This window comes from Gossypium arboreum, chromosome 1 (genome assembly GCF_025698485.1).
Source record: "Gossypium arboreum isolate Shixiya-1 chromosome 1, ASM2569848v2, whole genome shotgun sequence".
In the NCBI taxonomy this organism is placed as follows: Eukaryota; Viridiplantae; Streptophyta; class Magnoliopsida; order Malvales; family Malvaceae; genus Gossypium; species Gossypium arboreum.
Window position 1 is genome coordinate 35,518,487 of NC_069070.1, and position 67,869 is coordinate 35,586,355.

Below are 67,869 nucleotides of genomic sequence, written 5' to 3' on the forward strand. Positions count from 1 at the left end.
TGAATTGGCTTGTGTTTGAAGGTATTTTGGGCACACACAATCTGGGACAAGGTTTGCCACACGACCGTGTGTCTTACACGATTACATGACTCTGTCATGTGGCCTCTTTGATTTTTGGTGTAGGTTTGTTCACACGGTCACATAGAGTTACATGGCCTGGCCATACGGCCATGTTCCTAAGCAATACGTGCTGAGCTCTGTCACACGGTCGTGTGACCCCTGTTTTCACTTTTTACTAAAAAATTTGTAAAAGTTTCATTTTAATCTAGAATTGTTCACGGTTTGTTTTAAATGTTTCGTAAGTTTAAGTTAGGTCTCGTTTTGATTGAATAGCATGAAAATGATTGCAAATGAATTATTTGGTTATTTTTTAATTAAATTGTGAACAATGTTAAAAGTTTTATGGTTGTAATATCTCATAGCTTGAACTAGGCGACCGGACTGGGTATAGGATGTTATAGTTCAACCCGTGTGGCTCCTTCAGCTTGCTCCGACACTCTAGTTTTCACTCGTTTTTCGCTTCTTGTTTTCCCAAGTGCTCTTTTAAATATTAAAACATAAATTTAAAAGATTAGGTGTATAAAATTTACAATTAACATCGAATAATCACCCAAAAATGCGTTAAGAATAAGGTTAAAACATGTTACCTTTAGACTTATCAAAAATTAAATAAAAAAGGAAGAATGCTTATGTTTTAGCAAGCCGTAAAAGGAACTTGTAGAAGCAAAGGGACAAAATGAAATCAAAGAAGAGAATTAAAATATATATAACAGAAGTCAAATGTACCAGATTCAGTCAAGAGTTGGGCGAAAAGTTCAAAGTGACAAAGGCTCAATCCAAAAGATCAAGGAGAAAGTCTCCAGAAGAGGAACACATCGAAGTCAAGTGGATATCAAACGATGATGGATAGAGATGAAGAGCTTTTCTGTTAGAACTTGGGGTTCAAATCAGTAGAGTTTCAGGCCATTTCAAGGAAAATTAAACCTTAAAGTTGAAATAGGAGGAAAAAACTTTGATTTGGTGTTCTTTATTGGAGGACGAAGAGGTTGGATAGTGACAAGATTACTATAATACAACTACAAATAAGGTCCCTAAAACCTTAAAACTTTTGAATGGTTCAATAACCAACTTGTAACATCTTTGAATTGAATGACCAAAGTGTAAACTTACTAATAGTTGAGTGCTCTTAGGGTGTAGTTTCCCTATAATGAAAAGTAAGTTAACGACCATATTTGATTTCCATTACAGTTGATGAACAACTTGTAACTTTCAAATAGTTTAGTGACCAACTTGTAACTTTTTAAAATTGAGTGACCAAAATGTAAGGTTACTAATAATTGAGTGATTTTAAATGTAGCTTATCTATTATTTTATTACTATAGGGAAAAACAGATATTTGAAATTTTTTGAATTTGTAATTAAACAAAAACAAAATACTCAAAAGCTATTATGTAACAACCCGATTTTGGGCTTTGTCAGAATAGTGGTTTCGGGACCACTAACCTGAGGTTGGAGAAATTATTTTTGATATTATTTTATGTGTTATGGCATAATTATATGAGAGTATGAAAATTTTGGTGAATTAATTTTATCGATTTCATGCTTAATTGTGAAAAAGGACTAAATCGCATAAAGTGAAAAAGTCCTATTTTGATAACTAAATGTGTTAAATTGCCAAGGAACCTTAATTGGGAGTATTTAAAGGGCAAATAGACCCTTTTTAGGAGAGTGGCCGGCCATAGGGGGACAAGAAAGGTCAAATGTCAAATATTAGGTGTGTTTGGTAACTTAAATGAATAAACTAAAAATAAAAGAAAGAGAAAAAGATATCATCTTCTTCTCACTTCCTTTTCCACTGAAAATACCAACAAATTGAGGGTTTTGGAAGCTTAAAATTTGCAGCCACTCTCCATCTTTGAAAGTAAGTGATTTAGACAGCCTTACTTGATAACTTTTTTGTGTTTTTGGAACTCCTAAAGCTTAATCTAGCTATTGAGGGGACTATTTTGCAAAATGGTTGATATTCTAGGGATTTACCATGAAAGGATTTTAATATTTGTTGAGTTTTTATGAAAGAAAATGAATCCTAGTTGTTTGATAAACAACTTCTATGAAATGGTGTTCATGAAAAACACCTAAAATGGATTATTTTGTAAAGTAAAAAAATAGAGGATAAATGTATGAAATGTTTGAATTTGTGGGTTTCTATAAGAGTAAAAAGGGTTCGGCTAGGCTTAGGATTTGAAGAAATTCGATAAAAATTGATTTTCGGACCTAGGGGTAAAATAGTCATTTTACAAAAGTATAGGGGCAAAATGATCATTTTACCCAATTACAAATTGTTGAGTACCTAGATAAATAAAATGATTAAATTTGTAAAATTTTATCATTATAGATCAAGAAGTGCAGAATTCGGGCCTAGACCAAGGGAAAGTTAAACGAGTGAACTAAGCCGAGCAAGTCGTCTACATTTTGTAATCCGAGGTAAGTTGTATGCAAATAATACAACTACATTGTTATTAAATGTGTTTCAATTGATATGGTATAAATTTCTTGGTTGTGGAAATGATTATATATGATGAATATTAAGATAGTAAAACTCCCGTTTGAATCTTAGGAACTAAATCAGATATTTGTGTCCTGACATTCGGGTTATTTGTGTGCTAGTGTAAGACATGTCTGGGACATACATCGGCCACATTATGAGAGCCAGTGTAAAATCATGTCTGGGACATGGCATCGGTATTGAGACGAGAGCCAGTGTAAGACATGTCTGGGACATGCATCGGCTACAAGATGTGTCAGTGTAAGACCATGTCTGGGACATAGCATCGGCACGGATATGTGAGAGATAGTGTAAGACCATGTCTGGGACATGGCGTCGGCCTCAATTTTGATAGTCAGTGTAAGACCATATCTGGACGTGGCATCAACTTGATGAACGAGCCAGTGTAAAACCATGTCTGGGACATGGCATTGGCATCATACGCTATGTTTGAGGCTTAATGAATATCTGATAGCATTCCAAATGGTTCAATGGTGAGAGTTTCAATTTAAGTTTAACGAGAAAATTATAACCATGTTGTGAGTGGTACAGGTATCTATTTGAAAAGTATGAGATGAGAGCTTAAAATATGCTATGTGAATTGTACTGGGTAGTGACAAGTAAGTTGTGCTTATGCCTACTTTTGCATTATGAGTTTGATAATGGATGGTAAAGTTATTGTTATATTTATTGCATGCAACTTACTAAGCTTTATGTTTACTCTCATTTCCTTTCCATTTTCTTATAGTGCCGCCAAAGTAGCTCGAGGATCATTACTTACGTCGGAGAAGCCAGTCACACTATCACCTGAAGCACTCTGTATAGTTAGATCTTTTATTTTGATTATGACATGTATAGGACCCTGACTTTCAAGTTTTGTGTCATTGTTAATTGGCTAAATGTGTTGGCTCACTTTAGCATTTGATTCATTTTGTATAAGGCCATGGAAAAATGGCCAACATTAAAAGTTATTATGTGAATGCAAACTAGTCTTTTATGAATGTGAAATTGTTGGCATGGTTGAATATATGTAATGTGTATAGGTCTGGACGATGGTTGTTTGGTTGTGAAAAATCATATTAAGTTAAACTTTGATATGTTGGTTGGTATTATGTTGTGTTTCAGGGTAGCAACGGGCTTGGTAGATAGCCCTGTATTGTCCACACGAGTAGACTCACGGGCGTGTTTCTAGGCCGTGTGTGACATACGGTCAGCCCTATGGGCGTGTGGTTTAGCCATGTGTCCCCTGCACGTAAAATTTGCAAGTCAGAATGCATGGGGGAGTAAAAACACGGGCAGAGACACGGCCATGTGTCTCAGCTGTGTGGAGGACATGGCTTCTGGCCACAGACGTGTGTCTTGGCCATGTTCCCCTTATTAGATGCTGACGTCAGAAACAGAATGTTATGGCTATGTAAGGGACAGGGCCATAGACATAGGCGTGTGCCAAGCCGTGTGAAAATCCCTGTAGGTTCAAAATTTGGAATTTATTTCGCATGGGCATGGGACACGCATGCACGAGCGTGTCCCTAGGTGCTTAGGCCGTGTGTGTTACATAGGCCATCAGCATGGCCATGTCACAAGGGCCACACGGGCGTGTGCCCTGCTTCAAGTGAAAATTTTTCAATAGTTTTCAAAGATGTTGGGATCATTCCCGTGATATTTCCAAAGCGTGATTTGGGCTTCATAAGCCAATATTAATAGCTTATAGATTGAAAAGGAAAAGTTTTAAGTTGGACCTAGTTCTTATAACTCAGAAATGATCGTATACATGTATTTAAATGTGGTAATGCCCCGTATTCCGTTCCAGCGTAGGTTACGGGTATGGGGTGTTACATATTAGGGCTCGACTTAAAAAAACTTGAATTTAAGATATATAAGTGAATAGAATTTTTGTAAACTACTGTTTAACTTAAGTAGTTTGTGTGTTTAATGGAGTTTTTTTTAAATTTATATTTAAAAAATAATTAGACCTCGAATATAAAAAATAAATGGGTAAATAAAACCAATAGCCACTCAACTTTGAGGTAGCTTATAAAACAGTCATTGGGTTTCATTTCAGTCACTCAACTTTGAAAAAATAACAAAACAGTCACATTATTAAAAAGTGACAAATCAGTCACCCATTAACATTTTCCATCACAGGCTTAACGGGATAGCTGGCGTGGCCAGTTAACTAGCTAATGTGGCTAGTTAACTTGCCACATTGGATGAGTAGTCAAAGGGTCAAAAAGAAAAGAAAAGATTATTCATCCCTCTCTATGTCTTTCTTCTTTTTCTTCTCATCTTTCTCTTCATCTTCTTCTCCCTCAACCTATTTCTCTTTATGCTTCTTTTCTTTTTCTTTGTTCTGCTCTCCTTTCTCTTCATATTCTTTCTCCCTCAACATTGTCTTTTATCATCTCCTAAATTCGGGTCTTTTTCTTTCAATCCAAATGGTTTGTTGCTTGACAAAAGCCAAAGGGTCAAACTCATAACAGAACAATGGCTACAAATCAGGAGCCACAACAACAACAACTATTGAACAACCCCAAGCCACCCGCATCCCTGAAAAACCAAGCACTCAAGCACCATGGAAGCCAGTGGTTCCAATCAAACATGAATAGACTATTGGATTCAAAGAAAAAGAAATGACCAATAATTGGTAAATGCAAATTTCAAAGCATTAGGTGACATAACATGGTACTGATTCAGATTTCAATTTCCAGCCCCAAAAATTCATTCCAAGTTAAAATTTCGATAATAACAAATAAAATAGGTCCATAATACAAAAATCCAAATAGATATTCAAAAGAAAAATGAACTCGGCATTACACATTTGAAGTTCAATGGCAAATAATATAAATGAAGGTAAATAAGTAAGGGCTTGATTGTATTGCTGCATGAAACTTAGTTCATATCAATGAGGATCTCACCTCTTCTTGGCAGCCTCTTCATCCTTCTTCTGCAATGTGGGCAAAGTCACAAATAATATAAAAAATAAAGTCAAGAAAAAATAGTTGAAAAAATAAACACCCTAATTACCTTCTTTACACCTCTGACTTTCCTAGCCCTGTTTTTCCTTTCCTTCATCTGCTTTCTAGACTTTTCAACCTTGGTATCAAGTCCATTCTATCATTGGAAGATAAGAACTTAAGAATCAATACATAAACTATGTATGTGCATTAGCATATGCACTCAACTTGTGCGACAGAGAGCGTTGGCTATGAAGGCATAGATGCCGTGGAGGCGTAGTCGTCTTTGAGTTCTCAGATTTTGACCCTTAGGAATCGTTGGTACAAAAGCTCCTTCCATTTTTTCATTTTCTTCTCCTCTTCTTCTTTTTCTCCATTTCTTCTCTTATTCTTCTTTTTTTCTCTTCTTCTTCTACTATCCAGGGCTCTTAAATGGGTTTAGGGTTAAAAAGGACTATTTAAATGAAATGCAATGTTACTTTTTTGTTACCTCTATAACGGAAAATGATTAAAAGGACTATTTTGTTATTTTTTTAAAGTTGAATGATTGAAATGAAACCTATGTGACTATTTTGTTAGCTACCCAAAGTTAAGTGACTGTTGGTGTAATTTACCCAAAATAATTTTAAAATTGAAGATACAAATTAAGCTCCTTTATTGATAGAATAAAAGATTATAAGCTAAGAAACTATATAGGATTGCCTTGAATTATTACATTAAATCTATATCATCAAACTATATAAAAATAAATAAATAATAAAACCCTAAATGAACGTCATGTAATAAATGTGGGAGAAACTGTAAACCATAATAAAATCCTAAATCGATCATCAAAATGTAATTTAAGTTATTCATAAGTGATTATTTTTGCAATTTCTCCTAAAAAGATTGCACAGTTTCAGTTTCGGATAAACAAATGAAACACGTCCCGTCCCTTCTGTCTTCCGTTTAACAGCTCCCTTGACTCCCATTCGACCTAGAAAACGGAACGGAGTTTCCCGTTTTTTATTCTTTTAAACTATGGGTAACTGCAATGGTCTTCCGTCCACCGGTAACCAGTTCCAACCACTATCCGACTCCGGCGTTAGTCTCCTCGATGGTGGCATCAACGTCCAACCTGCCCCACCACCGCCAAGACCTCAACAATCTTCAACCCACCACCATCCTTCACCTGCCGTCGGTCGTGTCCTCGGCCGTCCCATGGAAGACGTCCGTTCAACTTACGTCTTCAGCGGAGAGCTCGGCCGTGGGCAGTTTGGTATTACCTACTTGGTAACTCACAAAAAAACCAAGCAGCAGTTCGCTTGTAAATCTATCCCCAAGCGTAAGCTTATCAACCGTGAAGATATCGAAGATGTCCGCCGTGAAGTACAAATTATGTACCACCTCACCGGCCACAGGTTTCTTCCCCTAATAAAAAACTTTATAGCTTTTCATTTTTTATTTTGTAACTTAAAAAAAAAAAGGTCTTAGTAAATGGGTTTTGAAAGGAATATTGTGGAGCTGAAAGGGGCCTATGAGGATCACCAATCAGTGAATTTGATTATGGAACTGTGTGCTGGAGGGGAGTTATTTAATCGGATTATAGCTAAAGGTCATTTTTCAGAGAGGAAAGCAGCTAATTTGTGTAGGCAGATAGTGATGATGCTGCATTATTGTCATTCCATGGGGGTAATGCATAGGGATTTGAAGCCTGAGAATTTCTTATTCTTGAATAAGGATGAGGATTCTCCGTTGAAAGCTACTGATTTCGGGCTCTCTGTGTTTTTTAAGCCAGGTGAGCTATTTTGTGGTCTCTCGATTGAGTATGGGTGCATAAGGACTAGAGACTTATTGTGCTGGACAGTAATTATAGCTATAGTCAGTCATTATGTATTGTGGAATACTGAAATGATGGAAACTTCATATCGAAGATCTTTATTGATCGATGTTTCTAGGCACAAAATGCTACTACTTAAAGTATATGTTGAATTCTCATGTTTTAGCCACAGTTCATCTAACAGGAGTAAGGTAGTTCCTCACCTTATTATCGAATGATGGGTATCAACTAGAAAGCTTCTCTACTGATGCAGGAGATGTTTTTAAGGACCTTGTTGGAAGTGCTTATTATGTTGCTCCAGAAGTATTGCGCCGGCGCTATGGACCTGAAGCTGATATTTGGAGTGCTGGGGTGATTCTTTACGTTCTTCTTAGTGGGGTACCACCATTCTATGGAGGTACTTAATTATAAAATCTTCATTTTAATGTACTACAGCTACATTCCTTTTATAGGTGTTGGGAACTTTGTAGTTTTAAATTTCGATGATATGCAGTTGAGTGTATATATAATATATTAATTAAGAGCTGATTGTTAATGAGCTCTGCTCAGTGGTGGATGAGTGAGACATCTGACAATGCCGCTTTTGATCTTGTATGCAGAAACTGAGCAGAGTATCTTTGATTCTATTCTTAGGGGAAATATTGATTTCTCGTCTGATCCATGGCCTTCCATTTCCAGCAGTGCCAAAGATCTCGTGAGGAAGATGCTACGGGATGATCCTAAAGAACGACTTTCAGCATCTGAAGTCTTAAGTTAGTTTTTCCTTTTCTGTCATTTTTTTAATTGAATTTCAAGGCCCTATGAACTCATTATGGTTTCTTGCAAGTTAAAAGCCTTGGACTTGAAAGTTGAATACTATCAAGTTGCCTGCCAAATTCATATTTTGAATCTTAGTTTTCCTTCAAGTTTCTTGGTAGTCCTTTAAAAGAGAATGAAGCTTCATTTACAAATTGCACCACAGATCATCAATGGATGCGTGAAGACGGTGATGCATCTGATAAGCCTCTTGATATTGCTGTTTTAACTAGAATGAAGCAATTCAGCGCAATGAACAAACTCAAAAAGGTTGCTCTAAAGGTAAAGTGCTCTTTTCGTCACCATTTTGAAATATTAGTCTTTCGAGCTCCAAAACTTCATAAATGTGAAAAAGAGGGAAATTGGTTTAAAAGATCCATCTTCAATAGAACAAAGCTAAAGATGGCCGTGTTAATGTGATATGCCTCTTTTCTGAAACACTGTTCTTTGGTTGACCTTGTTGCCCAAGTGCATTTTGTTTGTGCTAAATTTGAAAGATCGGTCTTCTATTCAAGTATATGTAAGATCTAGGTGGCCTTGGCATCATCATTATCTATCATTATTAGTTATTTTCTTTTTCTTTCTCTCCTTTCAGGTAATTGCTGAGAATCTGTCTGAAGAAGAAATTATTGGTTTGAAGGAGATGTTCAAATCCATGGACACCGACAACAGTGGAACAATTAGCTTCGAGGAGTTAAAAACGGGCCTTCCTAAACTTGGTACTAAGCTTTCCGAGTCTGAAGTGAGGCAGCTAATGGAAGCGGTATGTCTTGGTTCTTTTATAAATATCCGGCCTGATAATCAGTTAATCACTGTGCTTTTAAACAATTTACTTGAAACTCCAATCTAACTATGCACAATTATTATCTCGACGGGACAACATTGCTTTCCTTGTAGAGCTGGTCACTACACTCTAGGGGCTGGCTTAGATATCTGACAGTAAGCTAATATGTGATTAAAAAGTATGCTCAACATGTCATTTTATGCATTGCAACACTCCATTTCAGCATCCAAGCATGGTATTGTTCATTAAATGTGCTATTACTTGAATAATAAGAATTTGACAAATAACCGGAAAAAGCATAGATGATTATCTTGTGCAAAACATTCTTCAGAACTTTGCTGTGGTATATAACCTTTTATTAATTTCCCAGGCCGACTTTGATGGAAATGGAGCAATTGATTACATCGAGTTTATAACAGCTACAATGCACATGAATAGAACAGAAAGAGAAGAACACTTGTATACTGCCTTTCAATACTTTGACGAGGACAATAGCGGGTAATTTGTCTTACCATCTGTTATATTACATAACCATTTTCGTGTAATTTCCATTCCTTAATCATATCTTCCCATGTAATAACTGAAGGTGTTTATTTGCTACTCGAATTTAGGTTTATTACAATGGAAGAGCTAGAGCAGGCCCTTAGGAAGTATAATATGGGTGACGAGAAAACAATAAAAGAGATAATTGCAGAAGTTGACACTGACAGGGTATACTTCTTCATTTCTAGAAGACAAATATCTGTTCTTATATCTTAACATGCTATTCTTAAGATGCCATGTTTGTCCCGCAGGATGGGAGAATTAACTACGATGAGTTCGTTGCCATGATGAGAAAAGGCAATCCAGAGTTGGTTGCTAGTCGACGTTGCAAGTAAGCTAAATGCAAAGCTTGCATGTCTGCTGGCTTCTAATTCATGTCTCAATTGGTGTGTTAATTTGTATGGTTTTGTTATGACCACAATCTCGTCCCTTTTCGGTTTCGATGCTTGGGATCATTAGGTAGTCCTCGTGTTTCAAAATCATTAATGGTTTGTCTAGTCCTGCCTTTGTTATCGAAATGGACTAGATTGCCCTCAAACTGCAAGAGAACTTTTCTATATCGAGGTTCAACTGATTTTTTGGTAGAATGCTGGACTCCCGAAACTAAAAACGAGCTTCAAACTTTCCTTGGACACGTTGTTGAGTTTTGTGCTTACTTGTGCACTGAGCCATTGCTAGACCACGATTATACCACTGAAGTTTGGCTACTTGACTCGACACTTCCAGAAAACTGCTGCTGCAAATCCTTTCCGTGTCGGGCGAATAAGCTCGTGACTAGGAACTGAATGAACTCTTGCAGATGCTACAGTTTCAACCAGTTAATTTAATATGTTTCTCAGATGTTAGTTTTATACAGAACAACGGTTTCACCTTGCTTTTGTTCAAACAAATCCACCCCCATACCCAAAGAAGACGGCAGAGAACATGGCTTTATTTCTGGAAGGGATAAATTTCAAACACAAACCTGCTTTGTGATATATTAATTTTGGTTTGGTGAAATTATATGTATGGAATTTTGATTTTGGTTCAATTTTATAAAGAAATTTATTTTGATTCAATTGTATGTATTTAAAAAGTAAAGTTAAAAAGTCAATTGAATTTTAATTCAATTGGTGTGAGTATGTATGTGCTTAAGTAAATATAATCTTTCAATATAAGAGTTTGGAATTTATACTTAAAAAAATGCTTTGAGTACATGTACTCTTTGTATTTTTGGAATTAATTTTCATAACTTTTGTTTTAAAGAATTTTATTTCTACTTTTCGGATTTAAAATTTAAATTCAATTGCTAACACAATTAAAATTCTTTTGTTTATATTGCATTTGTTTAGTTACACTAACTAATTTAATAAAAAATGAAAATACTAATAATTTGATCTAAATTTTAATATTTAAAAATTAAAAGAATTAAATTCTTAAAATAAAAATATAAAATTAAATTTTAAATTTATAAATAATTTATTGATGTATAGCATATTTTACTTAAAAGTTAAATATAATTCCACATATGCTATATATAATATATAAATATAAAATAATGTTAATAGATTGTGACTAACTAGGACCAAAGTTGTCTAAAATAGTTAATATTAGAATTTGTATCACTTTTATATATTATAAAGTGTTCTATATATATATATAGTATTTTTATCATAATAATTTATATTATATTAATTTAACACCTATATATCTTAATTTGTATATATTATATCGTATTTTCTGTTTTCTGTTATATGTTTTAATTTAATCTTATCATGTCCATAATTATGATATGAAAAATATATATTTTAAGATAAACTGTCTTAATCTAGGCATCAATATTTCTCATTTTTCAAATTTAATCACTCTTGTCCGGATCGTTGATTAATTATTGGAGATGCACAGTCCCACAGCCATGAAATTCTTTTATATGTAAATAAGGATAATTATTTTTTTAAGGTATTATATATAAAAATACAATGGCAATCTAGTGGTATATATATAAAGCTGACTATAAGGAAAAAAAAAAATTCTTTTTGGGTCAATCTGAATAAGTTCTTATTTTTATGTTTTTGGTCATTTTCTGTCTGGGATTTCCAGCTTTTAAGTGCAGTCTCGGTTTAATTATGAAAATTCAAACGAAAAAAGGAAAAATAGGGACTTTGATTAATTAGAAAACACATCTTCTTCCCCTTCCCTTTCGACTTTCTTTTAGGGGTTTTAAACAAAGAACACGAGAATCCACACGGCAAATTATGGTAAGTTTATTAAGTCACAATTTTTTTGCTTGTTTATCGAGAAAAATTTTTAGAAAAAAGAAAAATCCAATTTAGGCTTTATTATGAAGAACCCATTTGAGTGTTTGTTGTGATTTCTATGTTGATTTCGTTTTGAACAATGTGGAAAGTTGTTGCCTTTCAATTTAAGCGATCAACTGTGATCTACTGTAGCAAATGAAAGGTTATGAAGTCGATGTCGGATTTTTTTCATTTTTAATGAATGTTTTTGATTGATTATCTAATGGAAGTTGATCTTGTGATAATTAATGAACAACCCCATAAAATATTTCATGCAAATCTGTTTTTTTTTTTTTTTTTGTCTTGAAAGCAGGTTGACAGAAGCTATCAATGCAAAGATGTGCTAATCTTAGCTTATCAGAGTTTTGGTGTACTCTTTGGTGACCTAAGTATTTCACCACTTTATGCCTTTAAAAGCACATTCTCTGGGAATTTGAGTAATTATCAATCTGAAGATGTTATCTTTGGGGCCCTATCTTTGATTTTTTGGACTTTGACACTTCTTTCCTTGTTCAAACATGTCATTATTTTGTTAAATGCAGATGATAATGGTGAAGGTAAGGCTTGACTTTTTTGATCATATATTTACAATGTTATGAGTTTTCTGTAGTTGATTAGTGATAAACCTTCCGGGCTCATTTTCAGGAGGAATTTTTGCTTTGTATTCGCTCCTTTGTAGGCACGCCAAGTTTTCTCTGCTTCCCAATCATCAAACAGCAGATGAAGAGCTTTCTACGTATCACAATCCCCGTTACTCATACAGAAATCTGCAGTCTCCGACAGTCAAAAGGTTTGCCGAGAGGCATAAAAAGGCAAAAACTGCTTTGCTGCTTCTAGTTTTGTTTGGTACTTGCCTGCTTATTTGTGTTGGCTTTCTCACGCCGGCAATTTCCAGTATGTGCTTTTGTTTTCCTGTTATAACTTTTCCTAGTGCTAGTCATCATCATTGCTTAATTTCAGTGCTAATCGTTATTACTTGCAATTTTCAGTTCGTTCGGCCATTGAAGGGGTCAAAGTTCGATCAAGCGAACTGCATTATGGTAAATACAGCTCTCTGGAAAATAATGTTGATATTTTAACCTGTTTGTATGCATATTTTTCCATTTAGGCTGCTAACAATTTTGTCTATACACAGGTGTGGTGCTTATCATAGCCTGTATTTTGTTGGTTGGCCTCTTTGTTTTGCAACACCGTGGCACCTATAGAGTGGCCTTCATGTTTGCTCCCATTGTGATTTTATGGTCATTGTCCACTGCGGCTATTGGTGTTTACAATATCCTTAAGTGGAATCCGAGAGTTTACAAGGCCCTTTCTCCTTATTATATCTACACATTCTTTAGGGACACTAGATATGATGGTTGGATTTCTCTTGGAGGAGTTCTTTTGTGTGTCACTGGTAAACTCGAGATCTGGGATTCAATAGAAGTTAAATTGACAGTATCTTTGTTTTCTAGATTCATGCCTGCCTTTCTTGTCAACTGCAGGAGCTGAAGCTATGTTTGCTGACCTTGGCCAGTACACAGCTGCATCAATAAGGGTATGTAGACCAACTATTAAAGAGAACTTAATGCATTTAGTGCTTCTTGCTGGCATAATTAAGAAATAAGGGCTCCTGAGGCAAAATTTTATTCAGGCTTTGGCCCATTATGGAAAGAAAGGAAGTCTTTTTTCATAAAAGCATAACTAGAACACTGTTTATCTGTTCATTTTTTAACCAACTGAGCAGATTGGTGGCATTATGTTGTAATTCATCCTTAGTCTTGCAGTTCTTGAATCTACCTAAGCTTTTTGAGTTTGTTGAAATGTTCATTTTATTATTGATGCAAGGTTAAGAGTTCTGATCGGTTTTCTATAAGCATCTCTTAGTTGGCTTGCAGCTTCTTTTTCATATAATTCAATATGTTGTCCAAGAAAACTCTGAAAGCTTATTTCTGTATGCAGTTATCTTTTTTCTGCATAATTTACCCTTGTCTAGTGCTTCAATACATGGGGCAGGCTGCTTTTCTTTCAAAGAATTTTTCTGCAGTATCCACAAGCTTCTATGCTTCTATTCCAGGTAAGCTTCTACATTCTACTCTTCAAAATCGGGGCTATAAGGTTTCTATTTACAACATGCATAAAGGTTTCCCTAGCATTTATACTTTACGAAATTTTAAGCACAGTCCAAAAGACCAAAACATTTCTTTTATGTGTGAGTATATTATGCTTACACCATGTCATCAATATCCTTTCAATAGGACTTGTAAGTCGTAACTGTACAATTCTACTATAATTTATGGACTGTCAGCCATCCAATTCTTGTATTTGATCACTGTTAAACAAGAAAGATGTATATCCTTCTCCTAGAGTCACTTAAAAATTTATTTCGTTATTATTGTTTACAGAATATTCTTTCCATGTTTGTAGATTCTTTGTTTTGGCCAGTTCTTGTGATGGCAACTTTGGCTGCAATCGTCGCTAGCCAGTCTGTAATCTCTGCCACATTCTCTATCGTCAAACAATGCTATGCCATAGGATGTTTCCCTCGTGTCAAAGTTGTACATAAATCGAAATGGTTCCGTGGTCAGATATACATTCCAGAGATCAATTGGGTCCTTCTGGTTCTCTGTCTGGCAGTCACAGTTGGGTTTAGAGACATTAATCATTTCGGAAACGCTTATGGTAAGTTGTTTTCATTTTAAAGTATACTCTCAAATATTGGATTAAAATGCGACGCATATGTTTTGCTTCAACTGATTATATTTGCCTTAAAAATAGTAATCTTTATCCTGGCAAAAAATTCATACCGATGCATGGTGTATGTTCTTCGTATTTGTTGTAGAAATGGTGGGAAACCATAGTTTATAATGTTTTTTCTTCTTGTCTTTTGCCTTTTGGTAAGCAATTTACTATGCTTTTTGTATTAGTTAGATCTATTGAATATTAGTTTACGAAGACAAAGTGAAAGTTGTAAAGTTTTATCATTTTGCTTTGAAGGGGTGAGATTGAATGCTTTCAATTCATAGATAATGTCTTTCCTCTTTATCGTTCTTATCTGAGAGTATGATTGCAATCTTAATTGCAGGACTCACCTACATGTCTGCAATGTTTGTGACAACGTGGTTGACAGCATTGATAATTAATTTCGTGTGGGGTCAGAGTCTTGTGCTTGCCCTACTATTTGCCCTCTTCTTTGGGTCAATCGAGATAATCTTCCTATCGTCGTCTTTTATAAGAATCTCTAAAGGCGGATGGGTTCCTCTTGTTCTCTCTGTGATCTTCATGCTCATCATGTTCGTCTGGCATTATGGTTCTAGGAAAAAGTATTTATATGATTTGCACAACAAAGTACCCATGAAACAAATCCTGACACTGGGTCCTAGTCTCGGAATTGTCCGAGTCCCAGGGATAGGCCTTATTTTCACCGCGTTGGTTAGCGGAGTTCCGGCCACATTTACCCGTTTTTTAACCAATCTACCGACATTTTATCAAGTGGCTGTCTTTGTCTGTGAGAAGACTGTTCTTGTACCATATGTCCCTCAAAAAGAACGGTACCTCATAGGTCGTATTGGTCCCAAATCTTTCCGAATGTACCGCTGCATTGTTCGTAATGGTTACAAAGATGTGCAAAAGAACGAAGATGATTTTGAGAACGACCTTATCATGAGCATAGCAGAGTTTATCCAACTAGAAGCTGAAGGCTCTGGCACACTCGAAGGATCTGTCGACGGACGAATGGCTGTTGTAAGGACATCCGAAAAATTCGGCAAAAGGTTAGAAATATCCGAACTCGAACGAAATGGAGAAGCTAGCAGTTCAATGCCCCCTACCATTTTGAATAGTAGCAAGTCACACATATTACAGTACCTCCAATCCACATACGAGATGGAATCACCTGGATCCACCCTAAGGCGGCGTGTCCGATTCAAGCTGCAACCAGACATGAATTACAGGGACCCGAACGTGAAGGATGAGCTGTTGGAGCTAGTAGAAGCTAAGCAATCTGGGGTGGCATACGTATTAGGACACTCTCATATAAAAGCAAAAATGAATGCACCATGCTTGAAGAGATTTGTGATCCATGTGGCCTATTTATTCTTACGTAAAAACTGCAGGGCACCTGCCGTGGTACTCAACATTCCTCAGACATGTTTGATTGAGGTTGGCATGAACTATTATCTGTAGAGCTACAACTTTCTTTTCAAATAATTGTTTTTTTTTTTTTTTTTTTTTTTTTTAAGTTTCCAATAAGAGATGTTGAGGAAGTTTTAGCTGTGTCTACAATTTCTTTTTGCAATTATCTTCTTAAAATAACATTATAGGGAATTATTTTTGTTTCTTCAATTATAGAAAAACATATATAATTACTAAATATTAAATAAAAATAACATATTTGTTTTATAAAAATAATGGGTGGGTTTAAATGTGTACAATTTGAATTTAATGTAAATATTTAATCTTTGAAGTCTTGGAAGTTGGAATCTATATCTTCTTTTTAAATGCTCAATTTCTTTCATCTTTATTTCTGCCTTAGGAAGGCCCGAAAGGTTAGATTTTCCCACCTCGCCCTATCTTTCATTATAAATTTCATTTTTATATTTAAATATATTTTAATTAAAATAATAAGAAACACGTGTTTAATAAAATTTGCCGCATCACTTATAATAATAAAACTGAAAATGTATATTTTCTTTCACTCTGACTTATTGAATATATCTATTATTAATTTCCTTTTTCAAAATAAAGATAAAGTATTGTTTTATCATTACATCATAAAGACTATAGAATAAATTACATGTAAAAACGTTCTCCATTGCCTACCAAGATTTTTAAAATATAATTATTTAAATTTATTATTTATTATTTATTATTTATTACTTATTATTTATTAAACAACTTGATTATTCTTATAAAAAGTTTAATATAGGACTTTTTTTTAATTCTTTTGGATCTAAATTGGTATCTTAACTTGATAATTTTTCTTTTTTTTTTGTTCAATTTAATACTTAAACTTGTCAAATGTTATATATTTTACTTTTATAAAACAAAAACAATCAATGTATGATTGATATATGATAGATGACATTAGATTTCTTTTTCGTATTTTAAATGTTTAATTACTTTTAATTTATTTTCTTAAATTTATTTTTATTTAACATAATGATTTTATTTTTTGGTTTTTAAATCTCTTATTTTCTTCTTTGTTAAGCATAACTCAAAGTACAAAATTTGCACGGATTAGTATCATTTTTGTCATTAGATTCATGTTATTTGTCACATGTCGATAATATATTAGCTATTTTTATTTCCTCAAAAAAAAATATCACAATTAGCGTTTGGGGTAAATTGATAACATTTGACAAGTTTAGGTACTAAATTGAACTAAAAAAAAAAGCTTAGATACCAAATAAAGAAAAAGTGTCACGTTCAAGTACCAATTTAGACAAAAAAAAGCTTAGATGCCAAATTACGAAAAAGCGTCAAATTTATGTATCAAATTGGACAAAAAAAAAACTAAGTACCAACTTAGAAAAAAGTATTGAGTTAAAGTACCAAATATTATATTAAGCAAAAAAACGACTGGCTATCAACAACAAATGTTAAAATTTTTTGCTAGTTCATGTACTTTATGAAAGTTGTAGATTTAATCCTTATACTTTAATTTGGTCCTTTTTGGTCTCTATACTTCTCAAATTTTAAAATTTTAGTATTCACCAAAATGTGACGGTTAAATTCAATAAGTTCTATTATTTCAAAAATCTGATGTGGCAAATATATTATCATATGTGTAATGCCATCTCAGCTTGTTATTTTTACATATTACCTAATAAAAATCTAATTAATAGATAAGCGGATGACATTTTTATCAAGATTGAAATTTTAAAATCTAAAAAGTATAAAGATTTAGAAACGATCCAATAGAGAATATTGACTAAATCTATAATTGTACTCACAATACAAGACTAATAATTAAATTTAATCTAATAAATTTAGTTACTACTATTTAGATCACAAATAAAATTGACTAAATCTACAACTTTTTGTAAAGTATAGTGACTAATAACAGAATTTAAACTACAAAAATTCATGCTTTTGAGAAGAAAAAAATATCATTTCCGGGAACTTGGCAATAAGAAAATGTAATCCTCGTTTCTAAAAACCCCCTAATGTCCTCCTCTCTCAGAAACAAAAAATATCACTGCAACGAAACTGGAAAGCAGCTTCCCTCACCCCTATAAACTCAAAACCCAAATTCACAAAATAAAAGGGTTTTTTTTTTTAATCATTGTTCCCTTATTATTTGTAAAATTTATGAATTTTTTTATTTAAGTTATTATAGTTCTTGATATTAGGTCCTCATGTTAAGCTCCTATTCCTTCCACTGTGTCACTCAGTGCCCAGTTCTTGCACTTTCTTACTCCAAATTTCGTGTTCAGACCCGACCCTGTATCTTTTCTTTGAACCGGAGCTCCCGGGTCTTTGAATCCAATTTCAAGCTCACAAAGAACGTAAGTATAAATTCACAAGCTTCAGTTTTTTTTTTTCCATGTTTTAAAAAAGTTATTTTTAATGTTCAATTTTGGTTTTTTTAGACTCTGGAGTTCAAATTTGAAGTGGATTATACTTGGTTACCGAGAAAATGAAGGAAAAAGTTAATTGGAAGTTATAAAGTTGAAAAGTTTAATCCCTTTTATGCCCTCTTTTGGTTAATTTAACTTTTACCTAAATGAAAATTTTGTTTAATTGGCTAGTTTTTACCCTGAAGCTGAACTATGGTAAGTTTCACTATGTTTGGTTGCTGAGAAAATGGAGGAAACAGTTAAAGAGTAAATTATGTAGCAGGGAATTTGATGTAAACCCTGAAAGTTAGTAGCTTCAGGTGGTGGAGTTTTAAGGTTTCAAATTTTCAATTGAAAATCTCTTTCCCTTTCTTTTTTTTTTTTTTTGGTTTACTATCTATAGTTGTATACCATTATTGTAAAATCAGTTTCTGGTTTTGTTTTATTTTGGCTTTGATTTGCAGAAGTGGAAATTTTCATGCTTTAGGTATGATGGGTTCTCCCCAGAAAATCCGAAATCCGAATATATTGATCATTTTCTGCCTGAGGAAACAGTACAACCCGAGGTTGATAAGTCTAGCCCTCACAAAAGAGATTGGAAATCAACTCTTCCGGAGGTAATGCGTTATTTTAACTCGATTCTATGTTTATTTGTTTATGTGTGCAATCAATATTGCATTCTATTTAATCCGTACATCCACTACCAGCCATTACTGGATCAATGAATCTATTATGCCAGTCTGTTTATACGCTGGATGATGAATTTGTCAACTGATGGTTCAGTCTGGTATAATATTTGTGGGACAATTTAGGCGTTGATCATGTCTCCTAGGTGAACTTACTGGCAACTCATGAGAATTAGTTGTGGGCTATTCAACTGAATCATCTGTCTCTTGGCATATGAACTAGGTGGTTTCAGATCATGGAACTGGTAGAGTTGGTTTGGTTTATGTAGTTGTATTTAGTAGTTTTGAGTTAATGATTCGTCTATAACCCGTTTAGTGTCTAAGCTCACTATTGAAACTATATCAATTATTTCATCCATATATCATTGCATAACTAAATAAACTATCAAACTAACAAACCACAATATATTTGGACAACACTAATGCTTCCCTTACAAAAACAGATTTCATAATCGAAACAACCTAAACCTGTAAACTCATCCCTCCACGGCCACCTAAGTTCATCACAGTCCCACCATAATTGAAGGTCTTGCCTCTCTATAACCCAAATTAAAGTTGAATAGTCAACCCAAGCCATGGCTCACCATCACCAAGCCACATAAAACTGTCGCTTTACAACCCCTCACTAAACCCAATTGCCACCAATGAAACCAACAAGCTACCTGAACCCCACGGCAACCATCTTCCTTTTCTCTGTCCTAACAACCCGTCTGTCAATCCAAGACTAGCTATATCATCAACACAACTCTAAACCCTTTGCTCACCTCCACCATCAGTCCAACATAATAGGACTCTAAAACGCTTCGTTGCTACCTATACCCAAGAGCAAATCAATCAAACCTAAAAGAAAAATAAAAGATTGGTGGCAACTCCATCCATTGTTTTTCAAAATTTGTCTTGCAGACTCAAAAACCATTATGACAACCAATATAACTACTAAACCCATAAATGGTGGGACATGAACATGGGGCCTCAAAGCTCCTAGGGTATTCTCCTTGCCATTAAGCTGAGGCCTTATCCGCTATATCAAATAATTTATTAAATTGGGTTTAAGATGTTTGTTTTTATTTTATTTTTTCAATGTCTTGTTTGAAAATCAAAATAGCTTATTAATACAGAGAATTTTATAGGTTCAAGGGATATAGAATCCAAGTGTAGTGCAGAATTGTGATTATTTGGAATTTCTACATGTTTGCTAATCTCTTTACATTTTCTTTTCCCTTCTTTCATTTTATTTTATAGGGAAAATTATGAAATTGGTTGGTTATGATGCAGGCTACAGATGCAGTTTTAAGGGCAGTTGGCAGCAGGTGGACTGTACCATGGACCGCAGAGACCATTCTGAAGGTTAGTTTGTTTTACTTCATATTTGGTTGTAACATAATTGCCATATGCAACTGCGTTCTCAGCTTTTATAGATGTTAAGCTTGTTTTTCAATGATTTATACAGAAATAAGCACCGTAAGTCCATGAAATGCAACCACAACATCATATAGGGTAAAGTTGCCTACGGAGAACTGCCGAAATGACATGTAGAGAATGTTAATCCCTATTTTCTGTGCTCACACAGGTTATGCTTCTCTGGGTAGCAGCATTCTGGTTCATGGGGTCTTGGATAATTCCTTTTGCTGCTCACATGGCAGGGTTGAGCAAGGATTCTCTAACATTCAGGGGACAAGCCTTGTTCAGCCTTGTGACTGATGTAAGTGAAGGCCTTACCGGGATAGCAATACTTCACCGCTGCCTGTCTCAGTTTCATCCCCTTCCATCAGATTGGTTTAAATTCAGCTTGAGAGGAAAGTGGGTCTTCGATGTTGCACTAGGATGCCTCATGTTTCCCATCATCAACAGATTATCGCAATTCAACCTCAACTTGCTGCCTGTTATTCCCTCTGCACCTGTTACACTTTCAAGCGTTGAGCAGTCAATCTTAGCAAGGGATCCAGTAGCCATGGCACTATACGCAATTGTAGTTTCCGTCTGTGCTCCGATATGGGAAGAGATAATTTTCCGTGGTTTCCTTCTTCCTTCGTTGACCAAATACATGCCTGTATGGTGTGCTATACTGGTGAGTTCAGTTGCCTTTGCACTGGCACATTTTAACGTACAGAGAATGCTACCACTTATTTTCCTAGGAATGGTGATGGGTGTTGTTTTCGCACGAACGAGGAATCTATTGCCATCCATGCTTCTCCACAGCCTTTGGAATGGCTTTGTATTCTTGGATTTAATGAGATAAGCTCTATTATGCAAGTGAAAACATAGGTTTCGGATATGCTTCTTGCAAGGGTCTTAAGCATATTCTCGCAACACAATGAAATGCCTAGAAAATTTGTACAGATACAGATCCAGGCTATCAGTTCATATATGTTGTGCATAGCTTAAGAGAATTGCTTCATTATTTCTGTTTGATATTTAATAATAGCTAGGGCAGCAAAGAGAATGCAGATTATAACTCCATTTTGGCCTAAGGCAAAATCTCCTATCATTGTACTACCGTAAAACTACCTGTTTTAATCTCTTTTCATTATGGTAAATAACAATTCTTGATTGTTTGTTGTTTCATTTGTTGCTCTGGAAATGTAGTTGGAACATACACAAATTAAAATGATATAATAATAAAAATATAACAATATTAATATTTACTATTTAAAATTAAAAATAATAATTTTCATGTTATCTTTTTTTAACAATAAATATTATTGATTTTTTAATAGTATAAGAATTAAATTGATGACTAATTTAATCCAAGACTTAACAAGTACTTTTACCAATTAAAATAATTATATAACTCTAAATACAATTATGGAATAAAAATAATGTAGAAAGAATTAAAGAACTAGATCCATGTGCCTACCTTCCATTTATATCAGCATCTGCAATCTGCATGGAGATTCTTCCACCTTTTTTTTTTTTTTTAACTTGATAATAATAAAGGTAATTGGGGTGGCTACTTTTGCCCTGACATTGCCTTTTGCAAACCACTTACGAAATGTGTTTTGACAAAAAAGTTTATTTGTCATACTTGTTTTCAAAACCTACGCATTATAGAGGAGGCAAGCATGCAATGCAATGTGACAGTGGTTGGACACCATCAATCCAACATGTTAGCTTTTTGCAGCATCCTCCTATCCTAGGAGATTGCATTTTACTTTTTCTTTTTTGAACTAAAGAATTTTTTTTATGCATTTCCTTGGAACATAAAGACGAAATTAGGAGAATATAAGAAATTTCGGTTTGATTGAATCGAAACTCGAACAATTTCATTGAATCAAAATTCAAATAGGTTTTTGAAATTTAAATTTTCTCACCATTATTAATATAGCCTAGCCCTCTATGTTCAGGACACTCTCATCTCTAAAATAAAAATTATATATTTGGCTTTTAAATTTTATAAGTTATAAAATTATTAAATAGTAAAAATACGTTTTGCCCTTAAATAATAATTTTTATTTAATTTTTAAAATTATAAAGTTATAAGATAAATAAATAGTAAAAATATATTTTATCTCTCATAAAAAATTAACTTAATTCTAGCTCGGAAAAAAAATTTCCAACTTTACCCCTATTAATTTCCCTTCTTCCAATAGTTAAGATCTTATCCAATTTCTTATTTTTAAAACCCATTTTTTCAGGATGGTTTAAAATTATAATTTGACCTCATAATCAATAACAATGGCATCTTTCTTTTTGAAAGCCACGCCAAGCTTCATATTAGCCTCCATTAATTCATTAATTTATTTGATAAAAAAACCCTTATTCAAGCTTTCCAATAGACATAATTAGATTCACCTAAAAGTGCCAAATGTATAATTGAATATAATTAGATTCATCCAAATGTGGCAGATGTATAATTGAATTGTCTTTGTTTGTAGACTCCATTGTTGACTACCAAACATACGATTTCACCAATTATGTTAGGTGGGAGACCCTAATACCAATTGTAATTGTCTAACTAGGTTATGGTATAAGATGTGATCACAAACTTTGGCACAATTATAACACAACAATACAAACAAAGCAACCTAATCCACTCTAACCTTTGGATAGTTGAGAGTTCACTCTAGTACATTTAGTAAGAACTCTCCCCAACTCTCCTACTAAAGGATGTTAACTAATCACTCAAAATTGAATAAACAATAAAATGCCCTCAATAAAAGTTCTTTAATTATGAACATATAAACTCTCTGTAAGTATTACAAGGCTAGAACTTTAGTCTCACAATCCGTGCGACCTTAGATGATTTCTTAGATTCAAATCCACCTAAGTCAGGCTAACTTTCGCAAAATGAGAATTCTCAGTAGAAATTCTATGAGGCACTGAAAATAAAGTAAAAGCAACTTAAAACGAAACAACAGAAAATGCTATAAGAAAGCGATGCACAAGATGTTTTAGTAAATGTTCTCAATAGTATTCAATTAACATAGAGGATTATAACTGAGTGATTACAAACGAGGGAGAAGACCTCTAACTATAGTTGAACTCCCCTAAAATCAACATTACAAATTGAGTTATATCGACAGTCAACATTGAAGCCTATCTACAATTGAGATTCTTAAAGGATTAACTCAATTCTAGAAGAATACATATCTTTTAAGATTACTTTCCATATTTATGAAGGTAACCTTAATTTTCCTTAAGTGGTTCACTAGGCCACCAAAACTTCAAGTATATAGGCTTCTTCATATGTTTCACAAATTGGGTTAGTTCAAGTGGGTTGAATGAGTCTCATTTTATCAATTGACCTTTATGGAACACTTTGTACGCAATCATCACGGCTTTGATCTGCGACCTACAACCCATAAATTGCATGTATATACACTTCAAATAATCTCAAAATTATCTCTATGTAAAATGAGATAAATTCTTTTAATTTCAAAAGCTTTTTCATGTTGTTTTAGTTCCAAGCCTTTGCAAATAAATTATGTTCAAATCTTAGTAATATCTCTAAGGTTTATCTTAAACTTTAGGTCTCATACTTGAGGACTTTTTCAAAACTACTTGCCAAATTACCTTATGATATAAAAATAAGAATTGTTCAAGTCATATTTAGCATCAAACTCTTTTATCTTAAAATTTTCTAAATGTGTGATATCAAGTAGATAAATTTCTCACTATATATCACACGTTTTTGTTTCTTACAAGATAAATATATGGATAAGAATTAATAAAAGGCATAATAACTTATTTGACTCTTCAACTTTACAAAAAATTTATTTTAATACTCATTTAATTTATTTATCTATTTTAACATTTAAACTTGTATTTTTTATCAAATCACCTAAAAATAATATAAAAATTAAATAAATGAATTATGAGTTATAATATCAACATAACTTGTACTACTATACATTAAGAAATTGAGATAAAAATGATAATTTAAGTTAAGAGGTAAAAAAAAGCAATTAGTGAATATCAAAATTAAAAGTGGTAATAGAAATGAAAGGTTAGATTGGTATAAAGGAGAAAAGGGTGGTGATGAAGTAAAAGCGGGCGGCAATAGATCAGATCCTATGGATTTGGAGGTCCAGGTTTCATAGTTAAGAAAAGACGTCAGAACACTGAACCAAGCTGCAACTTGCAATTACACACATATGTACAGGGCAGATATAAAATTATGTTGATGAACGTCGTCAGTCGTCAGGCACATTGTGATTGGTACAAATGGTGGTGCTCTTGTCTACTTCTCACGTGCCTTTCACAGCTGTTTGATTGTAATGTAGTTAAAGCAGCTGCTTTGAAGTTCGAAGCACCAAATTCAGCACATCCTTTTTAGGTTGCCTAGTGTGGTTGTTACAGATACAATGCCCCCGTTTGATTCTGTCCCCCTTCGCCCATACCTCCATCACATCGCTGCCCTCATTTAATATTTTTTTAAGGAAAATTTCATATAGCTATGCTATTAATATTTAATTCTGGAATGATATATACTATCTTTAAAGAGTCGATGATCGGATGAATAGTTATTCAATTTTTTTCCTTTTTTTATAAGGTTATTTTATCATTTTAATTCATGTTAAATATAAAAAATTTGCACCTGATCTAATTTGTACCAAATTTTTATCTAATTATTTATTGGATTTTTGATTTCTTTAACCTTAAAAGTATACTTACTGTAATATAAATAATTAATAAAATTTTAATTAAAAATTAATAGAAATAATTTATTATAAATACTATACAATTGGATAAAATACCTGGTAAATGGAATGAAAAATTATCTGTGGTTATCCTGAAATTTGAAAATAAATTGATTATAATAATCTGCTGACAGGAATCTGGTACCACCCAATATCTTGATCCGGAAGGCGGAACTTGCTTTTAAATGGGTACTGACAGAACCGGACGCGTGTAGGAACCTTACAGGATCCAAAGCTGACCACACTTGGGCGACAACATTAGGCGACCGTTTCATTTCATGCACAACTCCCTTCGCAGTTTTGCGCCAAGTATTCCCACAAATTATAAACAAACTGTCCAACCGATTCATAAACCGTCAAATTACTGCCACCTATGCTAACCTCTTACTATTCCTCACTACCTATCCGCTTTCATATTTTTAAATTTTAATCCTTTACTCCGCTATCTAATAATCCATACTAATGGTATCACCAGCTCCCACTAACTTAAATTATTAAAATATATTCTAAATATGTTACTTATTAATTAGACATTAATTTATTTATAAAATTATTAAAATATTTTTATATACAAATTAAAATTTTATTTTATATTAAATCAATAAAAATTATTAAAATTTTAAATTTTAAATTAAAATGACGCATATTCAAATTTAACGAAAGTTTATTGAAAGAGGTATCTGATTTGAATTAAAAATCAAGGGATAATATTTTAAAATTCTTAAGATTACAAGGACTGGGGCAAAAATTAAATCTATTCATCTCTCCCCGTTGATTTCCTATTTAAAAACTTCAAAAAACGAGCGAACTGATAGAGACTCCATAAATAGCGGGAACCGACTCTACCGCTTTTCATCCGCCGCCATCCGCTGCTCTTTCCCTTTACCGGCGACGCCTCGCTGTCAAAGCATCCGCTTATCTCGTTTCGTTTTTGAATCAGCCACGAAAACAGTTGCAGATCAAAACAATTTTCATTTTAATTATAAAAAATTAAACTTCGGGTTTTTAAAAAAAAATTGTAGGCAAAGCAAATGGAACAAAAAAGCCTACTGTTATCGGCGTTGGGTGTGGGTGTTGGGGTAGGGGTAGGGCTAGGTCTGGCTTCGGGTCAGAACAAATGGACCGGAACCGGTTCCAATTCATCAACCGGCATCACTTTGGAGAGGATAGAGAAAGAATTACTTCGCCAAATCGTTGATGGCAGAGAAAGCCAAGTCACCTTCGATGAGTTCCCTTACTACCTCAGGTAAATTCCCAATTTTTTGAGCTCTATTGGCTGGAAAACAAGAAATTTTTGAATCACCTATATGAATATTTTTAACTTGCTTTATACAATTTTTTTTTAATTGTTGGAATGACGTTTAATTTTATGTGGCAGTGAACAAACTCAAGCATTGCTAACCAGTGCTGCCTATGTCCATTTGAAACATGCTGATGTTTCCAAGTACACAAGGAACCTTTCTCCTGCTAGTCAAGCTATATTACTATCGGGACCTGCAGGTTGATTGCCTGAAATCACAGGCGGCTATACTTGACATGTTTTTTAAGTGTTCATGGGGCTGTCTCTATAAGGCTGCTACTGACTGTGTCTGTGTTATTTCTTCTTTTTTTTTTTTTCCTTGGTAGAACTTTACCAACAAATGCTTGCCAAAGCTTTAGCCCATTTCTTTGAATCCAAGTTGCTGCTCTTGGATGTAACTGATTTTTCCTTAAAAGTGAGTATGTTACTCATTTTCTTCTTCCTTTACCATTAAGCTTCAAGTTTTAACATCCGACATTTAAGTGATTTACTTTTGTTACAGATTCAAAGTAAATATGGAAGTGGCCAAGAATCTGTAAGATTCTTTCTTCTTTTTGTTTAGGATGACACATCGAAATAGTTCAGTTCAACCCTGCTTTAGAGCTTTCCCTAACCATTGATTCTCTCATGTAGTCTTTCAAAAGATCCACTTCGGAGTCGACACTCGAGCGATTGTCTGGCTTACTTGGCTCATTTTCACTCCTTTCTCAGGAAGAGCCCAAAGGTATAGCAGGAAATGTTCTGGTTTCCATGGTATTGTGTACAGTAGTAGTGTGTATATCTCTGTGACCATGAACCATAAGTTATATTACAGGTACGTTGAGGCGGCAGAGCAGCGGTGTGGATATTGGGTCAAGGTATTGCGACATATATTCTCGATTTATCTTTTGAGAAATTTCATATCCAGGAGTATTCTGTTTATTCAATCTTTCTGGTTGTTGTAATTTCAGGGGAACAGAAGGTCCTCCTAAGCTACGTCGATATGCATCTGTATCAGAGAATATCAATAGCCTTGCTTCTCAATGCAGTCCAGGAAATCCAGGTACAATTGAAGTTCTTTTAATGATGATCTAGTCCTTTTATGGTTAGGAATAGAAATTTTCGGCAAAGCTATCGGAAGTTTAACCCCTAAGTGCAAGATCAACACTGTAAACCACTAATTTTTATTTCACAACCAATAAATATCCCTTTCTTCTATACCCTTCATTAGAAGTAGCTAACAAACGGTGCTGTCATCTGTATGAGAAAACAGTAAAAGAAAATTCTAGTGGACTGTAACGGGGTTCTTCTCAAGTGATCTGATTCTTCGTAGAGCTGAAACTATTAGAAATGCGAGTTATTGCAGTTGAAGAGCTTCGGAATCGTCTTACAATCCTTAATGAATAATACAGAAATCTTAAAGTTGAAGCTGGAAGATGTTAAACAACTCCGCTTTGACATTTCTTCAATCAATTATGTAAAATTTTCCAGGTTCTTATAACCGATCTAATCTTTTTTCCTCCTTTTTGTAGCTCCTCTGAGGCGAACAAGCAGTTTGTCTTTTGATGAGAAGCTTCTTATACAGGCTCTTTACAAGGTATTGTCATTTGGGAATGCATGCTAGTTGCAACAATGAATAATCTTATTTATGTATGTATGAAATCATCTCTTGTTTAAATGCAGGTGTTGATATATGTATCAAAAGCCAGTCCTATTGTGCTTTATCTTAGGGATGTCGACAAGCTCTTGTCTAGATCACAAAGGATTTATAATTTGTTCCAAAAGATGTTAAAGAAACTTTCCGGGAACGTGTTGATCCTCGGGTCATGCGTTGTTGACCTGAATAATGATGACAGGGAATTTGACGACAGGTTATCAGCCATTTTCCCTTACAACATTGAGATCAGGCCCCCAGCAGATGAAAAACATCTTGTAAGCTGGAAATCTCAGCTAGAAAAGGACATGAAGATGATCCAAGCTCAGGATAATAGAAATCACATCATGGAGGTGCTCTCAGCAAACGATCTTGACTGCGATGATCTAGATTCGATCTGCATTGCAGATACAATGGCCCTCAGTAGATACATAGAGGAGGTTGTCGTATCCGCCATTTCTTATCATTTGATGAATAATAAGGACCCTGAATACAGAAATGGGAAACTCGTGATATCATCAAAGAGGTCAGATTAGTTTCTCATGCTCGGTTTTTGTTACCATTAACGTTACATTTTTTAATTTGGTCATTTTGATGCAGTTTGTCGCATGGATTGAGTATATTCCAGGAAGGGAAGTCCATTGGTAAAGACACATTAAAACGGGAACCACAATCCGAAACATTGAAGGTGTTTATACTTTGCTACCTGCCTTTTACATTACCTAAAGGAGGAATTAAATGGTAGGTTACTAAGCTTACCTGCCCATATTGGTCTCTATGTAACTGTAGGAAACAGGAGCTGGTTCAGTAGGTGTGAAGCTAGAATCAAAATCCGGCAGCAAAAATCCTGAAAAGAAGAGTGAAACAACCCTTCCGGCAACAAAGGCCGAGGGTGAAAATCCTGCTCCGGCCTCAAAAGTTCCGGTGAGTTTTTTGTCTTCCTTTTAGATACATTTTGTGCATGATAAAACTTCTCTGATATCCAGTTCCTTCGGTATCCCATTTTCTCATTCTTTTTGTGTCACTTTGTACTTGTTCTAATTGCTGCAGGAAGTTCCTCCAGACAATGAATTTGAAAAGCGAATAAGGCCTGAGGTCATACCGGCGAAAGAGATCGACGTTACATTTGCAGACATTGGTGCGTTAGAAGAGACCAAAGAATCACTGCAGGAGTTAGTGATGCTTCCTCTTCGAAGGCCAGACCTTTTCAAAGGTGGTCTCCTAAAGCCTTGCAGGGGAATATTGTTGTTTGGTCCTCCGGGCACTGGAAAGACAATGTTAGCAAAGGCCATTGCTAAAGAAGCTGGTGCAAGCTTCATTAATGTATCCATGTCTACTATTACTTCAAAATGGTTCGGGGAAGATGAGAAGAATGTCCGAGCTTTGTTCACATTGGCAGCCAAAGTCTCACCAACTATTATATTCGTTGATGAGGTAGATAGCATGCTAGGGCAGAGGACTAGAGTCGGAGAACATGAAGCCATGCGAAAAATAAAAAATGAGTTTATGGCTCACTGGGATGGCCTCTTGACGAGGCAAAATGAACGTATCCTAGTTCTTGCTGCAACCAATCGGCCATTTGACCTCGATGAAGCCATAATTAGGCGTTTTGAGAGAAGGTAGATAAGGATCAAGTTCTATGCATCTCTAACAAGAAGATTGGAACGCTTAATTGTGGTGTTATTTACTAACCCTCGAGTCATTCTAACAGAATCATGGTGGGACTTCCGGGTGCAGAGAACCGGGAAAAGATTTTTCGAACTCTTTTGGGAAAAGAAAAAGTAGAAGATGGTCTAGACTTCGCTGAGCTGGCATTAATGACAGAAGGATATACCGGAAGTGACCTTAAGGTTAGCATTTTGAGAAGATGATAGTTTTTAGATGAATAGTTTAAAAGTATAATCACCGTCATTTCCTGTTTAAAACAGAATTTATGCACAACCGCGGCTTATCGGCCAGTTAGAGAGTTAATACAGCAAGAGAGATTGAAAGATCTGGTGAGTGCATAATTTCCTTTTCAGGTGCCCGGAAAATAAATGCACTTTTTGTTCTCTAATAAATTGCCCTTTGCAGGAGAGAAAACAAAGAGTTGTTGAAGTACAAAACAAAGAAGATGGTGCAGAAGAAAGAGTCATTACCCTAAGGCCATTATCTATGGAAGATTTCAGGCAAGCAAAGAATCAGGTAACCCCTAAACAGAATCATAGTCAAATGACAATAATAGCATGTTAAAATTGCGAAGAAAATTATCTGTTGATTGTTTTATTTATGCTCCATTTTCTGGTTGGGCAGGTGGCGGCTAGCTTCGCATCTGAGGGAGCTGGAATGAATGAGTTAAAACAGTGGAATGACTTGTACGGAGAAGGGGGTTCAAGAAAAAAGGAGCAACTATCTTACTTCCTATGAAGGGGTTCGTTTTACAGTTACAGACACCGCAAGAAGAATTTTAACAGAGAAACCATGATTGAAGTCATCCTTCATTGACGACCAGATGAAATACTGACTAAAGAACAAGCAAGCAAATCGATGCTAACCGGGAGAAGCAAAAGCCAACCTGAGAATCTATCTATCCTTGTTGCTAGCCAAGTCCTGTTATGATACAAGAAAAGGTTTGTAATATTATTTTACAGTGGTTTGTGTTGTACCCGTACGAGTGTATTAACTTAAAGAGCTTGTTAAAGGGATTAGGGTGATAAAGTACTACATACCATTAGTGTCTGTTATATTTCAAGCCAAAACAAAGGCGTGGAAATCTAGTCTATATCAACAGCTTTGATTCCGTTTATTGATGATATAATTTGCAGTATCCTTCCAGAAGTTCCTATGACATCCCTGGGCAGATATTATACTCAAAAACAAACCAATTCATTTCGTTTTTATCATCGTTATAAAAGGCTTGTTCGATTTAATTTTTTTAAACACAGGCAAACATGCATTAATCCAGTGGAATTAAGTGTGCTGTGAGATTGTTTAGGAAGGACATACAACTAGACCTGACAATTCTAAGCCAAACCTGAAAACTGATCCGATGAACCGAAAGTGACCAAAACCTAAAATGGCCTGAACACCTAATGATCCGACTTACACCCAAAATGACCTGAGCTTGAAACATTCTGAATCCAAAACTGAGCAGAACCAGAACAACTAAAATACTATATTAACCTTCTAACGAAAGCAATAGCAGTCTATAAAAGATAACGGGGTCAAACAGTCCCCAAACATACAAGCAAAGTGAATTATTCAGTAGGATAACTAGAAAAAATTCCAAAGAACTTGCAATTCGGTGTACAATCCATTAATCAACATGCAATAAAATAACATATTGTCTCACATAGCATATAAATCCATGGGACAGCTCCCATGTATGACAGCAGAACCAAAGATGTTAAGAAAAAAAAAAAGTTTCCATATTCATCATCATTTTGAACCCAGTTACTACAAAAGAAAAGGATAAAAGCAGGATTCTAACTGATACTGGATAAAACTCAACAACTTCATGAAATACAGTCCTCTGAACCTAGCAGCATCAACATCCTGACCGGTAAACTAATCCTTCTTCTTTTGCTTTAACGGTCCCATAGGAATCTTACTTAGAACTTTTGCATCAAACACTGCATACTGCTTCTTAATCTCATGCATTGCTTTCTCGGCAAAGGGATCCACCTTGTCCTCATACTTCTCGTACAGCACAGGTACAGTGTGAAGTACTACGAAGACTGTTTCGCAAAAGAATTTACATTAAACCAGGAAATTAGAACATTTAAAAGGGGAAAAAACAAAGCGCTTGAAGGCAACTTCAATACCTATATAGAACAGCGTCAAGAAGTTGCACCAACTTCCCACAATAGACAAGACCCATAATCCAGCAATAACCTGAACAATCACAACGCCGTTCCAGTATTTTCATATAAATGAAATGGACTGTCATGAATGAATAACGGAAAATGATGGCCAAGCAAAAAAACCTAGTATTAAGTATAAGAGAAACAAGAAAATAACATACAGAGAGGAACATCTTAAGATCTCTTCCTAATGCAATATCCCGCAGGACAGCGAAAGCCCGGTTAATCTCAAACCTAAGTGCCATGGCAAACTCTAAAACTGGTTCCTTAGGGATTTGAACTTCCGGGATATGCGGTGTAGACCTATTCAAAGAAAAAAAAAAAAACATTTACATTACTACTATGAGCAGAAACAAACAAACCTGAGTCCGAATAAAAACCCAATATGGAAAATAAATGCAACAGCTTACTTGTTGATGAACTGAGTAGCATTTGACCACAAGAAGAGCAATGCAAGAGCAAGTATCAACAAGTGACACACTAGAGTGAGCAGGTGATATTCAAGCAATTCAAACAAAACCCATATCACAGTTGCAACACCAAGCGCTCCTGCTGAGATCTTTTTGTTCCTCCACAGTAAAATGTCGGCCGCTATCACACACATACACCAATTTCATCACATAATTTTATCATCGCAGGGGGCTATTGATAATCAATAATACCAAGTATTGAAATTTATAATAAAATAAGATAATCCTAGGATTTGTGCGCACTCACAAAGAAAAAAAAAATGAACTTTACCAAAATTAATCCATAAATTCACTTAAAGATCTACAGATTCACTGATCAAAAAACATAATTAAGCTCAAATATCACTAATTAATCAAAATTAAAAGCTAGATGCAAATCACTAAGTCAGATCTAATTACTCTCTCATGACACAAAATAAAAATAACATCTGATTCTAAATGAAAATCAGAAAATTTAAAAACCCAGACTTGTAAAAGACCTTAATTTAAGAATTGAAGAAAAAGGAGGGTCCTTATAACATACGTTTGCCTCCACCGAAAACATGGTGGACGGGCTTTTCTCTTCCAAAGAGACGAAACACCTTGTCCTTGATCGAAGATTCCGATTGCTTGTCGTCATCGGAATCCGACGACGATGACGATGAATCATGACCATGGATCTTCTCCGCTATCTTTTCCATCAAAGATTCCTCGTGCTTCTTCTCTTCGTGCTCAGCCATTTTTTTTTCTTTTTTTTTTCCACACAAATTCTTAAAAGAAAAAAAATACCAACTACTCGCTTTGAAACGTTTTTGAATATTGAAAGAAAAAAAAAACAGAGAAATGTAAGATTTGAGTGTTGTTTGACTTGTTTTCTTTGAAGCTCTTAGTATCGGGTTTTGTGGCTATAGAGGGCGTGAGTGTGTACACGTTAGATTTAATCTAGACCGTTTACTGAAGGTGTTTTAAATCTGAACCGTTTCATATGTTGGAGATTGACGACCGTTTGATTTTCTTGATGAAGAAGTTCGTGTTTGATATAAACCGACTAATAGTATTTGCACACGTGGAGTGAGCAGGTGATTTGTATTAAATAAACTATAATATTTGGCAATTTTAACCTATTTACAAAATTTAAATTTTTTATTTTTTATTTTTTAAATATCAAAATCTAGATGTTTCTGATGGGAATTAAACATGTTTGTTAGACCATTAGTTTGGGGGCTACCCATCAATTGTAATAATTAATAGGTTAAAATGTAATATAGGTCCATGTATTCTTCACAAATTTAAATGTTAGTCCTTATATTTTTATTTCCATTAATTTTGTTTTTTTATTTTTTAAATTTTAAAATTCAAGTTTAATTATTAACATTGTTAAATTTGTTAGTATGATATTTGAAATAAAAAATTTCACTCGATAATAATATAATTAAAAATAACGTCAGTAATGAACCTTAATTCAACAAAATAACTTTAACAGTATTAATAGTTAAATTTAGATTTTGAAATATAAAAATAGAGAGAATACATTTCTAAAATAAAAGTAAAAATTTAAATTCTGAATTTACAAAACATAAGAAGATTCATGACATATTTTAATACAACATATCATAGCTTTTATTTTTTATTATATATATATTTAAAGAGTGGTAACTACAAAAACAAAACAAAAAAGAGAGTAAAATATAAATTATTTTTAGGACTAATTGGGTGATGGTGTATGAAAAATGTTGAGGGGTCGAGTCTCTTATTTAGAGAAGTTTTGAAAATATTATTTTTTTAGTAGTTGATTAAACCCTCAAATAGTGGAGGTATTGTGCTCGAAATGTATATACTCGGTTTTGTATCGGGTTTTTATCTCCTTACTTTATGTAGAGCTCAAAGGGAGAATGCTTAAATTCACCAAGATAATATTTTATCATTTGGGATTGACAGGTTTAGATAAGTAAAAACACTAAATCTTTTAAATTGAATAAATATTTGAATAAAATAATTATGATGTTTTAAACTAAATTTTCCATATCTCGCATGTTGGAAATCAAAGTTAACAAGAAAGTGTGAAATGGGGAAATGAAGATGTAAGGATAAAAAAAAAAAAAGTCAAAAAATAAGATCCAAAAACCTGATTTAGATCCTCTTTCTTCACGTGATATTGATCACCCTACATATGTGACAACAACATTCAGACAAACTGCAATTCGATGAATAATACATAAATCAATCAATACTTCCAAACCAATTGAAATATATAAATTAAAATAAAATTATATATACTTTTTTATTGATTTTATCCATTTCCATTTCTTTTTAACCTGTAGTTTGAAGGGGACGATTAGGGTTTTTTTTTTTTCTTAATTTGAAAAATTTTGAATAAAATAATTAATTCTAAAAAATAAATTTTGAATTAGGCTCCTTAAGTTTTGTATTATAGTTGAAATTAAGTTTGGGGTATGGGTATCGGGTAGTGATATAAATGAAAAATGATTTGGATTTAGGGTGAGTTTGGATGAGCGGTGCGTTTATCTGCGGTTAGTGTAAAAACAGTGGTGGTGGTGAAATTAGATACTGTAGTGATACTGTAGCGTGAGATAAAAAGTAAGCTAAACGCACTGCACCGTACCCAATTGCTCATCCAAACTAAGCCTTAGTATCATGCTGTCCAACTGAAATGTGGTCTCCTATCACTTTAGGACTCACAAACCTTTAATAGGAGCGAATCATTTTCAGGGGCGGCTTCGAAGGCTGCTAACCCTATTTTCTTAAAATTTGATTTTTTTTATTATATAAAATTTTATATTTAGTATCACTCTCCCAAATTAATAAATTATTAATTTAATTTTTTAGAATTTATAAGAAATATATACTATTGAAATTGTGAAATTATATTTTAGTACTCATAAATAACCACCTCAAAAAATATTCCAACTTTTGCCCTTAATCATTAGACTCACACGCACACATTATAGCGAACAACACTCCTATGATTCAAACTCAAACAATTTTTAAGAAAGATGATCATCCAACCAATTAACTTATCACTTAAAATTTATTTGTCGGAACAAATTTTAATTGGTTTGGAGAAAAAAAAAAGGGTATCTAATGAAGAAGATGATAAAAATAAGAGTGTCTAAAGAGCATATCCTCCTCAAAAAGTCTCTAAAAATTTATGTAAGAGAGATTTTTTCGAGTCAAATTTTGAATCATTAAAACAGATCAAACTTCAAATCAGATTATGATATATTTTATTATAATTCTACAACAACACAAAAATACTGCAAGAAATGACATTGCAGGGAAAAAAACTAATAGGTAGTCCTACAATACTAAACAAAGTAGAAGGAAAAACAAAGAGTATAGAGATTACCTCATTTGAAGGTTGTAAAGAGAGAAAAAAGCAATGCAGGGCAATATATACATAGCAGCTTGTACATGGATACTCTTTCTGAATAACAAAGATTTTGAGCTACAAAATGCCTGCAGCTCTTCATTGACCATATTTGAAGCTAATTTTTGGGTGTTGTTCCATTTTTTTCTGGTTTGACCAATACAACCATGTTTTGAGGGCATGAATCTGGTAGGAATAAAGGGGCAATGTTGTCAATGTCGACTTCTCCATGTGAGTTTAAAAGAACATTAAAACGAATATGCGCTGGGTACCATCTGCCCTTTGCCTCATCTTATCTACAAACTAAATTAATTACATTTGTATATGTGGAATTTCAGACCCAAAAAAAAAAAAAAATACAAATTTGGGCCGTTTTAAGAACTTAAAAAGCATGCCATAACCCATGGCCCTGTCTTTAGAACTGGCGAAGCACAAATGGGTTTAAATTTCTTTTGCCAATTTACTCATTTTCTTTTTAAAAATTTGGTCATCAAATTAAAAAATAAATAAATTAAATTTTACCATCAATTTTTGAAAAAAGTTGAAATTATATTTTTAATGAAAATGCTGTCTAAGATATTAAATATTTAAATATGACATGTTGCATGATAATTCATATGTACATCATTATTATATTTCTATTTTGAAGTTTAATATATTTTTATTTTTATAATTTTTAAAATTATATGTTGGTGTGATATATAATGTCATTTTAGCAAGAAGTGTATATAGATTATCACACAAGTTGCTACGCTAACTATGTTAAAAATTTAATGTTTTAAATCAATTTTTATTTAAAAATAAATCTTTTTAAAGATTAATAACCAAATTTAATTAAAAAATAAGAATCAAATGGATAAGAAGGAAAACTAAGTTTATCCTTATGATGGGTTTGAAACAAGTAATATTGTGTCACTTTTATATGACCCTTTTCGTACTTGCATGAATGATGCCTAATATAAGCCATCTCAACTCAGATGGAGGTTCTGCAAATTTATGAAGTCCTGGATCCTTGTTCAACGAAAGTTTCACCATTCACCATTTCAAACAACTCTAATCCTTCTTACCCATGCTTGGTTGCTACAATCATTTCCATTCACTACAGCAAAACTGACTTTTAGCGGACTGACTTTTAGCGGCGTTTTTTAAGTCCTTTAGCGGCACTTTTACAAGCGCCACAAAAAACGCCGCTATAGATGACGCCACAAAAGTTTGCTAAAAAACGCCGCTAAAGGTTATGGATTTAGCGGCACTTTTCTTACGAACGCCGCTAAAAGTTGCGACCTTTAGCGACGCTTTTTCCATAAACGCTACTAAAAGCCGGGACCTTTAGCGACGCTTTTTCCACAAACGCCGCTAAAGGTCATAAAAATTAAAAAAAATAAAATATTATAAAATATTGTAAAAGTCATGAAAAATATAAAAAAAATTAAAATTCATTATCAAAATATTGAGAAGAAGAATAATCTATGATATAAATACATATCCCGCCAAACAAAAAGTTTATCAATAACAATCAAACAAAATACCGTACTTATCATACTACACCAGAAATCTAACAAAATACAAATAGAACAAAATAATGATAGAATGCACTCTTTAAGATAAGCAATTAGCTTAAACAAGTCGTCACTACGCATGAATTCAGCTAATCCTGGACCATGCATCCAACAAAAACTCAAACCTGAGAAAAAAGGAAAAAAAGTTAATGAATGACACATATAACATCAAATTAATAATAATATATGCAATTAACAAGTCAATATTAGCATACATATAACATCAAATTGCACAACTTAATATACTCAATACATTAGCTAAATAACATCACATTGAACAATGAATTTAACACATTCGAATAGATCAATTTTAAGCTCACTAATGGTTAATTTAGCATGTGAACAGTATATAAATGTTTGCATTTACAGCATGGTTTAATCAACTTCAAGCAGGAAATTAAATGCTGCAAATTTCCAGCATTCAAAATCATATATGGACAACATTAATATGACATTTTCGAGCACCTTAAAGACACATTTGGAAAATTTGAAGAACCATTTGAACCACCACATTCGAACATCTTAAAGACAACTAAATTTTGTCTTGTTTTGGACAACCTTAGAGGTCAGCAAGGCATGTATTAAACCACGCCTAACATGTTTATTTCATCATGCTTTGAACAACATTAAACAACCATTAAGCATTATATTAAATCAACTCTTTAACACATTCGAACAACTTAAAATACATCATTCGAATATCATAAATCACAACTTTCAGACACCATAAATTATAACATTTAACACCTAAATTTTCAGCATTTAACACATAAAATGGTTTTCTCTTTATTAAACACTTATACGACCCTCAAAGCCAAAGTATGCACCTGTAAGCCAAAATCAGGCTAGTAAAGAAACCACTTATACGACCCTCAAAGCCACATATGTCAAAGTACATTATCTGATCTCTTTGAATTATGATATGGAAAGATGAATTTTTAATAATGCCACCATAATGCAAGAATTAGAATTTGTTTCGACAAAATTCATTGATCATGTTATTAATCATGTGCCTTTGCATGTACAGGCGTTGCATCTAAAACCTAAATAGTTTCAATAAAAAATATCACCAAATCCATGGCCTATCCTCAAACAATCTATTATTTAGATACGTAAACAAGTCAAACAGAAAGCAGCTCATGGCAAAGCATTTTCCTGATCCACTATGTTAGTTGTTTTGATCTTTATTTCTTCCCTGAGTTCAATTTTAAACCTCAAAATATCTAAATATATTGATGGTCAGAATGCCTAATATTGCGAACAACCAACACAATAGTCTAATACTAGTTTATCTACTATGAAAAAATACTAAATTATAAGTTACATAGAGAACAATTTCAATTATTTTCACTTCAGAAATCACCAAAAGAGTTGAACAACCTGCCTAAATTTCATCTGTTAAGGTGGAAAACCTCAGTTACACAAAAGCCTCTCTCAGCCTTTTTGAAATAAATAACCAGCAAAAATTCACACGGCGATAGAAACTAATGCTATTGGAATAATATCTTAAAACAAATTCAATTCAAAATCATTTTGATATTCATTTCGCAGCCAAATATAGCCTAATCTATTAAAATAATTATACAATTAAATTAAGTGCTCAAAATTTCCATACTTTCTTGAGAAACAAACAGATCGTGAAAAATAAAAGTACCTGCTGCTCCGAAAGTGGCTTACATTGCATCAGTTGCGAGATTTGTTCATCGAGATTGAGGGCTGAGTCTGTTGGTGTACCCATTTTTGATAATTAAGTAGCAAGAATAGAAATGATAAAGAAAGGGAGAGACCATTAAGGCTGGTGGTACAAATTTAGCACAAAGGCCGAAAAGGTAAAATAGGAATCCAGAATATCTTTTATCCCTCGAAACCAAATAATGAAATTACATGACAAATGCCTTACTGGTATTTTAACTATAATTAGTACAGTTTTTATAGTAATGGATTAAAAGTTTAAAGTTGTGATTAAATAGATTGCCAGGTTTAATATGTTCATTTTCTCTACAGTAAAAGTTTCAAATTAGTAATTATAATTTTGAGTAAACAAACTTGCAGTGCATTCAAAGGTGTGTTTGATAAATGAAATTCTAGAGATGAGCATCCCACATATCATACATCACTCTTATCAAATAGAAATGAGTTTCTATTAATAAACAACTATTTTGATGATGCATTTTAGTTAACATTGCATTACTAAACAACTTTGCAGTGCATTAACAAGTGTATTTGACAAATGAAATTCTAGAGGCAAACATCTCACATCACTCTCATCAAATGGAAATGAATTTCCCTGAATAAATGCATTATTAACAAGCTTAAAAAAATTTAAAAAAATGTTTCCCATTAGCAAATGGTATCTGAGTATCACAGACAAAAGTTAAACATATCACAGAATATCATGTTCAGCGTTTCAATAAGGATTGTTACTTGCGCCAAATTCAAGGGCACTTTCAATTCAAATCATGTAAGATGGTCTAACTTTACCAAATAGAAGAATCAAGGTCACTGATATCAGGATAGCACCCCAAGCAGTAACCAAGCTATCAAGGAAAATGGGAAGTGCCTGATAAAGGTAACAAAAAAGTTTATAAAATATCAACTAACATTCAGGAATACTAGAAACAGATCATACCATTGAACATATACCTCCATTGTAGCAGCATTGCATAGAAGTAGTGTACTAAGCAACAAATGCTGTTTTCTGACAACAGGCAATATCTTTGCTGTTCCAGCAAGGGAATAAGTTAGCACGGCTAGCATTTAATCTGAATATTTAAGTTCAATATGCAGTATCCATAGGAATATATGACAATAATTTCATCAACTAAATGTAATCTGTAAGTCTACCCTTTAAACTTCACTGACTTTCAGCATTTCATTTTTTTTCATCCACTTGAATCATAAATTTCAATGAAGAAAAACTAAGAACTTCACATCAATCTCGCTTAAAAAGTAAAATATTCTAACATTTAATTCATGATTCCAGTCGATATGTTCTGGTGAATCAAAGCAAAGTAAAGATTACAACTTTTCAAGTACAGATTACGTCATTTATTAATTACCATTGCCAACCCAAAGATACATTATCAACTTTTTTATTCTTTAATTTGGTTTCCTTAATTAAAAAAGAAGAAGAAGAGGAAATGAAGAAATTACCAGCATGTCTACGATCGTTGGGAGTACCAGACATAGCAAGAACCTCAAGGTCAACAAGACTCAAAGTAGGACCCGACATCAAACCCAAACAATTTATGAATAAAGAAATCCGTTCCACAACATTTGTACTCCACCGCCATTCAATTTCACTCCCCCTCCCCAAACAACCTTCCAAATTCAATATTATAAAAAGACCCTTGAGGTTTTATTAGAGAAACAATGAACAGAGGCCAAAACCCTCCTCCATTGTTAAACCCAAATTTGCAAGAGCTTAATATTTTTTGGTTTTGCCGGCAAAACCGCGTATTTATACAGTTGGAGAGTGACGTGTGGGTAATATCTTTGTGCTTTTGGATTGGAGCTGGAAGTATGAAACTGTATCTGCAGTGTCTAATTTAAACCTCTCTGCTTTTCTTCCTTGCAGTGCTGCTGTGCCTGTTTCGTCGACCAGAGGGCAATCAAATCAACCTGCTAAACAAACATCAAAAGGCAACAAAAAAAATCTAAAAACCAATAAAAATAATACATTACTTTTTTGTCTGGCAAGTCTTTGCGAGATGATTTGAACACTTTTTTCACCGTCGAGAACCATCCACTCCCTTTTCTTTCCCATCGCCGGTCAAAAAAATAGAAGTTTCTAAAACAGATACAAAAAAATGATGCAAGAAATGCATTTTTAAAACAGATACAAAAAATAGAAGTTTCTAAAACAGATTTGAACTTAGACTTACTAGATTTCGGCGAAAATCAAAGGGATGGAGATTTAGAGAAAGAGATTTAGAGATGGAGATTTAGAGAAGCAAGAAATGCAGTGAGAGAGATGCTGAGGATTACAGATCAGTATGGCGACACGGAAATGGTGGAAGGATTTTGATTTGGGGATTTCGATTTGGGGGAAAAATTAGATATGTTTTGGGGATACCCATTTTAGGGGGAGATTTTAGGGGGAAATTTTAGAGGTTCCAATGGGTAAAATTTGGGGATAAAATTAATAAGGGATTCCGGGGTTATGGTTTAGGAGAAATAAAATAGGTTTTTAGTAGAGTAAAACGGCGTAGTTTTGTTTCAAGTAAAATAATTTTTTGTGGCGTTTTTCATAAAAACGCCACTATTGTTTATTTTTTGCGACGTTTTTAAAAAAAGCCATAAAATATCATTTTATTTATTTTGCTTAAAATCCTTTGTTTTGTCTAGTGAAAATTATTAGTCAAATGATTTTATAAAATATTTATTATTACTATTTTTTAAATTGGATTTTTATAAAAAAGACTAAAATTTTTATTAAATGGTTGTAAATAATTATTAAGTTAGAATTATCTAATATAAGCAATCAATCTCTCACATATCAAATTTTATTAAAAATTGAGGCGTTAATCATGATTTTATATTATTCTTTTTCGATCTAATATCTATCTCATTAGAGATATTTCTTCCTAACTAAAATATAATTAACTGTTTTGCGGATGTTCGACGTGGAATGATTTTAATTTTGGTATTTCATTTTATTTGTTATAATTTGGTCCTATCCAAAATAGATAGTTACCTATCCATATCGATATGTTAATTTTTTTATCAATGTTTTTTTAAATCTAATATTTAAATATTTAAATATATCAAATGGTCTAGATTAAATATTTTAAATATAAAAATATTAATTGATTGTATAAAATTTTATCATTTAACAAATCTCAAGTAAACTTTAAACCCTAAATTATATGACATAAATCCTTAAACCCTAAACTTTGTCATAACTATAGAAGCTAACACCGAAACCTTAAAGTTAAACTTACATCGCAATATAGTTTATATTAAAAACTTCGAGATTAATCACTTATATCAGTATAAAATTTATTATTTTTTAATAAATAGAATATGAATGATTTGGGGGATTTAGGCCTAAACCCCTAACCCTTTGAACCATAAACCCCAACCCTTGAACCATAAATCATAAATCATAATCCCTAAACCCATAATCCATAATCCATAAACCTTAAAATAGTAACTCTTAAACCTTAAACCTTAAGCCATATACCTAAATCATAAACCCTAAACTATAATGATAATTAATTCAATATTTTAAAATTAATATTATCTCTTTTACGATTATATAAGAAATTATTTAATATATAAATTAAAATATAATTAGTCATATACCCAAAAATAAATATTCAATTAAACATAAATTATATTTTAATTAATATAAATAATGCTATGGTTTTTAGCGGCGTTTTACAAAAAGCGCCGTAATGCTTTGGTTTTTAGCGGCGTTTTACCAGAAGCGCCGCTAATGCTCTGGTTTTTAGCGGCGTTTTACCAGAAACGCCGCTAATGCTCTGGTTTTTAGCTAATGCTCTGGTTTTTAGCGGCGTTTTTGGTAAAACGCCGCTATTGCTCTGTGTTTTATAATTTTTGCGGCGTTTTTTGATAAAACGCCGCTAAAAACGCCGCAAAAGCCCTATTTTCCTGTAGTGATCTAACTGTATCATTTGCACTACATACATATTGTCACACTCCACAAGCGAAACATAACCCATCAAGAATTGTCCACAATTCGACATTATTTAGTAGTAGAACCCATATGAATGGGGTTTGTTCCAAACACCATACTTCATGGAAGGTTTGCTATCTATCAATCATCTGTCTGTTAAAATTGTTGGACAAAACACGTTGGCGAACAAATATATAAATATAAATAAACAAATATTTAAGTATAAAATAAAATAAATTGAATAATTTATATTTAATTCATCAGATACGAAAAACCAATAAATAACATAACGAAAACCAAAAATCGAAAAGAAGAATCGAGTTTTACTGGATGTTAAGACATGTTTTACACAGTTTCCTTAAGACAAATTCGACCACTCCTACGGTACTTGGAGAAACGTTGGTCAACTGTCTCCTAGGATACAACAACATGATGATCGAAGCAGTAGCACCTCTACAGTGATTAACGAACAAACATTGCCTTTTTCTATCACCGAAACATTGGAAAATGTGGAGAGGAAAAAAGAAGAATTTTGGAGAGTAAATTAAACTCGGTGTAAGAGAGTGCAATTGTCCAAAAAATTTTGAAGAATTCTTAGGCTTTTATAGGCACTCAATATAGAGGAATTTTGGAAATATCCATGAATAAGGATACAAAATCTGCATTAAAGTAGCAATTAAATCAAATTGATTAAAATCAAATCAAATTGATTAGAATAAAATAAAATCAGAATATATGTCATTTTAAATTAGATTTTGTATATTTTCTAAAAAAAAATAAATTTCTTGTTGGGCTAAAATATCCGTAGACCCATTTTGGGCCTCACCGATCCGGACATTTCGTGTTGCCCACGTTATACAAGTGCGCCCCAACCTCGATGGGTTTGGATCTGCACCGCCTGCGCGCGAGATAGGGTTACAAGCTTAGTTATTCAACCACCTTTCAAGTGGGTTCTCAAATATATACACATCTCACACTTGGTATTTAACCAATGTGGGATCTAAGCTTTTCTTTTCTTTAACAAATATTCATAAGTAGCTTATTTTGGGCATCAATTTCTCATTCATCACTCAACCATTTTGAGCATATGACATACCGTTATAAAGGTATCATGGAGTAGAATATAAAACCATAATTTTATGATTGGAATCATCACCTTTACCAATCAAGAATATGCCTCAAAACTTCCAAAAAATTACAATTTTTCCAACAATCCCCCACATGAATGAAAATTGATAGTTTTAACGGAAAACATTGACTCGATGTGGTGATAGAATCTACGATTAATAGTTGTATAGGATAGGTAGACATCCACCATTGAACCTTCCATTGTGAAAGTATATTTACTTTACTAAATGACCAGTAGACGTGATGTCCTTGAACTGTTCTGCCGTTTGTGTAAACGATGATATACCTCACACAACTACCTTTCTGGTAAGGTTTTAGTTCTCATAGGTACGTTCATATAGTCGTGAACATCTCCTGATTTTGCAAGAGTTTGAGAGAACTATGCCCCAATAGTCTCCTTGAAGCGGCCCCACTTCACTCTCACATAGGTAACTTATGTTGTTCGGCTCACTGAAACACATAATGGTCATTAAAAGCATTACTTAACCTATCCCATTTTTAGTCACTGTTTACATCATAAGGACGGATTTGGGATAAGTACCCCCACAGTGACCTCACAAGGTCTATGCAATTAGGTTGTCCCTTTAAACCTAAATCTTGGGATCTCTAGTCATCTAGGTAGGGTTTTGCTTCACACAGTGCCTTTTATTTTCATGGGCTTTAGTCTTATTCCTTTTGATGTTTTATCAACATGATCTCAATTTAAGCCTTTAGTTAGCGGATCTGTAATGTTATCTTTTGATTTTACAAGATCAATAGAGATAACTTCATTTGAGATTAGTTATCTAACAGTATTATGTTGACGACGCATATGTCCCGACTTACCATTACGTTATCAAGACATCCTACACTTTTTAGTGGTTGTGGATGATTTTCTACCTTTCTATAATTCATATGGTGCCTTGTCCTTTTTCTTGCACGGGGCAACTTATTTAAAAGGTAATTAGTTGATAGAAAAGCTTCCCCTTTCCCACATTTCTGGGATAATACAGAGCTTCCTAGCAATGCGTTCATCTTTTCTTTTAGAGTCCAATTTTTTCGCTTGGCTACTCCATTTGATTAAGGAGAGTATGGTGGTGTCACTTCATGAATAATACCATGTTTTGTACAATATTCACCAAATGGTTCAACATATCACCACAACGATCACTTCTCACCATTTTAATATTTTTATTAAGTTGGTTTTCAACTTCCTACTTATAAAGAATAAATTTCTCTATTGCTTCATCTTTGCTCTTAAGCAAATATATGTAACAATATTTTGTACTATCATCAATGACGGTAATAAAATATTTATTCCCTCTTCTCGTTTGAACAAACTTTAGGTCACAAACATAGCTATGTATTAGATCAAGTGGTTCTGTGCTTTTTTCAATAGTTTGAAATGAAGACCTTGTTAATTTTGCCTCAACATAAGTTTCACATTTATGTTTATAATTAATGTGAAATGAAGGTGATGTGTCATGAAACTAACTAAAAATACGACAAAGGCAAGTGCACCTATCGATAAATAGTATAGCTATAGTGAGTATAAATATCTTATCTATGAGGACTAAAAGTATTAGTAATTACCGTTTTCCTATTATTTAAATGACAAATTGGAGTGATTGGTTTTAAACTAAAATTACTAAATTAATTTAACTAATTACTCAACAGAGAATAAATCAAGAAAATAATTAAATAATAACCAATGAGAGAGACAATATCCAGTAAAGAATCCACTTAAACTTCATCTATTATTAAGAATCTAAATTAAACAATTTATTCACTTAGTATCTTGATCCGTAGAAATCCCTAAATTATGTGAATATCTCTTTTGAGAGTAAGAGCAATTGACTCTAGGTTGATTAATTGAAATTTCTTTCTAATTAAAACCCCTATTATTGCATTAACTCGATCTATAGATTCCCCTATTAAATTTGACTCTAACACGATAGATTTATGTCGCCCTATTTCTAGGATTGCATACAACTCCACTGAATTATGCTAGATCTCCTCTTAAACATGGACTCTGATTTAAGCACATTAAACATGAATTAATATCCCAGAAATATTAAAATGAGATATAAGTACACATAATTGAGAACAATAATCAAGTATTTATTGCGTAAAACAGAAATCAAATAATAGAATTCAACATAAGTTTTATCCTCCCTAGGTATCTAGGAAATTAGTTCATAATTCTGAATAAAAAATCTCAAAGTCAGAATATCCACAAGAAATAATGAAACTCATAAAAATTTCAAAGGAAATTAAAAGGAGGTATTCGATCTTGATGGAAATTTGCTTTAGAGTTGGCTCCAATGGTGTTCTTCGAGTTGTTTTCTTCAATATTCTCTAATAGCTCTTTATTCTCTTTTTCTATTTGGTATTTATAGATTTTAGAATGCCTAGAAAGCCTAAAACTTATGTTTTTCCGCATGTTTGGGAAGCAAATTGCGAAATGTACACGGTCTGGCACATGGCAGTGTGTCCAGACCAGGTGGCTCACACGGCCGTGTGTCCAACCCGTGTGGCTTCTGCAATCTACTGTTTTGTCTGATTTTCACTTGTTTTTCACTTATTCCGCTCCCAAATGCTTTCTTAAGTATAGAAACATGAATTCAAATGATTAGGAGCATAAAATTCACCAATCTGCATAAATAATCATCCAAAAACGCATTAAGAATGGGATTAAAATATGTTACTTTTATCACTTATCAAATATCCCCATACTTAAGCGTTTGCTTATCCTCAAACAAAATCCTCAACTCATATTAAAGTTAATCTTTCTCAACTTGTAATTCTCATCAATAATGTCTCAAAATAATTCACAAATAATCATGTATTGACAATTCAACTAAAAGGGCACTAAAGATTCAAACAATCCAAGCCAAAATTTTTAAGGTGCGAAAACATATGTGCCTCCCTTTATTTAAATAATTACCTTTAATTCAAAATCAACAAGAATTAACATCCTCACTAAAGATTCACTCAAAACACTCACTCAAAGCGCTCAAAGTGCTTAAGGTTCAAGAAATATGCACTTAACAACCGAACGAGAAATGTCATTACCATAAGCTTGCTTGAAAATCAAATCTTCACCACTACAAAATGATATGACACACCAATCAAGAGGTTTTTAAGAGGTTGTAATGGGGCTGAGGTTAAGGGTGTGGAGAAAGGCATAAAAGTTAGTTATAATCGATATCGTGTTGATAAATGACCAAACTAGAAAAAATAAACAAATGGTGAATTAAAAACAAGTGCATCAATCAAGAATAAACAAGAAAAAAGAAAGAGCTTCTTCTCAAAATATGAAATTAATTGTTCAAGCTCAATCAACAAAAATAAATTAATAATCAATATTTTTTTCGATTTTTTTCATAGAGTAATAATAATTAATTCAACAATTGAAACAAAAGAGCATACTAAGGCAACTAACCAAATCAAATCTCGACAAAAAGGGAGTCAATAAAACGAGAAAGAGTCATAACAAAAAAATGGGTTATAGGTTAAAACTCACGGGTTAATCAAGAAAAGGTGTGTTAGGCTTAACGGGGTTCACTAAAGATTAATTAAAAAGGTTGGCTTTTTATAGGTTAAGTGGGTTAAACTTAAGTGCCTTTATCATCTCAGTATATCAAATCAAATGTGTAGTCTCGACATGCATAATCGAAGCAAGTTCTAGAATAACAAATCAAGTTGACACACTTATAACCAATAATAGAATGAGGATGAAGAATATATGTAACACCCTCTAACCTTAAACCGTCGCCGGAACAAGATTATGAGGCATTATCGAACAATTTACGATTAATACTCAAATAATTATCAAACATATTATAATATAATCATAAGTTCATATAAAACTTTTGCTATTTGATTTTTTTATTTTTAGGAAAAATTCAATATAACCCTTTATAAATATTTAACCTTCCCTGCAATTTCAAATCACAACCAATTCAAAACCAATATCACAATCCATACAATTTCATGTTTAGATACACCTTCACATAACTTAACATCAACTTAGTAATTTACTAAGTAAACATTCACACATATTGTTTAATTAAATAAACTTCATTCATTCTATTTCACTTGTTACCAACTATACCAAATATGTTATGATAATTCTATTTCCATTTCATTAAACCAAGTGTCAAAAGGTCATGTTAGTATTAATTATACCAAATATATCATATAAATTTTCATACCATTTCATTGTTTAAACACCAAAATATTAAATATCATTCTTTACAACAAAATCATATAGCATTTTAAAGTATTAAAATAACACCTATATACATGCCACTTTTACTAAAAGAAGAATACATCACTGAGTTTGCGCTAGAGTCGGGATCGCCTAGATGCTGAACCGAGACTCTGAATACCAATTATCCTGCGCACGGAAACAACCGTACGCTGAGTATTTCATACTCAGTGGTATTACCATAATTCAAATTATAAACATAATAATCATATAAATTAATTCATATAACTTTAATATTTACAAAACCAATTTAAACATAAATTTGCTATTCTCAATATATTCATACAATTTAATTTAGCTATTCATCAATTTAAAATCATATACATTCATGTTGAGCCATTATCTAATTCATGAACCATTGGTTCATGCTTTCTATTCTCATACTCACATTCAAATCACATTTTTAATTCATGTTCCATTTTCACATTTCTTTCAATGGCTCAACCAATTCCTTTTATTCGACTTAACTTTTCTTTTAATTACCCCTATTAATAGACTCGAACTTTCGCGGATACACGGATCCAACCAAATACACCAGTTTGGCACCCAATGCCTCATCAGATAGTTCGAAGCAAAGTTGACACCCAGTGTCTCATCGGCCTAGCAGAAGTAAAGTGGTACCCAGTACCTTATCGAATCTATCCGAAGTAAAATAGTGACACCTAGTGTCTCATCGACTCGAGGTCGAAGCATCCCTGAACACTTCCAATCCTATGGCATGCCAATTATATCCGACTCAGCCCGACTAGTTAATAGGGTATTCCATATTACTTTTCAATTTCAATTTCATTCTCAATTTAATTACAACTCAATTCAATATACTTTTCCATTTCAATCCACATACAATTCAATTTCAATACATATTCATCATTCAACTAAATTTTCATTCAATTCAACAATAACACTTACCTTATAATTTACTTACCATATATATAAATTAATTTAACATTTAATGAATAAAGAAATAATTTGAATTATAGTGATACAAACCCGGATTTCGCGATCACTCCTTGATAACTTTCTCCTTTCTTTTTTGTGCCAATGCCTAAGGTTCTTTGTTAGCTACGGAAACAATAATAACTTACACTATTAATTACAACATTAATTAATAATAATAACTGAATTTCTATCCAATTTATACCCTAATTCCAATTTAATCCTAATTAACTCATTTACTTTTCTAACTCAATTCATACTTTATTTCTATTCAATTTCCTTTCATATTCTACTTAACTATCTAATGTTCATAATAAAACCCTAATTTAAAACTTCTTTCAATTTATTCCTACAACATAAAACTTATAGCCTAATTTATAATTTAATCCTTTAATCAATTCTAACTTAAAATTCATTCAATTAAATCCCTAATTCATTATTTTGTTCAACATGAACTATGTTCAAAAACCTAAGAACTTTAAAAATTTAACTTAATTTCAACAAAACTTTGTTCTAAAGCTTCTAAAACATCAAAATTAAGAAAAATGACTTAATTAACTTACCTTTTAAAGCTTCAAACCTTAAAACCCTAATTTTTTCTTTTTCTTTCCTTCTTTCCCCTGTTCGAATGTTTTCTGTTTTCTTTTTTGTTTCTTTTGCTTTGTTTCTTTTTATTTTACTTTTATTTATTATTTTATTATATTAACTTAATAAATATTATTATTTCTTAAATAATAAGTAAATAAATAAATATATTACAATGGTATGTATATGATTTATTACACTTGTATTTTACTATCATCTTACATTTGTCAATTTATTAATTTATTCATTAATATAATAATATAATATCAATTAATTAAATAACAATAATAAATATAATAAATATCTATTTAATACACAAATACATATATTACAAATGTACACTTATAAATATTTTTATATTTGTATATTATCATGACCATCCATTTGTCTTTCTTTTATTTATTTATCATACAAAAATATTATAATATAATTAATATAAATTATAATTTATTTTCATATCAAGTATAAATACTACAATTGTACACATATATTTTTATACATTTGTACAATATCAATACCATACAATTGTCATACTTTCAATTTATTTACTAATAAAAATCTCCTAATATAATTATTTAATTAGTAATTATGTTTTACTTAATTTTCAAGTAAATAAATAAATATAATACAAATGTATATATTCACATTATTACAAATGTCGATATCTAATTTGTTCATTACACAAAAATCTCACAATTTAATTATTTTATCTAATAAATATCTTTTACTAATTAAATAAAATATCACAAATATATATTTCTATTAATACACTTGTATTAAATCACTACCATACATTTGTCTTTATTTTATTTATTTCCTTTAATATAATATCTTAATTTAAATTAATATAATTTATAATGTTTTAATTAAATAATATTTTTATAATATAAATCAAGAAAAATCTAAGATTTTTCCATGTATTACCCTTCATCTTAAGCCATTGGCTTATTTGCTTATTCAGTCCCTCTTATTTTCTTTTACTTTATAATTAAACTTTTACACCTTATTCTATTTAGTCTTATTTCCTAAGTATTCTTAATTAAGCTAAATTCACCTAATTTATACCTAATTAAACACATCACTAGACTCATAAATATTTCTAATAATTATTTTTTAACTTGATTTACTAAGATGGAGGCTCGATATTGCACTTTCTCAATACCCGTGAATTTTGGGACATTACAATATATGCTCTATAGGCTCCAAATCTCACAACCTAAAATTTTAAATTCTGGAAAATAACTTATCATGCTTGATTCTCTTATGTCTTAAAGCTTAAATCAACCAATGCAAAAATATCTACAAATTAAACCAAAACAACATCAATAAAAAATCCCAAATTGAAAATAATTCACTCTAATGAAAGTATGAGAAAATTATTAAACACAAAAAATAATTCAAGGATTTTCTAATAATTATATAAATAACCTTCGCACACTTAAGATGTACATTTTCCTCAATGTACAGACAGTTATAAGCACATAATAAGTAGAATATATAATAAGAGAGGGAGAAAACTGAAACTGCCCTAAATATGGATGAAATCACCAGAATAGTGAAAACTGGAATTGTAGGTAAATCTAAATGTAGTGTATGGTTCTGAGAAAACTAATAAGAAAATAAATAAAAATAATGAAGAAGATTAAGAGGTTACAAACTCAATTGGAAACAACCATAAAAAAAAACATAGTTCGAAAGAAAAAGAAACTAAAGAAATTTAAGAAATAAAAATAAAACAAATAAAAATAAAAATGAAAATGAAAATAAAAAGAAAATAATAATTAAGATCAACGAACTTCATTGTGAGAGTCATCGGGATTGTGAGGCACCTACACTGTAGACGAAATGTGAAGATGCTGACAGATCTGCTGCATGGTCACATCAATACTATTGAACCACTCAAAATAGTGTTGCTCAAAACGAGTGAACCATTCAGAGAAGTCCACGAAGGTAGCAATAGAAGTAGCAGTATGGTGACTCGGAGGTGGATGATGAGGTGGATCCTTGTGGTGGAAAGAGACATCATCAGTGAAGTCTTTATGCTTATCCTGAGGGTCAAAAATGAGGTAATCGGTATTGAGGAGGATCAGCTTCACGCAGTCACTCGATCATCCTTATGTGACTCATACTCGATAACTACTGCGGGGTTATCTATGCAACTAGTGTAAAGGAGGAGGACTGCTTTGGAGTGTCAAGGAGACGACGTAAGGGCCTAAGCAGATAGGACCCGTTCTACTACGTTCTGTCTAATGGCAACAAGCTAGGGCAATAAAGTAGGTAAGATCGAAGATACGCCCCGTAGCCATGCTCCACAAAAAATAAATGTAGAATGTATCGACAACTCCGATGCTCTCCTTCTGACCAATTACTGTGTGAGCCAAGATGACATGAAGCGTAAGGTCGGAGGAAGCGAAGTAGCCTTCGATTGACTCGGGTTATAGGGCGTTGTACTCGCTGTAAGCTTTGCTCAGTATAGAGACGGCGAATAATGGATGTGTCGGTATAAAGTGAGAAACCCCTTGGAACTCATGAACTCCTTAATATAGAGTCTTAAGGTAGCTCCGAAGTCTAGAACACTTAAATGATCACCGAGTCTGAAATTAATAGTGCCCGACTCATCATGGCTCGACATCACATGCTGAAGGACGAATGTTGAAAAGAACTCTAAGGTCAACTCCGAATAGGTGGGCTTAATGATGGAAAAGAAATAGTCACAATGAGCTGTAATAATCAGTGCGAGAACTCTATCAGCTAAATTAATCTGCTCTAAAGTTGTCCAATTAAAACAACGAATTAATCCCAGTGACTTCTGTCGGAGATGTTGATAGAGGTACTCTTGAGGGCCTTGTGAAAATCATAGACATGGATAGTGTGTATCGACGGAAAGGCCCGAAGACGAGGTCGTGCCGAAGTCTTTCGCTTTTTTGAAATGAGGACGACGACTTTAGATTTGTCTTTAGTGTTCGTCATGGTGTGCCTAAAAAAATAAAATAGTCCAATATCAGAAAAGCAATAAAATAAGCATCACCAATCAAGTAAACAGAAGGGCAGGCGAACCAATATACACAGTAAAAGATGTCACTAGCAATCCTCTCATGACAAACATCAAAATCCAAGCTGCCTAAATAGAAAATCTACTCTTAAAATAGTATGTGCTAATACCTAATCATGCAAAAACCATGTACTTAAGCTACTACGATTCAAACTAACGTAGGGGTAATAAAAACAATAATAAAGAGACAAATAAAAGAATAAACTAAATGAAAAACTAAAAGTAGTAATAGAAATAATGAAATAAAAATAATAGAAAAGAAGAAGAAGAATAATCAAAACAATAAAAATAAAAATAAGCAGAAAATAAAGAACAATAAAAATAACAACAAACACAATAATAGCGATAAAAATAGTTCAAAATATAATAATAAAAATAATAGGAAAAATAATAAGAAAAAATAATAAAAGTAGAGATAAAATAAAATAAAAAATAAAAATAATAAGAAAATAAAATAGTGAATAATAAATAAATAAAGAAAAAGTGTAAATGAGGAGGACCGAGGGCAGAGCAGTGACGATGACCAAAGACGTGATGGTTAGCGTAAGGGAGAGCTACGCACAGTGGTTGGTTGGCGACAAGAATCGAAGGATATGCGGTTGGTGGTCGGAGAGCGTAGGGGTATTTTTTTAAAGGATAAAGAAGGTCAATGGGGGAGGCGAGAGGGTGGCTCGTAGGGGGAAAGGGTGTGGGTGTGGTGGGGTGATGGGCTGTGGCTTTGGCACATTTAGTCAAAAGAGGAAGGGAGGTGGGGGGTTTGGAGCTGTAAGGAGCGGTGGATGGTGGTGACAGAGGAAGGGAGAAAGAAGGGAATGGGGGAAGAAGGGGGAATCGCAAGGGAGAGGAATGGGGTTTTTCGTTGAGGGAAAAGGAATGAGGGATGGCTAAGCGATGATGAAGTGGGGGCGACAGGGGTGGGGACTAGTGAAAGGAGATGAGAACGTCAGTTAAGGTTAGAAGTTAGAGGGTAGGGAGGAAGAAGACAAAGTAGGAAAATAATTTAGGTATTTTTGGGTTAAAAAGGGGGAAATGGTCGTGTTTAGGCTCATGTTGGGCGACACGCCCATGTAGAGCTTTCTCAGCCCATGTGCAATTCAAAATTCAATCCCAATCTTCACACAGCCTCGGACATGCCTGTGTGTCCAAGTCGTGTGTGCTGTTCCTTCACTTCTCCCACACCTGTGTGAGAGGTCATGTGGGGCACACAGTCTTACACACGCTCATTTGTCAGGCCATGTCTCGCACATAAATGTGTCTATTGCCTGTATAACTCACTAACTTGTAATTAAATTTGAAAAATTAACTCTAGTATTCACACGGCCTTGGACATGTTACCTTCGAAATTTGAAAAATTAAGTCCCAGGACTCACACGACCATGTCTTCACACCATGTAACTCTCTGTCATTTGCTCAATCATGTACATGGCTTGGGACACGTCTGTGTGTCCAGGCCGTATTGTAACACCCCTCACCCGTATCCAACACCGAGACAGGGCTCAAGGCATTACCAGACTTAAACATTCATAAACGTACAAAATCGGGTTAAAAAATTTCGCCCAAAATTAAAAATTCTAGAAAATATATGTATCGTCCCTTATACAGGCCATCGAAGCCTATAACCTACATAAACGCCCGTGTAGGTGGGCTGTGTGGACTCACAGGCTCATGTGACTTGGGGCACGCCCATTCCCTTAGCCCGTGGGCAACACTGACTTTTAAACACGGCCATGGCACATGCCCATGCTACCTGTTCGTGTTCAATATTGACTTTGGGACAAGGCTATGGCACAAGCCCGTGTGACCTACCCGTGTCCTATACTAACTTAAAATTTTAAGTGCAGGGGACACACGGCCATAGCACACACCCATGGGAGGGAATCGTATGTCACACACGGCCTAGACACACGCCCGTGTGTCCAACCATGTGGACCCTAATAGGCTATTTTCCAAGCCTTAAGTCACCCCTTTCTATTCCTTATACCATTATACTATGTTTACTAACTTATAAATTAAACATCCATGTTCAGGGCATTAACAACTTATTACAATATCACACATTTATTCCATGGCCATGACCACCTTGAATGGTCCTAAGGCATTCACCATGTACATATGCCATATACTTCTTATACATAGTGAACAAGCATAATCACATACCCCCATCACAAGACATTTACACATATCATGGATGAATGGGCTTACAAGCCAAAATCATTATAAGCCACATCTCATGGCTACATACAACAAATCATTATAAGCCAATAAATTTAGCTAATCACAATAACATCGATCATAGAAAAACTAAGTCCCTATGCATGCCACTCACTTGAACACGTTTAACATATACATGTCAATACTCCAAGGGTAAAGGCTCGATAGTGTGATGCTGCCTCCGACGATCTCCAAACCCGAGCTGACCTGTAAAAACTAAAAAGATGGAAAGGGGGAGTAAACTTTAAGCTTAGTAATTCTATATGAAAATAATAAGCATTATAATAACATGTTTCCTTAGGTAAAACAACTATAATTATGCTTTTATTCATATTCTGGTCAAGCTGTCTACTTGAGTCATAGTCGATAAATTATTTATAAATCGAGATACGAAACTCCAAATTAATATCCGTTAATTTTCCTAGAAACTAGACTAATATATATTCTTATCATAAAATTTTCGGAATTTTTTGTATAGCCAATAAGTACAGTTTATTATTCAAAATCTCCCCTGTTTCTCAGTTTGACAGCTTCGACCTTTCTTCAGTAAAATTTATTTATCTCCTAGTACGAGCCTCGAATAATGTTCCTGTATTTTTTCCTGAAATTATACTAATTAATAATTTCATTCATACCAATTTTAACTCATAATTATATTTTTACATTTTCTAGTGATTTTCCAAAGTTGAGATAGGGGAGTCTAGAATTACTCCGACTCTGTCTCACAAGAATTCAAATATCTCATGATACAGAATTCTTTTGCTTACACCGTTTCCTTTGTGTGAAACTACACTCATTAAGCTTTAATTACATATTTTATTTAGTCTTTAATTCAATTTTCACAATTTTTAGTGGATTTTCAAAGTTGAAGTAATGCTACTGTACCAAATCTGTCCTAGTGCAACAAGATAATAACTATCACAATTTGTCATAGAAATTATTCTCATAAATATCATTCATCCATTTGCACCATTGTCATAAGTCCATTTCATTTCACATGTGAAGCACGTGTTCATGTGTAACACCCCGAACCCGAGACCATCGCCGGTGTCGGACACGAGGGGTTAACAAGCCAAGTCCACATATTTTGCCCACCAATTTGACATTTCCAGTCAGGCTGGAAAACTGCGTCACCGTCGCCTTAAAAATCATATCTCGAGTTTCAAAACTCGGAAACTTTTTTAGTAAATTTTCCCTGAATTTAGACTCATATATCCATCCATGGACTTATTTCTAGAATTTTTGGTCGGGCCAATTGGTACAGTTTATTAGTTAAAGTCACCCATGTTACAGGGATCAACTGCTCTGACCTTCGCGCTTTACAACTTGAATATCTCTCTGTACAGGGCTTTAATACTGGTGACGTTTGTTTCTAATGAAACTAGGCTCAAAATGGAATCTGTACATATAAGGCACGACTCCTAATTCTTTCTGGATAATTTATAGTAAATTTTTAAAGTTGCGACAGGGGACCCAGAAACCGTTCTGGCCCTGTCTCACAATAGCTTTAATATCTCTTAACATGTAACTCCTATGACCGTTTCGTTTCTTCCATATGAAAATAGACTCATCAAGGTTCATTTACATAGCTTATTCACTATTTAATACTATTCCTACAAATTTTGGTGATTTTTCACATTCACGTCACTGCAGCTGGCAGCATCTGTTTTTAAGGTAGGTCTTACCTAGTTTGTAGTCTCCATGAACCAACTAGTCTTGCCATACATAGGTTCACATATGATCATTTTAACCATACCAATGGCTGATCATGTGACCAACATTCCCATTTCAATCCATAATCACATCATGACACCATATATATATATATACAAACCGCAAATAGTCTAAGTTCAGTACTTCACTTTTACGAGCCATTTTCGCATGGCCGTACACATATACATCACAACATATTTAAACCAGCAAGGGTAGTCCTATACATGCCATTTCAAAGTTCAACCAAAATTTATACCAAAATGGAGGCTTTGATAGTGTGGATGACTTCGACTTTAATGATCCGAATCCGATTGCTATCGAGCACAATCTATAAAGCAGAGAGCCAAAGCAACGGGGTAAGCATTTTATGCTTAGTAAGTCTCAAGGAATAAAATCAGCTTTAATTAAAGCAATACATTCACATGGCCAAATGCATCATTTCATTAATACACATTCACATAATCATTCTTACTTCACACTTCATCATTATATACTTTCACAAGGTATCAACCAATTCAATAGCTGAAATTAGTTAGTCGATCGGCGAATGTTGCTCAAACATGTCGACTTTCAATGCACATATAAACATACCTTATTCTTTGGGCTTTTCGAGCGTACCAATTGAATTCATTACAGCAACCAACACTCACCTCCAGCCCAAGCTTCTTGAATACAACCGGATATAACCACGTGCACGAATGCCTTGGTCTTAGCCGGATGTAGCCGCTAGCACAATTGCCTTGGTCTTAACCGGATGTAATTTCAGCAATAACGTCTTGGGACTTAGCCGGATATCATTCAATTGCTCATGCACACATACATCAATAATCATTAGACATTCATATTTCATTTTCGTTACTAAGGCTCAAACACAAATATAATCACTAGCATAATCGCCGGATCGAGCAGGGTATCATTCAAATACTCATACACATAAATCAATAATCAATACACATCCATATTTCATTTCACATAATTCAAGTAGGGTCACTTCTTGAGGACTTACCTCGGATGTTGTCGAACGGCTTTTACGGCTATTCGATCACTTTTTCCTTCCCCTTATCCAATTGTGGCCCTCTAAGCTCTTGAGCTAATTCAAACAAATTTAATTTATTAATACCTCATTATGCTAGCTTATGGCGAATATGACAAGGAGTTTAAATGGTCATATGGCCACCCTTTAGCTTGAGTACACAATGGTCATGCACATTTTATACTACATCAAGCAATTCAATACAATTCATTCAAGCATCAAGGAAAAGCTAAGGCCATCAATCGGCTACCTAAGGCCGAACATACATGTCCAATTTGAGGCCAATTATACACTTAACACCACACAAAAACAGCATGCATTTTACTAGTTAATGCTTTACATATTGTGGCTCAATACTTATAATACATCACCAAGCACTCATATGGCCGATTATACTTAGTCATACTTGCACCAAATCAACAATAAATTCCAAGATTTCCACATCATAGGTATTCTAGGCCGAATGTACTTGCAATTTCACAAACATTCTTCAACATTTTCTTCTTTAAACAAACATATTCATCACTTACTTCATAACCAAAACATCATGTGCAAACATATATATACATATATGTGCATGGCCGAATTTCAAGGTGTCCATAGCCATCCAAAACACAAATTTTAACTAACATGCGAGAAGCATGAACCATGCTCATGAATGCATCATGGCCGAATACATCACAATCATGCCCTTTCAACTTCAATCATGGTTAAACAAAAGAAAACTCAAAGTCTTACTCAAGATGGCTACAAAGAAATTTCAAGAGTAGACAATCCATCTTTGCATGCATCATCATCAAGCTTCACACTTAGCATGCAATGGCTTTATCACCATATTCACTTTGGCCGAATTTCATTCCCATGACATAACAAAGATTTGAACCATGGGCTAACAAGAACATCAATCTAGCAACCAAAAACATGCATGAATCTCATGGCACAACCTCAAACATACCTTACTCTTGATGCAAGTATAGCCAACCTCTTCCTAATCCTCTTCCAAAACCAAGAATGAAGCAAAACTCCTTCCTTATTCTTAGTATTTTCGGCCAAAAGGAGAGTGAAAGTAGATGAACAAAAAAATTTTTTTTTCTTTGTTTTTGTTTCTCTCATGTACGGCACAAGGGGAGGGGGAAGCATCCACACTCATTTTTTTTTCATTTCTTTACCCATGCTCTTATTTTATTATTTCTAACATCCACCACTAGCAAAACATGTTTAAGACATGTTTTCTTTTGCCCATCTTCATCACCATGGCCGGCCACTTCCTTCTCTTTGGGTAAATTGACATGCAACACCATTCTTTTGCATGCATATACTATTAGACCATTGAAGATTGGCCTATCACCTTTCAACAATGTTTCATATAAGTCCATCTTAATAAATTCACATAGAAATGATCAAATTAATGCATGCAACTTTCACACATGCATTTGCTAACATCATAAACATAGAATATAACTTTTAATTACTTATAAGACTCGGTTTAATGGTCCCGACACCACTTCCCGACTAGGGTCAAATTAGGGATGTCACATCATGGGTTTCGAGTACTTACCTGTGCTATCATTTAGCACCGCACTCGTCCAAACATGACAACTCACATGCATCATAATATTATCATATAACATACATTATGTATTATGGCAAAAGCCTTTTATTTCATTTCTCATATTAATCTCGTTGAATTTCTCGGAATCTCGATGGATATCCCATTCACTGTCAATTCATACAAGTGATCATTTCATATGCGCACTCCCGCAAACCTCACATCTTACGGTGGGATTATCATTCCAGGCTAAATCCCCCGTAATATAAACTCATGGAGTGACGTCGGGATTACCAGTCCAGGCTAAATCCCTTGTAACGACAAGCACTCTCAATGAGCTCGGATCTGAATTACGAGTCCAGGCTAAATTCAGACCCCAATCGGATTACCCGTCCGGGCTAAATCCTTAATGCACACATATTCTTTGGGAGGCTCGATCACTTAAGGAACACCCGTCCGAGCTAGATCCTTTCTATATTTGAGATCAATGGATTACCCGTCCGGGCTAAATCCTTTTCTGCAACACATGCAGGATCTCAAGTCATGTAAGCCATGGATTATCCATCAAATTTCCCTTTTTATTCAATCGATATTTTTCTCTTTTCATCAAGTATCTCATTATGCATAGCCGCTCATGCAATGTACATCTAATTTAACACATTTCCATGTCTATTTAAACATTAGTCCATAAGATAAACATGGTATTGCAAATAATTATAATTTGGCATTTGTTACAATATATAATCTTCATATCAACTAAATAAATATCCATCACACAATGTTAACATATTAATTTAAGTTCAAGTATGAACAATAATATTATTTCATTATCATTGACATATAAACTTACCTCGATTTCGAGTACGACTATTTATTTCGAGTTTGTGCTTAACCTTGTTCAACCTCGTTCTAAGCCCAAATCTTGTTTTCCTTGATTTATAATATCACATTTAGCCTACTAATTAGTCAAAATATTCATATGGGTCTAAAAATCATATTTTTACAAATTTATATTTTGACCCCTAAACTTTTGCATATTTGCACTTTTGCCTCAAGGCTCGGAAATTAAACTTCATCCTATTTTCTTATGTTTTATGGCATGCTGATCATTTTTCATAACTATGACAGCCCCCTATGAGTCTAAAAATCATATTTTTACAAATTTACATTTTGACCCTTAAACTTTTGCATATTTGCACTTTTGCCCCAAGGCTCGAAAATTAAACTTCATCCTATTTTCTTATGTTTTATGGCATGCTGATCATTTTTCATAACTATGAAAGCCCCCAATTTCCACTAAATCACCCATTTATGACCAATTTTACAACTTTTACAAAACAGTCCTTTCAGACGTTTTCATCGAAAACCGCTTAGGAAAAGTCGTTTATTAAACGCCCAACACTCATTTTATACCATTAGAAATAAAAATGCATGCATATTACTCATGGTTAAATTTTTAAACATAAACCCTAGCTCAAAATAATGGTAGAAATAGCTAGAGCATGTTACTGGATTTTAAAAATGTAAAGAACATTAAAAAACGGGGCTCGGAATCACTTAATATTGAGCTTGGAAGCTTTTCCAAACCCTAAACATGGCTGCTCTAGGTAAATTCGGCTGAAGCAAGAAGAAAGGGACACATTTGGGTTTTAAAATTTGTCTTTTAATGAATTTTACCCCTAAATGACCAAAATGCCCTCTTTGCCTTTCTTTGAAATTTTATCCATCCAAGGCCATTTTTGTCCAAAAAGTTATATAATGGTCTAGTTACCCTTTAAGGACCTCCCATTTAAAATTTCATAACAATTAGACACCTCTAACATGTAGAACTCAACTTTTGCACTTTTTACAAGTTAGTCTTTTTGACCAAATTGAGTGCCCAAACGTCGAAATTTTTGAATGAGATTTTCACGTAATCATTCTGTGAAATCTTAGACCATAAAAATATAATAAAAATAATTTTTTTACGTCGAATTTGTGGTCCCGAAACCACTGTTCCGACTAGGCCCTAATTCGGGATGTTACAGTGTGGGTCAAAAACATATTTTTTAAATTAAACTAAATTAAATCAATTTTAAATTAGCATGCAATAAAAAGAATAAACAAAAATTAAACACTCGGGTTACCTCTCGAGAAGCGCTTATTTAGAGTCTAAGCTCGACTTTACCTTATATGTGCATGGTTATAGTGGTTCTCGGAGCAGTAGCTTCTCTTTCTCGTTAGCAATTTTAATACCAAGATAAGGTATAAGTCGAGTACCATTTACCTTAAGTGTGTCGAACTCAGAATGTGCTACTTCGATTGTATAGTATGGAAAAGCATTTAGTACCATAAATGGGTTCGATCCGTTTGACTCAAGCTCCGAAAAGGAAACTCATGGATCCTTTTTGTCCAGTAGTACTTTGTCCCCAACCTTAAATTGGTTCGTTCTCATCACATGCTCATCATGGCGTCGCTTTGGCTCTGCATATTGTTTTTCCAATTTTTCCTTAACATGCGTTCGCCATTCATCTAGTTCATCGAGTTTCACCATTCGCTCTTCATATGTTGTTCTGTTTTTGTCACATTGACTGAAACATGACACTCACACATTTTCACAAGGGATTTCTTGCAAAGAAGGTTGAACCGAATGGTTACTCACATTAACAAAACATTTAAAATCATCTCTCTCATTAGAGACTCTCACAGAATCGCGTACTTTGAGAATAATCTTTTTGTCACCTACACGAAGCACAAGTTCACTCGTATCAACATCGTTAATAGTCCAGTAGTGGCTAAAAAGGGTCGACCTAAGATCAATGGTACCTCACTATCCTCATCCATGTCTAAAACAAAAAAATCAACAGACAATATAAATTTATCAATTTTCACAAGCACATCCTCAATAATACCTCTAGTATATCTAATGGTTTTGTCTGCTAATTAAATACTCATTCTAGTGTGTTTGAGTTTCCCAAGACTAAGTTGCTTAAACATTTTATAAGGCATGACATTAATACTAGCCCCTAAATTAGCCAAAGCATTCACAATATTTAAACTACCAATGAGTTAAGGAATAGTAAAACTCTTTGGATCTTTAAGTTTGTTGGGTAGTTTATTTTGGAGAATGGCTGAACAAACTGTGTTAAGCTCTACAGTTAACGAGTCATCTATCTTCCTATTGTTTATTAACAGATCTGTTAAGAATTTGACATAATTTATCATCTGTGAAAAAGCTTCAACAAACGGTAAGTTAATGTGTAATTTTTTAAGAAGCTTAAGAAATTTACCATATTGTTCGTTCATTTGTTCTCTCTTCGACGCGTTAGGATATGACACTCGAGGTTTGTATCCTTTGACAATTGGCTTTTGCTCTACCTTACCTTTCTCAACCTCATCATTGTTCACCACATCTTCTTGCCTCAATTCTTGTTCATGTTCAACTAACCCTTTCATATCTCAAACAGTAATTGTGTGAAGTTTCTCCTTTGGTTTAGTTTCAGTATTTCTAGGCAAGCTACCTTGTGGTCTTTCAAAAATTAATTTAGCAAGTTGACCTATTTGATTTTCGAGTACTTAAATCAATGCTTCCTGATTTTTCAGTGCCACCTTAGTGTTTTACAAACGAGTTTCTGACATTGAGATAAACTTTGTCAATATCTTCTCAAGGTTCGACTTCTTCTCTTACTGATAAGGTTGCTGAATGCTTAGAGGGGGTTGTGTTCTTTGATTGCCTTGACCACCCCAAGAAAAATTCAGATAGTTCCTCCAATCCGCATTATAGTTATTACTATAAGGGTTATTTTGAGGTCTAGAATTGTTACCCATATAATTGACTTGCTCATTGTTTGTGCTAAGACTGAAAGGTAAACATTCTAGATTAGTCATTCTACCTCCATTTGTATAGCATTGCATCATTGGATTCACCTGCATAGAAAAATAAAAACATTCTAGATTAAAAACATCGACTGCTTTCATCGGCTTTCTCCTCATGACTTGCCACTAATAATTATTCAGTGTCATTTCTTCTATAAACTCATAAGCTACTTCGGGTGTTTTATTGTTCATTGTTCCACCGGTTGCTACATCAATAAACTGCCTACTTGAGAGATTCAAACTGTTGTAGAAGGTTTGAACTTATAACCATAAAGGTAACCCATGATGTGTAACAACCCGATTTTGGGCCTAGTCGGAACAGTGGTTTCGGAACCACTATTCTGAGGTTGGAGAAAATTATTTTGATGTTATTTTATGTGTTATAATATAATTTTATAAGTGCATGTAAATTTTGGTAAGTTAATTTTAGCGATTTCTAGTCTAATTTCGAAAAAGGACTAAATCGCGTAAAAGGTAAAAGTTGTATTTAAGTGCCTAAAGGTGTTTAATAGCTAGATAACTAAAATTGGGGGTTTTTAAATGGCAATTAGACCCTTTTTATTGAGGTGGTCGGCCAAGGGAGACAAGATTGGCCAAAAAGCCATATTTTATAGGATTTAAAGTGACTTTTTGGGTAATAAAATAAAATAAAGAAAAAGTTGTCATTTTCTCTTTCATTCTTCATCTTCTCTCCACCAAAAATGGAAGCAAAGAATGGGGGTTTTGAGCTTTAAACTTTCAGCCACTTTAAGCCCTAACAAGTAAGTGATCTTTGGTTGTTTCTTGATGATTTTTACATTTTTAGAACCCCTAAAGCATGAGCTTTCAAATGAGGGGTCTAGTTTGCAAAATGATAAAGAGTCTAGGGTTTTTCCATTAATGTATATGTGTTGTTTTCTAAGTTTTTATGGAAGAATATGGGTTGTAGTTGTCTAATAAACAACTTTTGTAAAAGAAATTGCATGAAAACACCCTAAAAAGGGCTAGCTTGCTAAGTTGTAAGATAAGGTGTTAGTGTGTGTAATAATGATTTTTGTGAGTTGCCATAGTTATGAAAATGGTTTACCTAGGCTTAAAGAGTAAGGAAGTTGAATAAAAACCTTGTTTTGAGCCTAGGGACAATTGGTAATTTTGGCAAAATAGAGGGGCAAAATTGTAAATTTTTCCAAAGTGTGTAAATGAACTCATTTGATTAGTAAATTATTTTAATTAGCTAAATGTGATGTTTTAGATGTTGAAAAATGCGATTTGGGCCTAGAACGGGGAAAATCAATTTATGGACGATTACGTCTTTTTCACCTTTGTGGTATCAAGGTAAATTCGTACGTAAACAATACCATGCTATACATGTATTTAAATGTTATCATTACATGAATTGTACAACTATTAAGTGTATGTGATTAATAGAAATATGATAAGACAAAGCCTTAATAGATGAGGAAAAATCCTGTTTGAACCTTAGGAATAGAATAGGATATGAGTGACATGTCACTAGGAATTATTAGTCTAGATGACTAGCTCAAGAGTGAGCATTTAAATGTCATGAGATATGAGGTAGCTTTAGCAACAATTGAGGCACTTATGTACAAAGGTTTTTCCGAGTATCCAATTAGTATTCTGAGTGTTCAACGGGTAATCCGAGGAAAGAGTTGATGATGGTCCCAATGAGGTAAGTCATTGGTGAGTATGCACTTGAGTTATGTTACGAGTTGTACAGGTATGTACACTAAGCCTATGAGAATGCCTTGTATGTGAATGATCTATGATACATAAATATGTGTTATTACTATGATGGATGAAATGATGTTGTATTAATTTTGTGAGCAATGATCGTGAATGAGTAACTTAGCCTTGACAGATTTGAGTTACTGCGGTAATTTAAATTTGAAAATACACTAAAAATAGTGGAAAATGAGTTAGAAGCTGAATAAAATATAGAAATAAAGCTTATTGAGTCTAGTTTCTTATAAAAGAAACCATGTAAGCAAAAGAATTTCCTATAATGAGATATTTGAAGTTGCGTGGGACAGAGTCAGAATGACCTCAAGATCCCCTATTCTGATTTTATAAATTCATTATAAATTGTACAAAAATGTTTATGAGTTATTATTTATATTTCTAGAATCCTTAATGAGTCTAGTTTCAAGAGAAATATACAAAAACATTATTCGAGTCCTATGCTATGAGATAATTGAACTTTAGTGCAAAAGGGTCAAAATTGTCAGACAGTGAATCAGGGGTAACTTTACTGAATAAATTGTACTAATTGGCTAAACCAAAAATTCTGGAAATTTTATGGTAGAAAGGAAAATTAACAGAACTTAATTTTGAGTTTTGTAGCTCTAGATATAAATAATTTAGTGATTGTTGCTCAGGAAGACAGCTTATTGTGAACTTAAGAATATGTTGTAAACATTGATAAAACATGTTAATGAGTTGCTTATTGTTTTCATATGAACTTGCTAAGCGTAAAGCTTACCCCCCCTTTCTTTCCCATGTTCCCTAGGGTTGCCAGGTTAGCTCGGGTTGGAGGCTATCAGAGATATTATCACACTGTCGAGTTAACGCTATCCGCGTAAGTAAATCCTAGTGTTTCGAGTCTATGACATGTATAGGGTTTTAATGTTGAGTATGTGATATTATGGTTCAGCCAAAGACATTGGCTTGTTATTAAGGTAGTATGTAGTCATGTAAATTGGCCTATGTCAGCTAATGACGTTATGGGTCTATATGATTATTCTTATGCATGTATGTTATTATCTCTTGTGATGTGGCTCACAGCATGGATGACTAGAGATTGAATTGAGATTCATTGATGAGTTAGTAATTGATGCAAGATTAAGTGATTGGTAAATAATTAATAATGCCTCACGAATGATTTGTGGATATGATTATGCATGCTTAATGATGGACATGAGGTTTGTGACGTAATGATAGTTATGACAAGTATGTGGTAATGATGTGAGTAAATTCTATGATATTTATTGCATAAGAAATTGACATGAGCATAATATATTTGTAGATGTTTAAGAGCTCACTTATGTCATGTTGTATGTTATTGGATAAGTATGTGTGCATATGTTGTGAAGGTGACAAATGGCTTGGAAAATAGCCTTGTAATTGTTTACACGGGTAGACACACGGGCGTGTGTCTAGACCGTGTGTCACACATGGTCTGCCCCATGGGCATCTGTCATGGCCGTGTTCTAAAGTCAGTGTTGCACACGGGCTAAGGGCACGGGCGTGTCCCAAGCCACACGGGCGTGTGTGACCACACGTCTATATCCACACGGGCGTGTCGAGCCTTAAAGCTCAGTTTAGTCCCGAACTGCCTCTAACGCATGTTTTGGGCCTCGTGAGCCCGTTTAAGGGACAAAATGTATGTGAAATGAAAAGTTTTAAATTGATCAAAATTTTACGGCCCGGTTTTATATAGTTGATTGAGTTTAAGTCCGGTAGCACCTCAAACCCTGTCCCGACGTTGGATACAGGCGAGGGGTGTTACATTTAGTGGTATCAGAGTATGGTTTAGTTGATTCTCGGACTAACCTAGCGTAAGAGAGTCTAGCTATACATGCCATAGTATTACTCGTGATAGTGTGATATCTCTCGGCCCTAACAAAACTGTTGGTTAAGACAGGAATGAGTTCCAACCGAGCAAATCTTGATAGAGATAAGAGTAAAGTTGAGATCATTGAATCATGCCTGTGATATGCTAAAAATGGGAAAGGTATGAAAATAAATTCATGATTTTTACATGAACTAGTATTCATTATGTGATACTCTTGAGTTATAGAATATGAAATAGTGGAATAAAACAAAATTAAGTTGTGAAAAAGCTCTTTTATGCATGTTAGTATTCATACGATGTTAAATGTCCAACTTGATTGGCGAAGTTTTTATAAATAAAAAAAAAAATCGCTTGAAATGATAGAATGTATGTATGAATGCTTTTATTGCATGATTAATAATCAGTATATATATGAGGTTGACATTTATGTCTAGATTAATGAAGTCAAGATGTCATAGTGTTATACTTTATAATCTCAATTACAGAATCATAAATGTCACAATAGCATGAAAGTTGTAATGAAAGATTAAATTGGGTGGAACGCAGGGAATGAGTACGATCATTCACTAATGAATTGATGGAAAAGATTATGGTTGGACCATGGCAATACATGATATTTGTGTGCTAGTGTAAGACATGTCTGGGACATGCATCGGCCATATTATGATAACCAGTGTATGACCATGTCTGGGACATGGCATTGGCATTGAGATGAGGGCTAGTGTAAGACATGTCTGGGACATGCATCGGCTACGAGATGTGCTAGTGTAAGACATGTCTGGGACATGCATCAGCACGGTTACATGTGTCGATGTAAGACACATGCAGGACACGACATCGACAACGATGGACGAGAGCTAGTACAAGACCATAGTTGGACTATGGCATCAAGTAAGCGATGTACTCAAAACCGTAAGGCATTCTCCAATTTCATAAATACTGGCAAGTGATTAAGACTAAATGTGGGAACTTGATAAGACATTAATAGTAATTTGGGTAAAAGAAATGAAAGTTTGAGTTGTGATAAATTCACTTATGTTTAGCTAATATTCACATGAAATAAAATTGTATGTATTACTGAGATATGTGAA

General features: G+C 33.6%; 6 protein-coding genes across 9 annotated transcripts; 4 read left to right on the top strand and 2 right to left on the bottom strand.

Moving 5' to 3' along the window:
* Positions 1 to 6,338: 6,338 nt before the first annotated feature.
* On the top strand, positions 6,339 to 10,498 carry LOC108460957 (calcium-dependent protein kinase 3-like). The gene is made up of 10 exons (XM_053028379.1): positions 6,339 to 6,899; positions 6,990 to 7,276; positions 7,572 to 7,715; positions 7,918 to 8,070; positions 8,280 to 8,395; positions 8,709 to 8,876; positions 9,268 to 9,395; positions 9,509 to 9,608; positions 9,692 to 9,771; positions 10,167 to 10,498. Exons 1-10 carry the CDS (start codon positions 6,520 to 6,522, stop codon positions 10,204 to 10,206), a joined length of 1,596 nt encoding a protein of 531 aa, XP_052884339.1. The 5' UTR covers positions 6,339 to 6,519; the 3' UTR covers positions 10,207 to 10,498.
* Positions 10,499 to 11,288: 790 nt separating this feature from the next.
* On the top strand, positions 11,289 to 16,180 carry LOC108467306 (potassium transporter 3). 2 transcript variants are annotated; one of them, XM_017767930.2, is made up of 9 exons: positions 11,289 to 11,677; positions 12,027 to 12,273; positions 12,362 to 12,610; positions 12,706 to 12,756; positions 12,852 to 13,112; positions 13,201 to 13,253; positions 13,658 to 13,772; positions 14,123 to 14,377; positions 14,781 to 16,180. In XM_017767930.2, the coding sequence occupies exons 1-9, from the start codon at positions 11,675 to 11,677 to the stop codon at positions 15,878 to 15,880; spliced, it is 2,334 nt and encodes a 777-aa protein (XP_017623419.1). In that variant the 5' UTR covers positions 11,289 to 11,674; the 3' UTR covers positions 15,881 to 16,180. The 2 variants fall into 2 exon arrangements, with proteins under 2 accessions (XP_017623419.1, XP_017623420.1); XM_017767931.2 differs by having other exon boundaries at positions 11,293 to 11,677; positions 12,030 to 12,273.
* A 1,608-nt stretch (positions 16,181 to 17,788) lies between these two features.
* On the top strand, positions 17,789 to 21,506 carry LOC108463568 (uncharacterized). The gene is made up of 4 exons (XM_017763496.2): positions 17,789 to 18,204; positions 18,720 to 18,872; positions 20,217 to 20,288; positions 20,512 to 21,506. The coding sequence occupies exons 1-4, from the start codon at positions 18,055 to 18,057 to the stop codon at positions 21,178 to 21,180; spliced, it is 1,044 nt and encodes a 347-aa protein (XP_017618985.1). The 5' UTR covers positions 17,789 to 18,054; the 3' UTR covers positions 21,181 to 21,506.
* A 4,304-nt stretch (positions 21,507 to 25,810) lies between these two features.
* LOC108466955 (uncharacterized) lies at positions 25,811 to 30,811 on the top strand. The gene is made up of 16 exons (XM_017767358.2): positions 25,811 to 26,327; positions 26,460 to 26,581; positions 26,708 to 26,796; positions 26,884 to 26,916; positions 27,015 to 27,105; positions 27,196 to 27,238; positions 27,332 to 27,423; positions 27,893 to 27,957; positions 28,044 to 28,540; positions 28,615 to 28,702; positions 28,804 to 28,938; positions 29,065 to 29,633; positions 29,726 to 29,864; positions 29,943 to 30,011; positions 30,088 to 30,198; positions 30,307 to 30,811. The coding sequence occupies exons 1-16, from the start codon at positions 26,113 to 26,115 to the stop codon at positions 30,418 to 30,420; spliced, it is 2,472 nt and encodes an 823-aa protein (XP_017622847.1). The 5' UTR covers positions 25,811 to 26,112; the 3' UTR covers positions 30,421 to 30,811.
* A 465-nt stretch (positions 30,812 to 31,276) lies between these two features.
* On the bottom strand, positions 31,277 to 35,811 carry LOC108466958 (reticulon-like protein B3). Of its 2 annotated transcripts, none has more exons than XM_017767359.2 (6): positions 35,673 to 35,811; positions 32,850 to 34,469; positions 32,267 to 32,447; positions 32,018 to 32,159; positions 31,818 to 31,887; positions 31,277 to 31,730 (listed from the first exon to the last, which is right to left on the bottom strand). In XM_017767359.2, the coding sequence occupies exons 2-6, from the start codon at positions 33,043 to 33,045 to the stop codon at positions 31,561 to 31,563; spliced, it is 759 nt and encodes a 252-aa protein (XP_017622848.1). In that variant the 5' UTR covers positions 33,046 to 34,469; positions 35,673 to 35,811; the 3' UTR covers positions 31,277 to 31,560. The 2 variants fall into 2 exon arrangements, with proteins under 2 accessions (XP_017622848.1, XP_052884355.1); XM_053028395.1 differs by having other exon boundaries at positions 32,850 to 34,499; positions 35,673 to 35,770.
* Positions 35,812 to 37,143: 1,332 nt separating this feature from the next.
* On the bottom strand, positions 37,144 to 41,410 carry LOC108467228 (DUF21 domain-containing protein At2g14520-like). Of its 2 annotated transcripts, none has more exons than XM_017767817.2 (7): positions 41,137 to 41,410; positions 40,937 to 41,042; positions 40,406 to 40,840; positions 39,896 to 39,972; positions 39,734 to 39,812; positions 38,907 to 38,974; positions 37,144 to 37,377 (listed from the first exon to the last, which is right to left on the bottom strand). In XM_017767817.2, the coding sequence occupies exons 3-7, from the start codon at positions 40,482 to 40,484 to the stop codon at positions 37,372 to 37,374; spliced, it is 309 nt and encodes a 102-aa protein (XP_017623306.1). In that variant the 5' UTR covers positions 40,485 to 40,840; positions 40,937 to 41,042; positions 41,137 to 41,410; the 3' UTR covers positions 37,144 to 37,371. The 2 variants fall into 2 exon arrangements, with proteins under 2 accessions (XP_017623306.1, XP_052884362.1); XM_053028402.1 differs by having other exon boundaries at positions 40,406 to 40,873.
* Positions 41,411 to 67,869: the final 26,459 nt, after the last annotated feature.

Bases quoted from the DNA above. Each gene is read 5' to 3' on its own strand.
- LOC108460957 (XM_053028379.1), top strand. From the start codon at position 6,520: ATGGGTAACTGCAATGGTCTTCCGTCCACCGGTAACCAGTTCCAACCA. The intron at 7,716-7,917 runs GTACTTAATTAT...TCTTGTATGCAG, and splicing joins GGTACCACCATTCTATGGAG to AAACTGAGCAGAGTATCTTT. The intron at 9,772-10,166 runs GTAAGCTAAATG...CGACACTTCCAG, and splicing joins GTTGCTAGTCGACGTTGCAA to AAAACTGCTGCTGCAAATCC.
- LOC108467306 (XM_017767930.2), top strand. The intron at 13,254-13,657 runs GTATGTAGACCA...TTCTGTATGCAG, and splicing joins ACACAGCTGCATCAATAAGG to TTATCTTTTTTCTGCATAAT. The intron at 14,378-14,780 runs GTAAGTTGTTTT...TCTTAATTGCAG, and splicing joins TCATTTCGGAAACGCTTATG to GACTCACCTACATGTCTGCA.
- LOC108463568 (XM_017763496.2), top strand. From the start codon at position 18,055: ATGTTAAGCTCCTATTCCTTCCACTGTGTCACTCAGTGCCCAGTTCTT. The intron at 18,205-18,719 runs GTAAGTATAAAT...TTTGATTTGCAG, and splicing joins ATTTCAAGCTCACAAAGAAC to AAGTGGAAATTTTCATGCTT. The intron at 18,873-20,216 runs GTAATGCGTTAT...GTTATGATGCAG, and splicing joins GGAAATCAACTCTTCCGGAG to GCTACAGATGCAGTTTTAAG.
- LOC108466955 (XM_017767358.2), top strand. From the start codon at position 26,113: ATGGAACAAAAAAGCCTACTGTTATCGGCGTTGGGTGTGGGTGTTGGG. The intron at 27,239-27,331 runs GTATTGCGACAT...TTGTAATTTCAG, and splicing joins GGTGTGGATATTGGGTCAAG to GGGAACAGAAGGTCCTCCTA. The intron at 30,012-30,087 runs GTGAGTGCATAA...TGCCCTTTGCAG, and splicing joins AAGAGAGATTGAAAGATCTG to GAGAGAAAACAAAGAGTTGT.
- LOC108467228 (XM_017767817.2), bottom strand. From the start codon at position 40,484: ATGTCGGGTCCTACTTTGAGTCTTGTTGACCTTGAGGTTCTTGCTATG. The intron at 39,813-39,895 runs GTATATGTTCAA...TACCTTTATCAG, and splicing joins GCAATGCTGCTACAATGGAG to GCACTTCCCATTTTCCTTGA. The intron at 38,975-39,733 runs GTAAAGTTAGAC...GTACACCAACAG, and splicing joins GACCTTGATTCTTCTATTTG to ACTCAGCCCTCAATCTCGAT.
- LOC108466958 (XM_017767359.2), bottom strand. From the start codon at position 33,045: ATGGCTGAGCACGAAGAGAAGAAGCACGAGGAATCTTTGATGGAAAAG. The intron at 32,160-32,266 runs GTAAGCTGTTGC...TTCTTTGAATAG, and splicing joins GCTACTCAGTTCATCAACAA to GTCTACACCGCATATCCCGG. The intron at 31,731-31,817 runs GTATTGAAGTTG...TTTGCGAAACAG, and splicing joins CTTGACGCTGTTCTATATAG to TCTTCGTAGTACTTCACACT.